General features: G+C 36.8%; 1 protein-coding gene across 1 annotated transcript; it reads left to right on the top strand.

Moving 5' to 3' along the window:
• The first annotated feature begins 14,162 nt into the window (after positions 1-14,162).
• Positions 14,163-64,273, top strand: ACTR3 (actin related protein 3). Its single transcript, XM_043487511.1, has 12 exons — positions 14,163-14,593; positions 38,972-39,027; positions 42,370-42,494; positions 48,096-48,206; positions 51,153-51,248; positions 52,680-52,787; positions 55,436-55,579; positions 57,202-57,375; positions 57,809-57,901; positions 58,051-58,176; positions 61,402-61,485; positions 63,049-64,273. Exons 1-12 carry the CDS (start codon positions 14,550-14,552, stop codon positions 63,142-63,144), a joined length of 1,257 nt encoding a protein of 418 aa, XP_043343446.1. The 5' UTR covers positions 14,163-14,549; the 3' UTR covers positions 63,145-64,273.
• Positions 64,274-72,089: the final 7,816 nt, after the last annotated feature.

Here is a 72,089-nt window from a genome sequence, read left to right as displayed (position 1 = left end):
ATGGCATACAGTAAGTGTCAGGGGCTGCAGTAGGCGGAGGGTAGAGAAAGAAGAAAGTCCGATAAACTTCATTTTGGATAAACCCCAAACAGTCAAATAATTCATTATTTATCACAGTATCATTATTAGCTTCTTCTGTAATTGGGAGATGAGTTCCAGAAATGTGAGCACTGTCACAGGTTGTCACATTTACCAAAGGATGAAAACAGATGTGTCAGGGAAAAAAATGCGTTCATAATTCAGTTTCTTCTCATCAAACTGGAACCAAATGCCCAGTTTTGGATTGAGAGAAGCCTAAACATTTTTCAAATATGTGTTTTGAAGAGATGGCAATGCCTGAGACAAACGTAGGAAAAAAGCAATGACTATTTAAAAACCTGGTCTGCTCTAAAACCAGAAGCAGTCTTAATAGAAACCAACATAATACGTTAAACTAAATGTAATTACACAGTGGGTTACATTGCAACTTCAAAGAACTCAGAATGCACTTCTTTTTATTTTTCACTTAAAAAATAATCAAGGTTCCATTTCCTGAAACATTTTTTTCTCATGTGCATGTGTTTACATGACTTCCTATTCATCCACACCTAACAAAAATCACTGCAACCTACAATGTGTTTGTGTTTTCTCTCTCAAATTTGTATTTTTAGTTTTAGGTGTTAATACGCAATGATCTGCTCCTAAGACACATTGAACTTGCTCAGGCTGAATTATCCTAAAAGTTTTCTATGACTATGTTGTGATATTTGCATTGGATTTCCAAGTTGGGTAACTCAGCAATTTTCCTCCTGCCTTATTAGATTTTTCTTAAATTACAAAAATTATTGTATATTCAGTGTAATCAGACAGAAAATAGACAGTTATACCAAAAGTTACAATTAAAAATTTAATCTTCATTCAATCTCATCTGTTAGGTCTCCATTGCTTCACGTGCAACTTTCTATATAGTTTCTGTTTATACCACATATAAACATATACATACACAGGGCTCATCCTTCCTTCCTTTCTCCCTCCCTTAATCCTCCCTTTTCCCCACCCAGTTTTCCAAATATTGGATCCCACTACAAATCAATGGCCACAAACTAGCAGCCCACAGTCAGGGAGAATGTTTTGTTGGCAAAACATTAGGGAAATTTAACATGAACAATCTGGACACCCATTCCTATGTGGTGATGATATTATTGATGCTGCACAGGCTTTCTAATTTAACATGGTCCGTTCCAGTCCCTATTATTCACGCCTCTAATAATCCACCTTTTTACATTACTGGCCTATCACCTATAAGCATTTGAATTTATATCCTCCTGGTATTACTTACCAACTTGCTTTTTGCATTTAACATTATGTCATGGTATTACTGATTAGAATAAAATTCAGTTGCCTATAACTGAAAATGCCAAATGATAGCAGCTTAAATCCTACTGGTTTCTCTTTTTCACATGTAAAATAAGTCTGGAAGTGTGTGGGCCACAGCTTAGATGGCACTTCAGAGTCATAAGTGACCTGAGTGCCTCCTATTTTTCCTTTCCACCTTCCTTGGGACCTGGCTTCTAGTCTCAATCTTAGTTTATCATCCCTACTAGCTAAGAACTCTAGTCATTTGATCTGTGTTACAGGCAGTAGAAAACTGGAGGGCAAAACCAGAATGGTGCGTCTCCTGAGTCAGTATTCCTTAAAGGCATTTTCCAGAAGTCCCGCTCAAATACTTTCACTTAGATCTCATGAGCCATAACGACCACACAGCCACACCCAGCTACATAGGAGGTGGAGAAATGTCCTTGACTGGGAACACAGGCACCAGAATAAGATCCGGGTACTGCTATCAAGGAGAAAACAAAAATATCAACCTCTGCTCCATATCCCTGCAGGTTAGTACAGACATACGGCCGAGACTGTCAGGGTCCCTCAAGATCCAGGTGCCTCTTCTTTTAAGTTAAGAGAAATTTCAGCTTTAACCTGGTCACAGAGGTACTTCAAATGAAGGCTATATTTCTAGCTCTTTAAAGTTTTAAACAATACTTCATGATCATAACCTTCTCTCCCTCCATCATCAGAGCTTTTATTTTTTTAGGATTCACCAAATGGGACTCCTAAGACTAACTTAAGCAGAGTTTAAGTTGGTTTTTTTTTTTTCAGCTTATTTTTAATTGGAGGATAATTGCTTTACAATGTTGTGTTGGTTTCTGCCATACAAAAATATGAATCAGCCATAAGTATATATACATACATACACACACATATATATATACACATTCATATCCCCTTCCACTTGAACGTCCCTCCCACCCCCTACCCCATCCCACTCCTCCAGGCTGTCACAGAGCACTGGGCTGAGCTCCCCTGAAGTTTAAGTTTTAACAGATACTGGTGGTTCATTTTGCAGGAGGCTATGGCGATTCATTTTCAAGAACTGACACAATTTTAGAGCAACTGACATACACTGTTCAATACATATCCATTTTCCTATACATTCTCAGCACTGGATTTTTTTTTTTTTTCCCTCTTTTTAAATGTTGTGAATCATGGCTGAAAAATGGTATCTGTCATTGTTTGATTTGTGGTTCCCTTACTGTCAGCAATGAAAAGCCTCTTTGTCTGTGTTAACTGTCCACTTAAATTTCTTCTGCAGGGAATTTGTGTTAAAACACTTTGCCAATGTTTCTGTTGGATTATTTGCCTTGTTCTTACCATTTGACTTTGTCACACATGATATAAATATTTTTCTAATCCCATAATTTCTAAAAAAAATCTTTAGCCACTGGAAAAATTATGTAACCAAACCTTTCCATGAATGGTGATGGATTTCTACTTTTACTTAAGAAAACATCTCTTCCACTTTCAGATTATTTCCCTAAATTTTCTTCTGATTTTCTAATATACTTATATTTTTATCTTTATTATCCAACTCATCCAGTCAACTATTTGTTGACCACTTATTATATGCTAGGTCCTCTTCAAATTCTAGTGGGGATGTTTTCCTAGTTGGTAAAGATGGACAATAATGCAATGAACTGATATAAAACATGAAGCATCTCACCATAGAATTAAAACATGGTGATGTGGTAGGGTGAGGCAGCCTATTTCAGACTGAGTGACCAAGAAAAGCTTCTCTGAGGAGATAAGATATAAACTGATCAGGAATAACTACTGATTAGGAGAGAAGATGAAGGTGGGAATGGCCTTGGGATGTGTGAAGAGGTGGAAGGCTGATGTAGCCAATGGCTCAAGGAGAGGAGAAAAATTTGAGAGGGAGGCAGGAATCAGAACATGGTGGGCTTAGCAAGCCAAATAGGAGTAAAGATTTTATCCTACATTGAGGATTTATAGTCCATATGGACTTTGTTTTTATATGTAATATGGTATGTGTGTAGGGAGAGTCTAACAGTGATTCTCTTTCAAATGGAGAGTTCTATTTTAAATAAACTATTCATCATTTGCAGGTGGTGGTGGGAATTAGGGTGATATTCTACAGAATCTCACCCCATTTCAAACACTGTACAAATAACATTACTAAATGAAATAGTTGTTCAATTGAAATTAAACATAGAATGAGTGTAGTTTTTGTTTTGTGTTGTTTTGCATTTTTTTTTCTTTTTTTGTTCTGGTTGTTGTTTTGGATTTTGGCCATGCAAAGTGGCAAGCAGGATCTTAATTCCCTGACCAGGGAATGAACTCATGACCCCTGCAGTGGGAGTGCTGATTCCTAACTAACCACTGCATCATCACGAAAGTCCCCATGAGCATATAATGTTTTTATCTCAGGGATGTGACTCTTCAACAAATTGTTCTAGAACTACTTTCTAGAAACATGGTCAGAAGCAGTTTTTAAGTCATCTCAAGTTAGTACAGTTCAGTTGCTCAGTCACGTCCAACTCTTTGCGACCCCATGGACTGCAGCATGCCAGGCTTCCCAGTCCATCAACAACTTCTGAAGCCTGCTCAAATTCACATCCATTGAGTTGGTGATGCCATCCAACCATCTCATACTATGTCATCCCCTTCTCCTCCTGCCCTCAATCTTGCCCAGCATCAGGGTCTTTTCCAATGAGTCAGTTTTTTGCATCAGGTGGCCAATGTATTGGAGCTTCAGCTTCAGCATCAGTCCTTCCAATGAATATTCAGGACAGATTTCCTTTACAATTGATTGGTTTGATCTCCTTGCAGTCCAAGGGACTCTCAAGAGTCTTCTCCAACACCAGAGGTCAAAAGCATCAATTCTTTCATGTTCAGCTTTCTTTAGGGCCCAGCCAACAAATCCATACATGACTAACGGAAAAACCACAGCTTTGACTAGATGAGCCCTTGTAAGCAAAGCAATGCCTCTGTTTTTTAATATGCTGTCTAGGTTGGTCATAGCTTTTCCTCCAAGGAGCAAGCATCTTTTAATTTAATGGCTGCAGTCACCACCTGCAGTGGTTTTGGAGACAAAGAAAATAGTCTGTTACTATTTCCATTGTTTCCCCATCTATTTGCCATGACGTGATGGGACTGGATGCCATGATCTTAGTTTTCTGAATGTTTAGCTTTAAGCCAACTTTTTCACTCTCTTCTTTCACTTTCATCAAGCGGCTCTTTAGTTCTTCTTCGCTTTCTGCCATAAGAATGGTGTCATTTGCATATCTGAGGTTATTGATATTTCTTCCGGAAATCTTGATTCCAGCTTGTGCTTCACCAGCCTGGCATTTCACATGTTATACTCTGCGTGTAAGTTAAATAAGCGGGTGACAATACACAGTCTTGACATACTCATTTCCCAATTCAGAACCAGTCCATTGTTCCATGTCTGGTTCTAACTGTTGCTTCTTGACCTGCATACAGATTTCTCAGGAAGTAGGTAAGCTGGTCTGGTATTCCCATCTCTTGAAGAATTTGTCACAGTTTGTTGTGTATCACAGAGTCAAAGGCTTTGGCATAGACAATAAAGCAGATGTTTTTTCTGGAACTCTCTTGCTTTTTCTATGATTCAAAGGATGTTTGCATTTTGATCTCTGACTCCTCTGCCTTTTCTAAATCCAGCTTGAACATCTGGAAGTTCTCAGTTCATGTACTTTTGAAGCATAGCTTGGAGGATTTTGAGCATTACTTTGCTAGTGTGTGAGATAAGTGCAATTGTGCAGTAGTTTAAACATTTTTGGCATTGCCTTTCTTTGGAATTGGAATGAAAACTGACCTTTTCCAGTCCTGTGGCCACTGCTGAGTTTTCCAGATTTGATGGCATATTGAGTGTAGCACTTTCATAGCATCATCTTTTAGGACTTGAAATAGCTCAACTGAAATTCCATCACCTCCACTAGCTTTGTTTGTAGTGATGCTTCCTAAGGCCTATCTGACTTCACATTCCAGGATGCCTGGCTCTAGGTGAGTGATCATACCATCGTGGTTATCTGGATCATGAAGATCTTTTTTGGATAGCTCTTCTATGTATTCTTGCAACCTCTCCTTAATATCTTCTGCTTCTGTTAGGTCCATACAGTTTCTGTCCTTTATTGTGCCCATCTTTGTATGAAATGTTCCCTCGGTATCTCTAATTTCCTTGAAGAGATCTCTAGTCTTTCCCATTCTATTGTTTTCCTCTGTTTCATTGCACTGATCACTGAGGAAGGCTTTTTTACTTCCCCTTACTATTCTTGGGAACTCTGCATTCAGAAGGGTATATCTTTCCTTTTCTTCTTTGCCTTTTGCTTCTCTTGTTTTCTCAGCTATTTGTAAGTCCCCTCAAGACAACCATTTTGCCTTTTTGCATTTCTTTTTCTTGAAGATGGTTTTGATCACCACCTCCTGTAGAATGTCACGAACCTCTGTCCATAGTTCTTCAGGCACTCTATCAAATCTAATCCCTTGAATCTATTTGTCATTTCCACTGTATAATTGTAAGGGATTTGATTTAGGTCATACCTGAACCGTCTAGTGGTTCTCCCCACTTTCTTCAATCTATGTCTGAATTTTGCAATAAGGTGTTCATAATCTGAGCCACATTCAGCTCTTGGTCTTGCTTTCACTGACTGTATAGTGCTTCTCTATCTAAGGCTGCAAAGAATATAATCAATCTGATTTCGGTGTTGACCATCTGGTGATGTCCAAGTGTACAGTCATCCATTGTGTTGTTGGAAGACGGTGTTTGCTATGACCAGTGCAGTCTCTCGGCAAAACTGTTAGCCTTTGCCCTGCTTCATTTTGTACTCTAAGGCCAAACCTGCCTGTTACTCCAAGTATCTCTTGGCTTCCTACTTTTGCATTCCAGTCCCTATGTTGAAAAGCCCATCTTTTTTTGGTGTTAGTTCTAGAAGGTCTTGTAGGTCTTCATAGAACTGCTCAACTTCAGCTTCTTCAGCATTACTGGTTGGGGCATAGACTTGGATTACTGTGATATTGAATGGTTGGCCTTAGAAATGAACAGAGATCATTCTGTCATTTTTGAGATTGCATCCAAGTGCTGCCTTTTGGACTCTTTTGTTGACTATGAGGGTTACTCCATTTCTTCTAAGGGATTCTTGCCCACAGTAGTAGAATAATGGTCATCTGAATTAAATTCGCCCATTCCAGTCCATTTTAGCTTGCTGATTCCTAAAATGTCGATGTTCACTCTTGCCATCTCCTGTTTGACCACTTCCAATTTGCCTTGATTCATGGATCTAACATTCCAGATTCCTATGCAATATTGCTCTTTACAGTGTTGGACTTTGCTTTTATCACCAGTCACACCCACAAATGGGTGCTGTTTTTGCTTCAGCTCCATCTCTTCATTCTTTCTGGAATTATTTCTCCACTGATCTCCAGTAGCATACTGGGCACCTGTCGACCTGGGGAGTTCATCTTTCAGTGTCATACGCTTTTGCCTTTTTGTACTGTTCATGGGGTTCTCAAAGCAAGAATACTTAAGTGGTTTGTCATTTCCTTCTCCAGTAGACTATGTTTTTGTCAGAACTCTCCACCATGAGCTGTCTGTTTTGGGTGGCCCTACAGAGCATGGCTCATAGTTTCATTGTGTTAGACAAGACTGTGGTCCATGTGAGCAGTTTGGCTAGTTTTCTGATTGTGATTTTCATTCTGTCTGCCCTCTGATGAATAAGATGCTTATTGATGCTTCCCAATGGGAGAGACTGACTGTGGGGGAAACTGGGTCTTGTTTACTGGGCAGGGGCATGCTCAGTACATCTTTAATCTAGTTTTCTGTTGATTGGTGGGGCTGTGTTCCCTCTCTTTTGTTTGACCTGAGGCCAAACTGTCAATCCACGCCCCCATTGAGACTCCTGGACACTCACAGGCAAGCCTAGCTTGGTCTCTTGTGGGCACACTGCTCCTTTTTCCTGGTGCACACTAGGTTTTGTTCGTGCCCTCCAAGAGTCTGTTTCCCCAGTCCTGTGGGAAGTTCTGTACTCAAATCCCACTGCCCTCCAAAGTCAAATTCCCTTTGTCTTCTCCTTCCCTTTGCCTGATCCCAGGTTATAAATTTGTTTTGGGCCCTAGAACTTTCTTAACATTGTGAGAATTTCTTTGGTATAATTGCCCTGCGGTTTGTGGGTTGTCTGCTCGGTGACTCTATGGTGGGGCTAATGGCAACCTCCTCCAAGAGGGCTTATGCCACATGCTGCATGATCCAGGTCTGCTGGAGCCAGAGCTCCTGTCCCCATGGCAGGGCACTGTTGACCTGTGCCTCTGGGCAAGATATGCAAACACTCAAGGGCCAAGATTTGCCACCAAGGAAGATATTTAAAGGAATGTGCAACAGGCTCTGAAGGCAAGGCTGAAGGAAACCTTCTAAAAATATTTTGGATGATGGTAGCTTTAAAAGAGTAAGCAGACAGGCCCCAAGATGACTTCTGTGAAAAGGGGGACAAACTTTAAAACTTTAGGTCTCTACATTGAAGAAAGTAGAGAAAACCACTAGACCATTCAGATGTGACCTAAATCAAATCCCTGATGACTATACGGTGGAAGTGAGAAATAGATTTAAGGGACTAGATCTGATAGACAGAGTGCCTGATGAACTATGGACAGAGGTTCATGACATTGTACAGGAGACTGGAAGCAAGACCATCCCCAAGAAAAAAAAATGCAAAAAGCAAAATGGCTGTCTGAGGAGGTCTTACAAATAGCTGTGAAAAGAAGGGATGTGAAAAGCAAAGAAGAAAAGGAAGGATATACCCATTTGAACACAGAGTTCCAAAGAACAGGAAGGAGAGATAAGAAAGCCTTTCTCAGTGATCAGTGCAAAGAAATAGAGGAAACAACAGAATGGGAAAGACTAGATATCTCTTCAAGAAAATTAGACATACCAAGGGAATATTTCACGCAAAGATGGGCTCGATAATGGACAGAAATGGTATGGACCTAACAGAAGCAGAAGATATTAAGAAGAGGTGGCAAAAAAACACAGAAGAACTGTACAAAAAAGATCTTCATGACCCAGACAATCACGATGGTGTGCTCACTCACCTAGAGCCAGACATCCTATAATATGAAGTCAAGTGGGCCTTAGGAAGCATCACTATGATCAACGCTAGTGGATGTGATGGAATTCCGGTTTAACTATTTCAAATCCTGAAAGATGATGCTGTGAAAGTGCTGCACTCAATATGCTAGCAACTTTGGAAAACTCAGCAGTGGCCACAGGACTGGAGAAGGTCAGTTTTCATTCCAATTCCAAAGAAAGGCAATGCCAAAGAATGTTCAAACTACCTCACAATTGCAGTCATCTCACACGCTAGTAAAGTAATGCTTTAAATTCTCCAAGCCAGGCTTCAGCAATACATGAACCGTGAACTTCCAGATGTTCAAGCTGGTTTTAGAAAAGGCTGAGGAACCAGAGATCAAATTGCCAACATATGATGGATCATTGAAAAAACAAGAGAGTTACAGAAAAACATCTATTTCTGCTTTATTGACTATGCCAAAGCATTTGACTGTATGGATCAAAATAAACTGTGGAAAATTCTGAAAGAAATCACAATACCAGACCACCTGACCTGCCTCTTGAGAAACCTGTATGCAGGTCAGGAAGCAACAGTTAGAACTGGACATGGAACAACAGACTGGTTCCAAATAGGAAAAGGAGTACATCAAGGCTGTATAATTATCACACTGCTTATTTAACTTATATGCAGAGTACCTCATGAGAAACACTGGGCTGGAAGAAGCACAAGCTGGAATCAATATTGCTGGGAGAAATATCAATAACCTCAGATATGCAGATGACACCACCCTTATGGTAGAAAGTGAAGAGGAACTAAAGAGCCTCTTGATGAAAGTGAAAGAGGACAATGAAAAAGTTGGCTTAAAGCTTAACATACAGAAAACTAAGATCATGGCATCCAGTCCCATCACATCATTGCAAATAGCTGGGCAAACAGTGGAAACAGTAGCTGACTTTATTTTTCTGGGCTCCAAAATCACCTCAGATGGTGATTGTAGCCATGAAATTAAGACACTTACTCCTTGGAAGGAAAGTTATGACCAACCTAGACAGCATATTAAAAATGTGAGACATCACTTTGTCAACAAAGGTCCATCTAGTCAAGGTTATGGTTTTTCCAGTGGTCATGTATGGATGTGAGAGTTGGACTATAAAGAAAGCTGAGCGCCGAATAATTGATGCTTTTGAACTGTGGTGCTGGAGAAGATTCTTGAGAGTCCCTTGGATTGCAAGGAGATCCAAACAGTTCATCCTAAAGGAGATCAGTCTTGGGTGTTCATTGGAAGGACTGATGATGAAGCTGAAACTCCAATACTTTGGCCACCTGCTGAGAAGAGCTGACTCATTAGAAAAGATTCTGATGCTGGGTATGATTGAGGGCAGAAGGAGAAGGGGATGACAGAGGATGAGATGGTTGGATGGCATCACCGACTCAATGGACATGGGTTTGGGTGGACTCTGGGAGTTGGTGATGGACAGGGAGGACTGGCATGCTGTGGTTCATGGGGTCACAAAGAGTCAGACATGAGTGAGCGACTGAACTGAACTGAAATGAAGTAATAAGTAAAAGAGTCATTACTTTATAATTCAACCATATTCCTTTTGATCTTTTCATATAGTTGTTTTATAATTTGCAACATGCTTTTTAAAAATTTATGCTTTACAACAACTCTGTGAGTTAGATATTCCTATCATTTTTAAAGATGAAGAAACAGATTAACTTAAGAAGCTGACATTCAAGTCTCTTATTCCAAGGTCAGTGCTCTCTCTACACACTAAGCTATCTAAGGTCACACAACTTGAGAAAGGAGAAGCCACAGTTCATAGCCATCATCCCCTATGACCACTATGCTGCATGGGCATCTTGACCATTTACCTATCTGCCTTAATCAATGCTCCCTATAGATTTGATTGGTCTGACAATTTGCAAATAGTCACCTGTGCAACAAGTACCCAAGTTAATTAAAAAAAAAATTATTGTTTCCCACTTTAAAATAATGGAAATGGAGTGCCATGAATTTCTTGGGACGTTTTAAGATTCAGAGACATTTCCTAAATTTATATTAAAGAACAGAAATGGCCTAGGAAATATGGCAACCTGTAACCTGTATAAGCAGTCAAAATTAAACAATGCTTGTGGTATTATAACTGGAGAGTCCTGAAAAGGAGTCAGAGCTGGGTTCTTGGTCTGAACTCTGTTCCCTAGTTTCCCTAAGATATTGGGAAAATCATTTAAACTCTCTGGGCTTCTGCATCACTTAGGGCTCTTAAATTTATCCAAGTAATGGAAACTGACTGCTGCTATCTTAGGCAAAAGGGGATTTATTGGCAGGATACTGTAAGATGGACAAATGTTTAAAAGGCTAGGAACTGGGTTTGGAAACTGACAAGAACAAAGCACCCGGTTGACCTGAACTAAAAGGAAAACCAGGGTACTAACAGGCAGCAATGAATTTAGGGCAGTCAAACAAACGCCACCCATCCACCACTACTTTCCTTTTCATATCGATCAAGGATCATCCCCAAGAGGCCTTCTAGCTCTGACATCCTCTGCTTCTCAGTATTTGGAGAAGAGTAAGCAGGAAGAGGGGTGCATATGCAAACAGGGTGGTCAGAAATGCTTTGGCCGGATATGCCCCAGAAGGTTCTGCATAGCAAAGAAGGCTGAGCCACCACAGCGGTACAGACGCTGACCAATGTGGCAGGCAGCAAGGAGGAAGTGGAAAGGGTCTTAAGCAGGCAAAGCGTTTGGGTAGGCGAGTTATGAGGAACCTCCACAAATGACACTTTTCACAAGTGCTGGGAACTGAAACACTTCTAACAAGTCACTCCATTTACAGACGAGGGACAGGTTTTGACTGTGAAAGAGACTGCAGCAGGTTTCCTCACGTCTATGGAATGAGATACAGTAACTACTATGAACATGAAGTTCATATTTGAATGTAATACACCAGTAAACATTAAAGTCGCTTGAATAAACATTGAAAATGGGTAGCCCGTGGGTCAGATATGGTCTTTAAAAAATTAGTTACCAACAGATAAAAATACAGGTATTTCCAACTTTTCTCGACAAAAAGGGAGGTTTTGGCAACACAAGGCCTACATTTTTACATAGCAACAATTTTCTACTGTCTTCTGTGGGCGCTCCATGTTGCCGCACCCTCCTCATAGCCCTCTTCACTTATAAGGCTGCCTGCCTGGACCATGGGAGCATTCTAGTTTCTGAACACTGAGGTAATTACTTCCTGACAACCCACGCCAGCATCTTGGTCAGCCATTTTGAGGATCTATCTCTGCGGGCTTCCCTGAGCAGAACTTCCTTGAGTTCAGGTTCCAAACCTCTGTTCTTGAGACCCCTTTGCTAAGATCCCTTTAGTCCAGACATACTACTTGTCATCCTGGAAACAATCATTTGCTCTACCCCAACCAAACCACATCTTCGTCTTCTGCCAGGGCCAATCTTCAGGCATCTGCTCTCCCCCCAAACCTTAAATACTTGATGGTGGGAAAGGCAGCAAAGAATCCTCATATACCATCTTCTATGCATAGTGAAAAAACATAAGGCACCTGAACAAAGAACCACTTCTGTTTGACTTCTTGGAATATAATCTCTGAGGAAAGCTGCCCCTGAGGATTATTTATTTGTTTGTTTATTTCATATGAGTAGCTGTGGATGTGCTGGGCACCAGTGGGTGGTAACGATGATGACGCCCCTTAGTAAGTCTCCTTTGTACACATCCAATCCCATCTGGATGCTACTCCTCACATTTTCTATCTCTTAAGGCCAACATCATATATGCTACATAAGCATTCACTTCACTCTTAACTTTGTAGAATCCATTCTTCACAAAGCAGGCAGAACATTTCTTAAGTCTCTGAGGGATTCCAAGTTGCTTTTAGGCTAAAGTTTAAGATGCTTTAAGAAGTCTACAAATCCTCACATCATTTAATTCCTATCTCAGGCTTTACCTCCCATCTGTCTTCTTCCCTGGCTCACTTCATTTTGAACACTTGGGCCTTCTTTAACTTTGTGGAAGAAAAAAAGCTCATTCTCACCTCAAGGCCTTGACTCTTGCTGTTCTCACTTCCTGGAGGGCTCCCCTTCTTCCTCACTCTCGCCCCTATCTCCTACCATCTTCCAGCCCTCAGTTTTTAAATGCTTCCCTGATAGCCCACTTGGTAAAGAATCTGCCTGTAATGTAGGAGACCCCAGTTCCATTCCTGGGTCAGGAAGATCCCTGGAGAAAGGATAGGCTACCCACTCCAGTATTCTTGGGCTTTCCTCCTGGTTCAGCTGGTAAAAGAATCCGCCTGCAATGCGGGAGACCTGGGTTCACTCCCTGGGTTGGGAAAATACCCTGGAGAAGGGAAAAGGCTACCCCCTCCAGTATCCTGGCCTAGAGAATTCCATGAACTGTATAGTCCATGGGGTCACAAAGAGTCGGACACAACTGAGTGACTTTCACTTTTGTCAGAGAAGCCTCTGCTACCTTTTGCTTTCCTCCCATTCACTCACCCCTCCTCCCCATTTCTCAGAGCCCTCTGCTTTATACTTTCTATTGCTCTTAATACAATTTGTATGTTTCTCCACTAAACTGTAAACTCTAAAGCACCGAGAACTTATCCATTTTGTGCCTACTGAATATTAACGGTCAATATTGTCCCTGCCTTAATAGAATGGGTGAGCAATTCTTATTTGCCAAATGAATGAAAAGTTTAAATTCCATTGCCCAGGTTGGTCTAACACCACTCTATGTGATCTTCTAGAGTAATCAGACATCCTTTCTTAGGAAAAATATTTTTATTTCGGTCACCTATAAGTGAATCCACCTGGTTTATCGGAAGATAAACCAGAAGAGAAAAAAGCTATTAACATTATAGGTCTCCCAGGTGAGGGGAGGTCCCAGACTAGGAACTGGGTAGAAATGCAAATTAGCAGGCCTCACTCCAGACCTAATCAGAGAACTCAAGGGGGTACGGTCCAGCATTCTGTGCTTTAACAAGCCTTCCACGGAATTCTGACGCACACTTTGAGAAGTTTAAATGCCATTGTTCTAGGCTTTCTAGTTTTGAATTTTCTTTTGTAATTAAAAAGTCTGGTCCGTAATCCTTGGTTTCAGCCTGCAACGAGTATCTTAAACTACTCCGGAGAGTACTTTTTTCGCCTCATTCATAGCCACCAAAGGCTTATTTGTGTAAGGTATTTACCTGTACATTCCTGTGAGGTGTACCTTCCTCGTGGGCACAGGCCTGCCCTCCGGTTGGCCTACAATCTAACCCTTGTGGTAACACTTGTAACGTGCCACGTTGTAACAATGCACAAGTGTAACTGAAGAAAAAAAAAACCCTAAAAACAGTACCAAGGCACAAGAGCCACGGCGCAAGCCTTTGTTCCTCTCTCCTCCAACTGCTCACCCTCCGTCTGATATCGCTCTTTTCCAACCAGAAAAGGAGCCGCTCAAGTTATAAAAACGGATGGGCGCCGCTGACAAGGTTTTCAATGAGGCCGTTTTCCCCGGAGCACCGGACGATAGTTGGGGCTGTGGAATGCGGTTCCAACGCTTCCTTAACCTAGCACAGAAGTAACTGCAACTAAAAACCCCTTCCAGCTTCAGAAGGAGAATTGGAGGCTCGGGCAGACCTCCCCGCCCCTACCTGGAGAACACCCGAAGTGGACTACCTCACCTTCGGAATGGGAGCGGCAGCCGGCGGCGCACCTCACTGCGCATGCTCTCTCGCCCCGCCCGCTCGGAGGCCGGAAGGGGGAGCGCTCGAGGCCTAGGCCTGGCCCGGCCGGGGCGTCGGCACCGGCGGCCATCTTGGCTTCCCGGGGAAAGGCGGTGTGAGGGGAAGAAGTTGTAGGGTGGGGGCAGGAGTGAGGAGGAGGGGAGAGAGAGGGGGAGGAGGCCGCGGCGGGGCAGGGCGGGGACTGCCTGCCTGCCCGGGTTGCGGAAGTGGTAGCCGCTGACCGAGCCTGCTGCTCCTTCGCTACTGCTTCGGCTTCCCGGCTCCCCCCCAGACGGAGAGGGTGGCCAGGCCGTGGATGGTCAGATAGCTTCTACCTCCCGCCGCCCATCCCTGGCCCCAACCGGCACGGAGCAGACGGCGGCAGCAGCAGCAGCAGGCGAGGAGGAAGATGGCGGGACGGCTGCCGGCCTGTGTGGTGGACTGTGGCACGGGGTAAGGGGGCTGATGGGCGGGGGTGGGGAAACTGAGGCGGAGGCAGGAAAATGGCGGGGCCGGGAGATGAATGGAGCGGCAAGGTGCCGCCGCCGGCTGTGTCAGCCCGGGCCGCGCCGGGTGGCGAGGGGTGGGGCCCGCAGTCAGGGCCTCCCTCATCCCCCGCGCTTCACCCTCTGGGAGCCGGGCGGGGGCGCGGGGCCCAGAACCCCCCCGGGAGCGGCTTCCTCCGCGCGACCTCCCCCCGTCCTTCCCCCACCGCGGTGGGCAGCGCCGCCCGAGGGGCTGCGGGGACGGTCGCCTCCCCGGGGCCCGCGGTCGCGTGGGGGTGGTCGTCGAGCCCCGCGCAGCCGACCCTCCTTTGCCCCGGTGCCCCTTCCTGCCCGTGGGTTTGGAGACCGAGGGGAATGGAGCGCGGGGACCGGCAGGGCAAAGGAGCGAGAAAAGAGAAGCGCTCCTTGTAGGTTTTGCAAGATTGCTGTGACAACATTGTATCGGGGTGTGGGTGGGGAAAAGGAAGAATCGGACCCTGAAAATGGGAACCTAGATCGGGGCTTTCATTGGACCACCCACCTCCTCTTCCTTTTCGACTCCCGGTCTTTTCCATCTCCCACTACGTTCCTACCGGCCAACCAAGTCACATTTTAATTTGAGAGAAAGATGTCATGTGTTACTTCTCTTGCCTCAAAAAAGTCCCCCAGTGAGCAAGCGCGCTGCAACTTCCTTAGTTTTGTCAAAGCCGCTTCCTGCTTTCAGTCTTTTATACCCTTATAAGGTAGTTTTTCGTTTCCAACCTGAACACATCTTATTAGAACTTTCAGAATCAAGCAGTTTTCAAATAGGCTGAGTTACTGGTGCTAGGTATGAATTTCTGTGAACTTAAAAAAATATATTTGCGTTGTACGGAGAGGAAGGAAGGGAAGCACCCAGAAAAATTAAGTTGTATACGGTCATTCTGTGACCATGTCTTAAGGAGAGAAGGAAGGTAATAGAGTTGTAAAGGGAGGTACTTGCTTTTCAAGGAGTTGTTTATTATAGATCTGCAGTGTAGTTTACTAAAGTATAGAATGGTGTGGAAGTGGTCGTTCCTTTTGTATTAACAGGCGTTTTAGAGAGTTATAGCACACTTTATTCTAACGTAGAAAATATTGCCTATGTTTTAATGCAGAGTGACTGCTTTATGTTTCAATATTGGAAGTATTTTCTTTGGTGCTTGTGAATGCCGTGCTGATTACTTTTCCAATTCCCCAAATTTTGGTGGGGGGTTATGAGAACTGGATTGTTAGCCTTTCCCTTCCCTTTTTACTCTTTAGCAAACTATTGTTACTTAAAGGATGGTATACTCCTTACTCAATTTGCTCTGTGTGAAATTTCTCTATAATCCTCAGGATCATACCTTTATGAAAGTGTGGCAGTTTGTAAAGTCCCAGCCGTGCAGAAGGAAACAACCGATTTATTAATATAATAAAAAACCAGTGTCGTTTAGCCATGAAACTTCTATGTAACTTTTTGATAGATGGCTGATTAAAGTTATTTTTCTTGATCCAGTTTTATTTCCTTGAACCAGTATGTTTTTTTTTCGCCTTCCTTCTTAGTCCAGTTGGTGAGTAGTTTTATGTTAGGGTCAGTTTTAAAATTAGATTTGGCAGCTTGACTGAGAAAGAATTTTCAAGTATGTTTTGTTACAGTGAAAAATATTGCTACATAGTTAATATTCTATGCTTTAGTAATTATTGCCTTGTCAATAAAATTAGTGTAGATAATTGTTGCCCTAATAAATAGTATGGTAATATCTTAAGTAAGGTGTTAACTTTTTCTTATTTAATTTTTTCCCTTTTGAAATACAATTTTGATTATGTTTGATTTAGTATGCTGGGTATTTCATTGAGGTTAACTATCCTTAAGTGACCTCTTTCTGATAGGGCAGCCTTGCATTTAAAACACAGACTGAGTGATGAGGAGGTGTGGGGGAGAGGGGTTCAATCTATACTTAGAATGCTGCCATGCTTAGTTGTTGAGTTGTGTGGGACTCTTTGCGACCCCATGGACTGTAGCCTGCCAGGATCCTCTGTCCATGGAATTTTCCAGGCAAGAATACTGGAGTGAATTGCCGTTTCCTACTCCAGGGGATTTTCCCCACCCAGGGATCAAACCTGTGTCTCCTGAATTGGCAGACAGATTCTTTACCACTGAGCCACCTGGGAAGCCCCTTATACTTAGAATGTTTTTGCTTTAATGATCAGTTATTGATTATATTACTACATTAGCTTTGTCTCATAGGGAGAGGTTGCTGGACAGTCATGATTTAAATGGAACAGATTAATAAGAGTTCTTCTTACTTTTTTGTACCATCTGTCACTGTCTGAAATTCCACCTTTAGAGATCCATTTATTTATTTGTTTATTTTTAATTTGATTGCCCATGCGGAATGTGAAGTCTTAGTGTTCCCTGAGCAGGGATCGAACTCTTGCTCCCTGCATTGGAAACTCAGAGTGTTAACCAGCAGGGAAGTTCCAGATATACACTTATTGTGGTTTTCAGAAGGCATTTTGGTCTTTCTTGTTGCCTATTAATACAAATCCTGGAAAGTACACCTTCAACTTTAATAGCGTTTAGAAGATAGCTCATTGAAATTGGACCTTTGATAAACATCTATAAATAAGCCCTTAATAGTTTTATGTTCCAGAGTACTGTAGTTTTCCAGATGCAAATTATGCACCTACAATGTGTGTGTTCTTTTGTATTTTAGAGAATGCATTCATCAACCACAATTACTCATTTACATAAGTGAAAAATTGTAATGAATTCAGATGCTCATTATATAAGATAAGCATTTCATTTCATTATATAAGATAAATAAAAGGTGATGAAAAGAATGGCTGTCATTTCATTATATAAGGTAAGCAAAAGGTGATGAAAAGAATCGCTGTCTGTGAAATTTGGTGGGCTTAGGTAAGAAAAGCTGTGAAAGTTAGGAAACAATGACATTTAATCCCCAAATTTAGAGACCCTTCAGTGATCCTTTATTTCAGCATAAGATAAAGAATCACCCAAGCACAGATCGTAAAAGAAAGTAACTCCTTTTAAAAACAATTTAGAAAAAATATACTTCTTTCATATAGATACCATGTCTGCATACTTTTGGGTGGAATCTGTATTGGAATAGATCTGTAAAATAATCTGTAAAATAAAATTTGGGGACAAATTATTATTGATAGAGCGGGTTGCTTAAGAACTAAGGTGCGGACTCAAATGGGCTACCAGTGGTGAGGAAAACTTTTTTTTTAAAGCATTTAAAAACTATTGTAATATTTGTAAAGTTAAGATTATACTAAGTTATCTTTTGCATATTCTCCCCCAGAATTCTTCAACATTGAAGCCATATAAAAGAACTCCTTACATGCTTCTATTTTGTTATAGCTGTTTGCAGAGCTGTGCATTGTGAAATTTCTTTCCCCTTTAATGTCTTTCCTTTTTCTTTTTTCCTAATAAATACTGTATTGGTAAATTATTTCCATTAGCAGAGTTGTTATAGTCTTATTGTACATATATCCAGCTCTTGGATATATTCAGATCTAGAGTCAATTAAGCAGTTTTCCTAGTTGAGTTAAACTTCTTGGCAATCTTGAAATGAAAGCATAAGTATTTTGTTGGAGTTGGTGGATGAGGAGCTTATATTCATCTTGTAGTCACGTTCTAGCTATTAGTACAGATAGGGTGCTCATGTTTGAGAGCAGTGAGGAAGAGCTGAGTGGGTGGGAGAAAATATAATTGGGAAGTCCATGTTTCTTACATAAATTCTGTATGTAGTATGTAACAACAACGCTCTTTTTCCAGTTGTCTTGAAGGGCAGAAACAGTCACAGTATCTAGTTGTTACCAAAACATTGATTAAAATTCTTACTACTTCATCCGTCTTGTTTTGCATGCTGTTTGCAGTAAATATAACAGACGTGCTCCTGTTGAAAAATCATATTCTTACTTGGTCTTGTCTAAAATCCTTTCCATTCCTTCCAGTCTTCTTCTGCCTGCCAATTTTGTGTTGGAATATTGACTTTGGATTGGGTACATGTTGTATCCAATGAACTTTTCAGCCTTATTGTAAAAGAGTTTGGAAATTTTACTTTTAAGCACAGAAGGGAAAGATCCCTTAGTGGAGGATCTGTTGGTCAGGCTTTTTACTTATTTAATCTTGTGACAGCTATTTTTACCTCATCTTACAAGTGAGAAAATAGGATAGAGAATTTACTTTTTTGATATTATGTAGTTAAGTGTGAGAGTTGCTGTTTGTATTTAAGTTTATTTTATTTATTTATTTGTATTTAAGCCCCATGTTCTTTCTGTTAATACTGTGGGGACTCCTCTTAGGAACTATGCACATTGATTATTTGCATTAGTAAAGTTAACTCTATTTTTGCTTAAAGTAATCTTATTTAAAAAATCCTAGCCTTACTAATTAGAGAAACCTTTCTGTGCAAATCTGACTTACTTTAGATTTTTTTCTGGATATGTGAATTCCCTGACTTTTTTTTTTTTTTGACACTTTGTTTTAGAAATGATTAAATTTAATCTCCAGAAAAAATTTACTCTCCAGGTTTTGTTTATCAGGAAATACTACAGTTAACATTTACCAAGAATTATGTATCAAGTGCTGTGCTAAATGTTCTGTGTTATCTCATTTACTTTTAATATTGGCTTGAGAAGTATTGCCTCCGTTTTTAGACTGGAAAATGTAGGTTTAGAGAAGTTAAACTACTTGACCCGAGGTATTGTAGCAAATACTTGTAGTAGAGACATTGTACTATGTAAGTCTCCTTACATAGAGGATGAGCTTTTGACAATTTTGAATCATTTAGATATTTTTTAAAAGGGAAATATATGTTGTTAAAAAGGCAGAAAGCAGTGTAACTTAAGGATTACTTGCATAGGGGGAAAAAGTGGTGTTGTCATATCAAGGCTAACTATATTAGCAGGGGGCTTTCCTGGTGACTCAGTGGTAAAGAATCTGCTTGCAGTGCCGGAGTCTCGGGTTCAGTATTCTTCCCGGGAGGGTCCTATGGACGAGGAGCATGGCAGGAGCATGGCGGTCTACAGTCCATAGGGTCGCAAAGATCCCACATGACTGAGCGACTAACACTTAAATACTTAGCAAGTTAGAAGCTCTTGGAATTATAATGAAAATGTGTAGTAAATCAGCTCTCAAGAGTCTTAATGAGACAAGAGTGAAAAATCATTAAAAAGAAATTCTAGGAGCTTTGCTGGTGGTCCAGTGGTTAAGAATCTGCCTTCCAGTGCAGAGCATTTGGGTTTCTAACCCTAGTTGGGGAACTAAGATCCCACATGCCTTAAGCCAACTACCGTGCCCTTGTGCCACAGTTAAAGATCTCACAGCCATAAGTAAATAAATATTTTTTTAAAAAGGAATTTAGAGGATGTATAAGACTGCACTCAATCAAATGTTAAGATATTTCCTTTTCTGGCAGTAGTAATTCCTGTCTTAGAGGTTAGTAAGGAAAGAAAGATTATTGTGGTCAGGATGAGTCGAGGAACTTGTAGAGAAGATACGATATAAAATTCTCCTTTAAGAATTTCGATTGAGGCAGGGGAAGGAAAATCATATATAGTACAGAGGGGGGAGAGCTGTTTGTGTTTAGTCCTCTTAGCATATGTTGCACCACTTCCCCTACCTTATGAGTTGAAGTCTGTAATAACAGTGCAGATCTAGATTATGTAAGCGAAAAGGTACTAACATTTATTGAGCTCTTCTTGTGTACCAGGTGTTCATTATATAGCAGGAAAGCTTTGATCAAAATAATTTTACTTGATAGGGCATAGTAATCTAGTACACAGATGAGTGAATGTTGAAAATAGAGTTTTTAGAGTATTTCTGGAATGGAATTTAGTTGGATCAGGTGTAGAGGAGATATTTGGGGTGAACTTACTGGACTTGCTGCATAGTAGGAATCTGAATCGTTGTTGAATGAATGAATGAATTAATTTAAATGAGTGAATGAGCAATAATTAAGGGTATGGTTTTTAAAAAGTGCATCAGAAACGCCTTTTGCCCAGTGGTTCAGAATCTTACAGGTTGGGCCTAGGAGCATTTATTTAAATAGGCTCCCTGTGTGATTTTTAAGCACCCCTCTCAATACCTGCTTTGCAGGTATTCTGGAATAGGGTGTTGGGAGTAGGAATGGAGAAGAGATCAATTTGGTAAAAGTTGTTGCTTTTGTTTGTACTTTCTTTTGGCAGTTATATTGTTTTGTATGTTTTATTTATGGTTAGCAAGGGCTTTGTACTCAGAGCTATTTTTGAGTTCAAGCTCTACCATTTTCTAGCTGTGTGACCTTGTACACTTCAGATTCTACAGATACTGTTTTTGTCACTTGGAGATCGTAGTATCTTACGGGTTTTTGTTTTTTTGAGATAATGCATGAAGATGGTTCAACCCAGTGCTTGGCACGTAGTAAGAGTTCAGTACATTGTAATCATTACAGTTTTCAGTTCGCTCTCTTTTTTTTATTGGATTGAAAGATTCTTAAGGAAAGGAGCACATTGTCTTATGCTTCTTATTTCCTGCAGGCTTTGTCTACCGTATATTTTTGCTCAGTCACAATATTTTTGTTGATTTGAAAGATGGAGGTATAGTTAGGGCTTGGCAGTTGTTTCTAGTGTATTGTCAACAGGAATCAATGAAGATTTCAGATTATGAGTTTTGAGTGGGACATGAAGGAGTTGGTTTTAAGAAGCTGAGTAAGGTTGAAATTTGGATTTGTGAGCCATAATTGGAAATGTTCTAAGAGAATTTAGAGATATAGGAACTTCAGGAATGAAGGTGGGGATTTGGCAGTAACCATTATAATTTTTAAATTGAAGCTAATAAGATGAAAATTCAAAGAGAATAGAAAGGTTGAATATTTATCTTCTTTTTTAAAAAAAATCTTGGATATGTGGTCTGGCTTCTTGAACATCACAAAAAGAAGAATAAGAGAGCTCTGTGGTTTGACATGATGAGTGATCTCATCCCACTTCTTAAGAGGCAAAGTGCTTAGAAGAGTTTAGCTCAAGGTGGGCTAAATTTTCCTCCACAGTGTTTCTCCTAGTCCAGAGTGCTCTCGTCTGGGATGGTTAAAATGTTTCTTTTTTTTTTTTTTTTTTTTTTAATGTTTCTTTAGGCAATATATTTTCTGAAACAAGATTCCCTTGTAATAAAAGCATTGGAATGCTCACCTGCAGTTCTTTTGGAACTTGTAGCCTCTTTTATGATACTGTGGTCTGTGATAGCCACTAACATAGAGGTAGGAGCAAAGCAGTTAAGTAATAGCATTACATTAACATGCTTTCTGGCTTACCAAGACCTTAATAATTCATGAATTATTAAGGAATGGTGCAAGATAGGGTGATGTCATTGGATTAATGTTTTAAATTTGGCTCTTAAGTGTGGTACCGATTAATACTATTTTGTGTGTTGCTTGTTTTATGTCTTTGTGCTTGGTCACTCAGTTGTTTCTGACTCTGCAGCCCCATAGGCTGTAGCCCGCCAGGCTCCTCTGTCCACAGAATTTTCCAGGCAAGAGTACTGGAGCAAGTTGCCATTTCCTGCTCCAAGGGATCTTCCCAACATAGGGATTGAACCCGCATCTGTTGTGACTCCTGCATTGGCAGACAGATTCTTTGCCACTAGCACCACCAAGAAAGTGCTTTATATCTTTATGTGTGCCTTTATATCATAAAATATATAAAAGGTGCCTACATAACTAATTTAATACCAGTGAAGAAAGACAAATAGTATCTTAATTTTTTTCAAAGAACAAAATTTTATGGAATTTTAATAATTTTCTTTCAAAAGCTTTCCAAACTGTTCATTTAAACACAAGTCATTCTTATATACTGCTTGCAACCCGGAAAGGGAACAGCCTTGGATATATATGATCACATATATTCTTTTTCATTCCTACTCCTTCTCTCCTTCCTACCTATAAGCCATACCACAAAGAATATTTTCTTCAATTGTTCTAATGCTGAGCGTTTTATCTTGAAACATTCTCCTTGAAGGCTTCTTGTCGTTTGTGAAAACACGATACTTTTGAGAAGGATGTCTTTAACACTTTTTCAGTTATAGTAATTAGTATGAATGAAAGGTTGCTAGAAGGAGGGTACGTCTTCATAAGGGGAACTAGTATGCAAAATACCTTACAGTTTAGAGTTGGTTTGGAAGCTGCATAAAAATATAAACTATGTTTTTAATATTGGTCTATGATAAAACACAAATGTTTGCTTACTTAAAGTTTTAGAGTTCATTATAATTAAATACAGTGCACTTTTTCTTCTGCTATAAGCATTTTAAAAATTAGGTTATTTTGAGGCTATAAAAATAGTATTTAATGTGTATTTGTAACGCTTTGCTTACACTTTAGTAAATTAAGAAAAGTGCCTAATTACACAGAATTTTGGAGCTGAAAAAGACTTTGAAAAATAATTTAATCCACTCATTATTTACAAATTAAACAGAGGCCCAGAGTTGAGAAATGTCTTTCAAGGCCCTTGTAAGCGTATTATTTCTGAGATAATTTTTTATAACAGTTTCAGAAACCTTGCTAAATGGGTACTATTTATACTTATCTTTTTATTTTTTTTATTTATTTATTTATTTTTTTTATACTCATCTTTTTAAAGATAAGGAATGTGAGGTATGGTGAGCTTAAGTAACTTGCTCAGTTAAGTAGTAGTCTAGAGTTTGAGCCCTGTGGCAGTCTGACTCCAGGGCCCACTGCTCTACTACCCTAACTTGGGATGTATTCAACAGGGATAGTTAAATTGTTAACCCAGTTTTTTTAAAAGTGTTCTTAAGCTACATATTTAGAAAAATAAATTTCTACTTTTATTTCTTTATTAAAAAATTTTAAAGGATACTATGTATTTATTTGTGGTTTTGCTGGGTCATCGTTGCTACTTGGGGACTTTCCTAGTTTCGGCGAGTGGGGGCTATTCCATCGGCCCGGGCTTCTCACTGCGGTGGCTTCTCTCGTTGCAGAGCACAGGCTCTCGGCACATGGGCTTCAACAGTTGGGGCTGCTCTGCTCCAGAATGTGGGCGCAGTAGTGTGGTGCACGGGCTTAAGTTACCTGCGGCGTGTGGAATCCTTCTGGACCAGGGATCTAAGTGGTGTCCCCTATCCACTGTACAAGCAGGGATGTCCTGAATTTCTGCTTTAGAACTGCATTTTTTGGTGAGGGAGATAGGACTGTGCTGGGTCTTCCTTGCAGGGCACAGGCTTTCCCTACTTACGGCCCAAGAGGGTTCCTTTAGTTGCAGTGTACAGGCAGAGTTGCCCTCTGCATCTGGGGTCTTAATTCCCTGATCAGGGATCTAACCCCATGTACTCTGCATTGAAAGCTGGATTCTTAACCACTGGACTGCCAGGAATGTCCCAGAACTGCTAATTTTGAACAAATATGAAATATATAGGGAGGTCTTTGTGATACCAGTTCATTGATTTTTACTAACCAGAAACACATGTAAATTTACATAGCATGGAATTATTTATTTAGCCTCATGAATAATATAAGGACATATATCATATTTAACATAATAAAAGTGACAATTGTTGGTTAATACAGGACAGCTCAATTAAGGAAATGATGTCTAATTACATGTAACTTTAAAATGAAGATGAGCATATTTGTTAAGCTGCAATTTTAAGGTAAATAATTGATGCATTTAAAAAGTCCTTCCTCACTAATGATGGCATAAAACACAGAAATGAAACGGTTGAACCTAAGAGTAAAACTAGCCTTAGAATATAGAACTATAAAAATGATTTTTGTATCAGACTCAGAGGACTTAATAATGTATATTAGGAATACAGTCTTAGGAGTAAAGTTTATAATCATAAGACAGTAAATGGTGGACATTTCACTCATGACTTTTTGATTCTATGGCCCTTGTTCTTACCTCCCTACTAGTTTAAAGGTATTAAGTTTTAGACCTAGAAGAATTGAAAGAATATTTCTGTTGATATTTAGGAGTCCAGATTCTTCCAATCAATGGTCTTGTACGTGTTTTTGTGTCAGGTTAAATAGTGACTTTCATGTAGTGAGAACAGCATTGGAGGAGATTGGAAATGCTCTTTAAATAATTACTAGTTATCTTTATAGCTAACATTCCCTGTGAACTAGATATTACCTTCTTGTTCTGAAAGTTCCTTAACACTACAAGTATGAAGAAAACTATAGCTAAGCTGAGAATTGAGATATTATGAACTTTGACATTGGGATTCATTTGTATACCTCTTTATTCATTTAAAATTGGAAAATTATTTGTTTATTTTGCAAAAATCTCTATGTGTGTGCTTTACTTTGTTATAACATGTTAAGGGTGGAAGCTGATCATTCATACTGAGGTAAAATTCTTTCAACTTTAAATTAATGGTTCTCACTACCAAGAAATTTTGGAAAACGGATTGTACTAAGTTATTAAGTTTCTTTGCATGCTAAAGTTCTAGGGTCTAGGGTCTTATTTGTTTTGCTGTATGGTTTAGAACTGTTGAAACATTTAGAGTTAAAACTACTGTTGTTTCTCCCTTATGTAGTCTATAGAGTCAAATACACCACACTTAGTACAATAAATTCAGTTTATTCTTTTCTGGAATAATTTTTGTCCTAGCTTTCTATGCATTTCATTTTTGAAATGTGGTTTTTTTCAAAGATTCTCTTTAATATTCTCATTTAATGGTTTAATGTCAGCAACTAATTGAGATCTTTAAGTAGTTTTTGCTGTGATATGTTTTTCAAATCAAAAAAAACTATTGTATTAAGTAAAAATGGTACTTTGTCAACTAATGCTTTAAATAAGGAAACAAGAATTTGTAGAATTAAAAGTAATACCCAACACGTTGGGGTGCTGCTGCTTTTATATTACAAGCATCACTGATTTTACTGTTTAAAAATATTCTTTCATAAATAAATTTATTCCTTTTAGGAAGATATAGTGAGTAATATAAATATATCCCTATTTATCAGAATCATTACCTGGTAAAATTTTGTATTTGTTTCATCTCTTTGATTTTTAAGACTAAGAGAACATTATAAATGACTCTCCTCAAGCCCACTTTTCCCCTGCCCAGAAGCGTTTAGGACTACAATAAATTAGCCATTTTTTATATAAAATATTTTTTTTTTTTGCTGTTCATTTCTATCAGTCCAGGTCTTCCCTCCCTCCTGACTTGATTACATTTCCATTACTGCTCTTCTAGTCACTTTGATATAATTTCAAAAGTGCTTTTGAACTCTCTCTCTTACTGTATTCCTTTCTCAAAGCAGTTTCTAACCTTGCTGCTCAAAACCAGCATTATAGATTTTTTCTCATTGCCACTGCAGTCCAGGGAGATTTTCTGTGTATTTAACTTGCTTCCTGGGACCACAAAGGGAAAAATTTGGTTTAATTTTTCAGAGTATTATATTGCCCTTATCAGTTTCATAAATTTAATATAGCTTTGTCTTTTTCATTTTATGGTCTCTTTAAAAATCATTTAGAAATGACACTTTCTTTTTCTAAGTATAGGAAAGCTTAAAGAATAAGAGTCATGATTTCACTACCCAGGTAACCCAGTGACATGTTTTAAATTAAAGTAATATATATTCCTGTCTGTGTGTGAATTATCTCTGGAATACATAAATGATTGATTCTTAGGGTAGCAACGGACTGGTTAGTAGATAGGCCTTGTAGGGAAGCTTTTTGTGTGGTAGAGATACTAACTTTAGTACTTCTTGTTTTATTTATTAAAATTTTTATCATGTGCTAGTGTAACGTATTCAGAAATTCTTCTAAAAATAATTTATGTGCATGGTTAGACTATTTAAGACAAGTGTTAATTTGAAAAACAAAATTCTGACATACTGCTATCTGTAGGTAATCAGACTTTACTATTTCTTCTGTAGACTTTCAGAAGAAAACGTGTATATATATTCTAGCACTATATAATAGAATTATTCTTGATGTGTAGTTTTATTTCTACTCTACATGTATATGTAAATTTTTGTTTACACTTGGCATAAATACTTGACATGAAAATATCAGGGTATTCACAACATGTATTTTTCCCTGTTTAGAACTAGGTTTGAAAGTATTTTTGAGACATTTTAAAGTAACAGTGTAATGTAATTAACACTAAAATACACACACGTACATGCACAGGCACATACATACACACACACCATTTATTAAGAAAGGAAGGCTTTAGGACTCGACTAATTTTGCCTGGGAATAATCCTGTGAAAATCAAATGTGTCCAAAAGGACTGATGAAAATGGAAGATTTGAAAAGGACCTCTGAAGAAAGAAATGATTAGGATAAAACAAAAACAACAGTGAAAAGAGGATGGAGCATTTATAAGTGCTAGGGTTTATGTTTCTGTTCCCAAATACAGTTTTCAAGACTTTCTAATAGTTTTTCTTTCTGCTTCAGACATAACAGAGTGTATTGCAGGAGTTGAGGATTAAGAAAGTGAACTGTGGGTATCGAGATGAGTCTGAGAAGGTAAATAGTCATCAGATCATACATAGCATGTTGGGGAGTAGTCTTCAAACCAGTGAAATTCATTGAGGTGTTCTAAAAAGCAGAGCCTTGGTTTTTTGTACTGTTAATTCATGTGTGTGTGCAAGTCGCTCAGCTGTTCCCAGCTCTTTGCAACCGCATGGACTATACAGTCCATGGAATTCTCCAGGCCAGAATACTGGAGTGGGTAGTCTTTCCCTTCTCCAGGGGATCGTCCCAACTCAGGGCTCAATCTCAGGTCTTCCCCGTTGCAGGCGGATTCTTTACCAGCTGAGCCACAAGGGAAGCCACTGTTAATCCATGCTTGACATTTAACTGTTAATAGGCACATGCATTTAAGACTGTTATGTCTTCTTGATGAATTTATCCCTATATTATCAAAAATTTCTCTTTATTTCTGGTATTACTCTTTTTCTTAAAAGTTTCATTTGATGTTAATATAGCCACTTCAGACTTATGCTTACTATTTGCCTTTCATCCATCTTTTTTCATTCTCCATCTTTACATTTAAAGTGTGTACCATGCAGACAATATATAGTTGGGGCTCCCTCCCTCCCTCTTTCTTCCTTTCTTCTGTTCCTTTTTCTTTCATCTGTTCTGATTGTCTATCCCCTTTAATTGGAGAATATAGTCTATTACATTTAATTTAGCAATTAGTATAGTTGGATTTGGGTATGCCATTTTATTTTTTACTTAGAGTGAATAATGTAAAACTTTATGCAGAGTAGAACCCGTGCATCTCTGTAGATCTATCAATACTGACTCTCTTGCCATTCCCTCTACCCTACTGTCCTTTTATGGTATAGTTATCATAGATGTTACATCTACATATATAACCCCACAAGACAATTTAATTTTTGCTTTAAATACTCAAACGTATGTCAAAAAATTAAGCAGAAAAAAGTCCCATTTATCTGTTTACCATTTCTGATGTTTTTCATTAATACCACAGTTTCCCCTCTGTTGTCATTTCCCCTCAGTCTGAAGAACTTTCTTTAGCTCAGGTTTGATGGCAATAGTTTTTCTTTTACTAGAAAAATGTCTTTATTTCACTTTCATTGTTAAAGGATATTTTTACTCTTAAAGATTTCTGGGTTGACTGTTTTTGTACCTTTTTCAGACTTAAGGAATATTACTTTACTGTTTTTGACTTCCATAGTTTCTCATAAGAAGGTGCTGGTAATTTGAATTTTTTGTTCCTGTTAATGGAGTGTTTTTCTCTGGCTGCTTTTAAGATTTTTTTTTATCTTTGATTTTTAGTAGTTTGATTATGACATCCCTAAGGTTTCTCTGTGGTTTTTTTTTGTGTGTTTCTCCCCTCCCTCTCTCTTACCCATCCTTCTTCTTCCCACCCTTCCAAGAACTTCATTGTGTCACCTTTCATTCTTTGTTCCCTAAGTCTTGGAGGTCTATTCTTTTCTCTTTGTGTCTATCTTTTTAATGTTTTTCCTCTCTCTTTTCAGATTGGATAATTTTTACTCATCTGCCTTCAAGTTCACTGATTATGTCCTCTGTTGCCTCTACTTTGCTTTGCTTATTCAGAGAACTTTTTGTACCTGGCATTGCATTTTTCAGTTCTTTAATTTCCATTTGCTCTTTTTGCAGTTTTAGAGTTTCTTTGCTATTTATTATCAGTCATTGCTACTTCATTGTGATAGTCACAGCTGCTTTCATGGCTTTATCTGATAATTCTGACATTGGATTATTTCATCTTGTGTTGAGTGTCTTTTCCTTGGAAAATGGGTTACATTTTTCTGGTTCTTCTTATTAATAGAATAATTTTGGTGTGTATGAACTAACCAACCTTTTTTTATTTGTTCTCTTGTTGATGAATATATGCTTTACTCCAGTTTTGGGCTGTTAATAATAATGCTCTTGTGAACAAATGTGCACATATCTTTGTGTGGACGTATGTTTTTATTTTTCTTGGGTATATACCTAGAAGTAGAATTGCTGGATCATATGGTAAATGAATGTTTAACTGTTTTCTAAAGTAGCTATTTACAAATGATTTTGATTTTCTGTCATTTCAACTAGAAATGTATGAAATTTATTTCAGTGTACTTTTAATTTGCTTTTCTTTTTTTAAGCCCCATGGAGTTGAGCATCTTTTTGTTTGTAGCCATTTATATTTCTCAAGTGGTTAGTGTCTTTCACCTTTCCTTCCTTTATCTCCTTCTCCTTTCTCCCCCTTGTCGTCAGGGTTTAGTCCAAGGCTTTGTTCCGTTCCAGCGGGTCTTCATGTCTGTCGGGCCACACAGCTTTGGTTACTGTAACCTGTAAGTGTGAAATCAGGAAGTGTGAGCCCTCCAACTTTGTTCTTTTTCAGGATTGTTTTAGCAATTCATAGTCCCTTGAGATTGCATGTGAATTTTAGAATAGATTTTCTATTTCTCCCCCTAAAATTGTTGGAATTTTGATAGCAATCACATGGATCTGTAGATGGACTTGAGTAAATAACTTGCTATTGTGCAAGTTTGGCCTATGTCTGAGTCCTGTACCAAATAATGTTATCCAGATGGCAAATTTAAGAAAAATCCAAGCTGTTTAATCTCATGTCTGTCTGAAGGAAGATTTTTTTCTGAAGGTGTTACCGAGCAGTGAAGCCAAATGAACCGAAACATCGAGTTTGGAGCAGAGAAAGGTTTATTACAGGACCATGCAAGGAGACTGGCACCTTGTGCCCCCCAAACCCTGAATTCCTTGAAAGGTTTAAGGAAAACACTTTTAAAGGCAAAGTGATGGAGTGGTGTGTTGGCCTCTGTTCACATACATGAGGTTATTTCTGTAAGCCTCTAATAAGACAAAGATTTCTGCAACTTTTTATCTCTGTATGAATAAGGAGGTATTATACTCTAAAAGGTCAAAGAAGCCTTGAGAATCGGTTATCCTGTATATTTCAGATTATAGGCAACATTTTCTTTTTACAAAAGTGCGGAGCTAGCATGACTAAGCATAGGCAACAGAGCGCAAAGGTTAAAGTATATAAAAGGAACAGCTCTAATATGGAGTCAGATTTGTTGTTCCCTGTTACAAGGGAAGTTTAGAAAGATTTTGATGTGTGTATGTGTGTGAATGTTTGAAATTTAGTATAATTTAATTCTATAATTCAGTTAACTATTATTTTCCTAACATGCTTAATTATATAAGTGACTTTTTGAACACCCCAAAAAATTAGTAGAAATGTGCAAGGGCTGTGGAAAAATAAAGTGTCCTGACAGAATCTATGAATTCAAAGCAAAAATTTACCTTGTAAATGTAAGGTTAGAAATGGTTTGCTGTGATATTTGGTCAGTATTAGTTTTCAAGTCTAAGGAACAGTATTATAACTAAGAGAGGAACATGTGTATGCTTAGAGAAATTATTTTTTTTTCAAACTTTTAATTTTTTATTTTGTTTTGGGTCAAGAGAAATTCTTAATGTGAAAAAGTTTGATTTGAAATATTTACCATAAAAATTGAACTCTGCATGTATTAATGAAAAAACCAAGAACTTTTTAATTTAAATAAACTGATCACGTCCTTAATTTATAAAGTGTTTAAGTTATCAAAGGCCAGTTAACTGTGAGAAACGAGTTTCTTTAAGGAAAAAAATGAGAGAGAAACTCTTTTGCCATCTACTTATACAGTGTTTCTTCTCTGTGGTGACTATGGAGAATTTTGACAGCTCATTATAAAAATACCTTAAATCAGTCATTTCAAGTATCAGTTCAGTTCAGTTGCTCAATCGTGTCCGACTCTGCGACCCCATGAACCACAGCACGCCAGGCCTCCTGGTCCATCACCAACTCCCAGAGTCCACCCAAGCCCATGTCCATTGAGTTGGCGATGCCATCCAACCATCTCATTCTCTGTCGTCCTCTTCTCCTCCTGCCCTCAATCTTTCCCAGCATCAGAGTCTTTTCAAATGAGTCAGCTCTTCGAATCAGGTGGGCAAAATACTGGAGTTTCAGCTTCAACATCAGTCCTTCCAATGAACACCCAGGACTGATCTCCTTTAGGATGGACTGATTGGATCTCCTTGCAGTCCAAGGGACTCTCAAGAGTCTTCTCCAACACCACAGTTCAAAAGCATCAATTCTTCTGCGCTCAGCTTTCTTTATAGTCCAACTCTCACATCCATACATGACCACTGGAAAAACCGTAACGTTGACTAGACAGACCTTTGTTGGCAAAGTAATGTCTCTGCTTTTTAATATGCTCTCTATGTTGGTCATAACTTTCCTTCCAAGGAGTAAGCATCTTTTAATTTCATGACTGCATTCACCATCTGCAGTGATTTTGGAGCCCAGAAAAATAAAGTCAGCCATTGTTTCTCCATCTATTTGCCATGAAGTGATGGGACCGGATGCCATCATCTTAGTTTTCTGAATGTTGAGCTTTAAGGCAACTTTTTCACTCTCCTCTTTCACTTTCATCAAGAGGCTCTTTAATTCCTCTTCACTTTCTGCCATAAGGGAGGTGTCATCTGCATATCTGAGGTTATTGATATTTCTCCCAGCAGTCTTGAGTCCAGCTTGTGCTTCTTCCAGCCTAGCGTTTCTCATGATGTACTCTGCATATAAATTAAATAAGCAGGGTGACAATAAGCAGCCTTGACGTACTCCTTTTCCTATTTGGAACTAGTCTGTTGTTCCATGCCACTTCTGTTTCTTCCTGACCTGCATACAGGTTTCTCAAGAGGCAGGTCAGGTGGTCTGGTATTCCCATCTCTTTCAGAATTTTCCAGTTTATTGATCCACACAGTCAAAGGCTTTGGCATAGTCAATAAAGCAGAACCTGATAATATTTAATATTAAGTTAGGTTAATGAAAAGCTAGTTTAAATTTGAAAGCTCTAAACAAATTTAGTATTTAGACTCTTTCCTAATTTTTTTCTTATATTTATATAAAGAAAATTTAAGTGAAGTTTTAAAGCAAACCTCTTAATAGCTATATTCTCAAATCCACTCCAGTTTATTTATATATGCTTTATAAATATTACCGTATCTTGTATGCATTGATACGTAAAGGGTTGGAAAGCTTTTTAGATGCTAAACAACTTGTAAAATTATGTAAACTAGGACACTTCCCCTTAAATTTCTTAAAAATGGGTGAAAATATTGTCCTCTATGATGATCATCAAATATTATTATATAGTGGTCTATATATAGTGTATCTAGACTAGATGATTTTGTTCTTTGGGGGTATTATTTAAATCCAGGGCAGTAGAACATTGTGTGTGTGTGTTCAGTTGCTCGGTCATGTCCTACCATTTGCCACCCCATGGACTGTAGCCCCCAAGCCCCCCAGGCTCCTCTGTCCATGGAATTTTTCAGGTAAGAATACTGGAGTGGGTTGCCATTTCCTACTCCAAGTAGAACATTAGTAAATGTTTTGGCTGCTGTTCCCCCCATTCCCCCAGATAAAAAATTATTTTGCTAGATTGTTTTAAATTTAATAGAAATGATTAAATGTTATGGTGTATCCATATAGTTGATATCTTGTCTGTAGTTACCTTCATGTTTTGGGGAAGAACATACTTGTTTTGATTATGTCTTGACTTTTGTATTAAGTTTATTATATCCTTATTTCAGTGTTTGTTTTGAGAGTAGATATTGCTCAACCTAGGGAATTTTACTTTGACCAAGAATGGAGTATTGATTTACCTGGTGAACTTGTTAAATGAAAGTTTCTTATGGTAATGTGGTTTCTACTTCAAGTTTCTTACTGTTACTCTTGGGGAATGGTATTTACACACATAAAAATAGCATAGGCTTGTATATATGTTCATCAAGTGGTTGAGAGAAGGAGTTTATTGAAGGAAAGGATGACTCTTAGTTAAAATGATCAGGAAAGGCTTCATGGAAGACTCCTAAGCTGTGATCTGAGGTTTTTGAGAGGGTGCAGTGGAGCACAGATAATATGTGAGGGTGAATGTGCAAGTCATGTAGGGGAAGATAATGGGTACAGTGGGCTTTGAGTTGGGTTCATGGAAGCAAGTGATGGGAGACACTTTTAAAGTTGAATTGAGGATTATTTTGGAGAATCTTAATGCTTAGCTGAAGGAATCAGAGTCATAATTTTTTATGACCTTATGAACAATTTAAAGCAAATCATTTTATAGACACAGAAACAAGTTTTTAATGTTGTGGGCCTTAGAGCCTCATTTGAAGATTTTTGTTAGGCAGTGCCTTTTTAGGGAGATTATCCTCCTTTGTCAGGGTCATAGAACTGGAAGGAAGTCATTCTGTTTTGTTAGGGTACTGTTGTGTATAATTGCTTGGACAGCTTTGGGAATAAAATGGAAGGGACTGGATGAAAGAATAATTAGTATTCATTTTTCCACTGTGTTGGTAAGACAGTAGTGTCTTTTAGGGTGTTATAGCCTCAGGCAGCTTTAGACTGACTTGTTTTAACCAAGTCTTTGTTTTGATAAGGTTAAAGTAGTTATCTGTTCACTGTGGATGGGGTGGGACAAGGTATACTGTTGGCCCTCTTCCTTTCAGTGTCATGGTAGCCTCTACTTTATCCAGTACTGCTTCCCAGGTGGTGCACTGGTAAAGAATCCGCCTGTCAATGCAGGAGGTGTAAGAGAGGTGGGTTCGATTCCCTGGGTTGGGAATATCCCCTGGAGTAGGAAATGTCAACCCACTCCAATATTCTTGCCTGCAAAATTCCATGGACAGAGGAGCCTGCCAGGCTACCATCTGTGGGGTCACAAAATGACTGAGTGACTGAGCACACACATACCCTCTTACTTCAAGTAGGGTACCATTAGCTTCAGTGAGTTCAGTGGGAACAGACTGTTCATATTAGTTGATGGTGGTTTTGTGCGTTTGAATAATTCTAATTCTTTTGTACCCAAACTAGAGAGGGTGTGAGCAGGTGGTTCAGTCATGCTGACCTCCATCTATTCAGTTCAGTTGCTCAGTCGTGTCCGACTCTTTGCAACCCCATGAATCGCAGCACAGTAGGACTCCCTGTCCATCAGCAACTCCCGGAGTACACCCAAACCCATGTCCATCGAGTCGGTGATGCCACCCAGCCATCTCATCCTCTGTAGTCCCATTCTCCTGCCCCAAATCCTTCCCAGCATTAGGGTCTTTTCCAGCGAGACAACTCTTCACACGAGGTGGCCAGAGTATTGGAGTTTCAGCTTCAACATCAGTCCTTCCAGTGAACACCCAGGACTGATCTCCAAGAGAAGTGAGAAGCAAAGGAGAAAAGGAAAGATATTCCCATCTGAATGCAGAGTTCCAAAGAATAGCAAGGAGAGATAAAAAAGCCTTCCTCAGCGATCAGTGCAAAGAAATAGAGGAAAACAACAGAATGGGAAAGAGTAGGGATCTCTTCAAGAAAATTAGAGATACCAAGGGAACACTTATGCAAAGATGGGCTCGCTAATGGACAGAAATGGTATGGACCTAACAGAAGCAGAAGATATTAAGAAGATGTGGGAAAAATACACAGAAGAACTGTACAGAAAAGATCTTCATGACTCAGATAATCACAATAGTGTGATCACTCACCTAGAGCCAGACATCTTGGAGTGTGAGGTCAAGTGGGCCTTCGAAAGCATCACTATGAACAAAGCTAATGGAGGTGATGGAATTCCTGTTGAGCTATTTCAAATCCTAAAAGATGATGCTGTGAAAGTGCTGCACTCAATATGCCAGCAAATTTGAAAAACTCAGCAGTGGCCACAGGACTGGAAAAGGTCAGTTTTCATTCCAATCCCAAAGAAAGGCAATGCCAAAGGATGCTTGAACTACCACACAATTGCACTCATCTCACACGCTAGTAAAGTATTGCTCAAAATTCTCCAAGCCAGGCTTCAGCGATACGTGAACCGTGAACTTCCAGATGTTCAAGCTGGTTTTAGAAAAGGCAGAGGAACCAGAGATCAAATTGCCAACATCCGCTGGATCATCGAAAAAACAAGAGAGTTCCAGAAAAATATCTATTTCTGCTTTGTTGACTATGCCAAAGCCTTTGACTGTGTGGATCACAATAAACTGTGGAAAATTCTTAAAGAGATGGGAATACCAGACCCTCTGACCTGTCTCTTGAGAAACCTGTATGCAGGTCAGGAAGCAACAGTTAGAACTGGACCTGGAACAACAGACTGGTTCCAAATAGGAAAAGGACCTCCATCTATTGCAGGAGTTCTATTCTATCACAGTTGAAGGTTTTACATTAAGAAGAGACTGACTTGGAAGTATAAAAAATGGGGGCACTAGCCCTCTACTGCAACCCACACTCTTGTCTGTGGAGTATGTTTTTCCCAGGGCCAGTCTTGCCTTATGAGATGTCTCACAATCTGTCTGTGGAGTATGTTCTCTCTATAAATAAATCCACTTCTTACCTTTAAAAAAAAAAAAGGGGCAGTGAAAGGGTTGAAAAAGCAGATATAAGAACTAATCTGAAAAATCTTCTACAGACTGACTTTCATTTATGGATACGGGGATAATTTGTACCATAGTGATAAGCCGAAGAATTGATGCTTTTGAACTGTGATATTGGAGAAGACTCTTGAGAGTCCCTTGAACTGTGAGGAGATCCAACCAGTCCATCTAAAGGAGATCAGTCCTGGGTGTTCATTGGAAGGACTGATGTTGAAGCTGAAACTCCAATACTTTGGCCACCTGATTGGAAGAGCTGACTCATTGGAAAAGACCCTGATGCTGGGAAGGATTGACTGCAGGAGGAGAAGGGGACGATAGAAGATGAGATGGTTGAATGGCATCACCGACTCAATAGACATGGGTTTGGGTGGACTCCAGGAGTTGGTGATGGACAGGGAGGCCTGGCGTGCTGCGGTTCATGGGGTCGCAAAGAGTCGGACATGACTGAGCGACTGAACTGAACTGATAAGTATTTAAAAGTTCAAATATCTGCATGGCCTTTATCTGATTATTGGGGAATGGAAAATTTGGAGAGAATGCATGAAAAGAGTAATTGGAGTTGACATGGTTTAAGTGTGTCCTTTATGCCAGGTGCTGTGCTCAATGGTTTACCTTGTTCTCCTGTTAAATACCCTGAACAGTCAGTCTTGAGTTACTGCTGTTTATTTTACAAATGAAGGAATCAAGACTTAGGAATTATTAGTAAATGATACTTGTACTCAGAAGGGCAGAGGTAATCAACTATGTGGGAGGTTGTGAAAATTTTCCTGGAAAAGCATTGGCATTTAACCTGAAACAGTGTTAATAGTGGCTCTGTGGCACGGCATGAGTTGGTCTTTTTGGAAATTGTTTGTATTTTTATGGTTTGGTAGTGTGGCGTTCTGTCAGGGCTGCTGGAAGATGTTGTCAGAAGCCAAATATTAAAGGGGGTCTTTTGTATGTCTAGCAAAGAAGTTTTATTTATTTTTATAGCGTGTACAGTATGGAATTTTTGTACAGTTGGTCAGTGGAGCAGTATCTCATTTTGAACAGTTTATGTTTTCCCCTTATTTTTAATGTTTTAGTCTGTTAGCACTCTCAGATCTTGAACTTAATTTTGGGGCTAAAATGTACCCCAAAGAGAGATCCTCCCATCATACTAAAAAATATTTCTGCTGAAACTATTAGAATCCAATAATATCACAGTAATTTACCTGCCTACTGTTTAGCAGTGTGTTTGAATATGGAGTCAAACTCTATCTGTGGAGTGTGTTTCTCAAAATATCATAATGTAAATACTTTCTTTTTAAAGCCTGCTTATAGATAACAGGTTTTTCCTTATAGCCAAAAAGTGTCCAGCTGTCTCCTAAGTAGCCCCCAACATGCTGCTTGTGGAAGCTCCGCTTTTCTAGCCATCCTTGTTGTTATTTTGTTAATGTAAGACGTTGTTTAGTCTCTCTATCGCGTCCAACTCTTTTGGTGACTGTATGGACTGTAGCTGGCCAGGCTTCTCTGTGCATGGGATTTCCCAGGCAAGAATACTGGAGTGGGTTGCCATTTCCTTCTACAGCGGATCTTGCCGACCCCGGGATTGAACCTATGTCTCCTGCATTGGCAGGCGGATTCTTTACTGCTGAGCCACCAGTGAAGCCATTGTAAGACTGTAGGTTGACTCTATTATGGCAAACACTATAAAATTTATACTTTTTTTTGAATAGTAATGAATTCAAATGGTATGAAATACTATGTGATAAAAAAATCTTTTTTACCCTTGCCTGTTACTTAGTTCTGTTCTCTAGAGACAACCAAAATTATGAATTTCTTTATACTCTTCCAGAGATATTCTGTGCTTATACAGCCAAATATGTTTTACCTGTACCCTTTACTTTTTTACAAATGTCACATTGTTCGGTACCTTGATTTTGTTCAGTTAACAAAAGCATTTTGGAGATTGTTCCATATCTATACATAAAGAGCTTTTTCAATCACTTTTTTAATAGCTAACTAATATTCTGTCTTTTAAGCATAGCATATTTAATTAGTTTCTCATTTGATGGCTCTTTATTTTCACTTTTGCTATTATAAGCAAGATGGTCATGAAACACCTTATTGTATGTTATTTTGTACATTGTGAATATCCCAAATAGGATCAGTTTCCAGAAGTGCAGTTTCTCATGAAAAGCTATGTGTACTCAGTTTCTCAGTTGTGTCCAACTCTTTGTGACCCCATAGACTCTAGCCCTCTAGACTCCTCTGTCCATGGCATTTTCCAGGCAAGAATACTGGAGTGGGTTGCCATTTCCTCCTCCAGGGGATCTTCCTGAGCCACTCCTGCATTGGGAGGCAAATTCTTTACCACTGAGCCACCTGGGAAGAAACAGGGGACACAGAAAGACCCTAAAGCCCCATAGACTCCTTCTCAGTTTTAATGACTTGTAGCCAGGTAGCCAGTTGCCTAGCTTTATAAAAAGTAAGATTGTAGTTACTAGCTGCCAGCAGATACTGTTTTGATAATGTCCAGTGGCATTCAAGCCTGACGCATCTCAGAAAATTCAGCTTGTTAGCAATGCAAAGACTAGTCTGAAATTATACCCATTGTGTCACCTCGTTATTTCCTTGGATGTCTGAACCATAGTTACTCTATTTTGACTTTTAATATTTTTCTTATTAGCCAAAGCAGATATCATCTTTAACAGTGTTAATGTTTCTCTGTGTATGAGAAGATGCAGGAATTGGGACTCATAAAATCTTTTCCTGACGATATCCAACTCTCTGAAGGCTTGTTCTGCCAGTTTTTCCAGAGCACAGAGTGCCTGATTCCTGATCTCCACTCTAATCTCCTTTCAGTGGTGTTGAAGGTCAGCAGCTGCAGTGGCCATGATTTAATCTTTGTAGAGGTAGATGGCAGTTGCCAGTTTCCAGTTGGCAGGGTCCCTTCGGGTCATAAATCTGACCATGGTTTGAGGGTGCCGTTTGGTCCTGTTGTGCTGAGACTGCTCATTCCCAGGTCTGGCAGGGATGTTGCTTATAGGCCACTCCGTGTGCTCTGCTGGACTAGGTCATAGAACAGTATCCGAAATTCTCTGAACCACCTGTATTACTGGCCTCTTGATCCAGGAAAATAGTCCCTCTTGTTGCTTCTTCCCGTATCTAGAGTTACACTGTTAAAATCATTGATCTCATATGGAACTATATATTATTTTATCAGAGGCTTAATCACCCATTTGGTGATACAAGAGACAGCAGTTTTGTAAAACAGTTGAAATACAAATAATAAATAAAAGCTATGGGTACTTAACAATTTCGAAAGTAGAAATGTTTAAATGAATTGAAGCTATGGGATTTTGTATAGTATTTACCCAGAATGGACTCTTACTTTATAACAAATAGAAATCTAAGAATTAATTCATAATTGCCAAGATATTAGTGAAATACTTATAAAATTCTTTTTGTTTTTCAGGTATACAAAACTAGGATATGCTGGAAATACGGAACCACAGTTTATCATCCCTTCCTGTAAGTATTTCTTTTAAGTCACAAATAAGCTGACTTAATATCTTTTTCTTGATAAAGTAAAAAAGAAAAACATAATCATTTCAACACTGTAAGATTTAGTCCTTTAGAAACATGATTTGCCAAGTTCTAAGTGTAGCCTCATTTCTGTACCTCTGAACGTTTATTTCAGATCTCTTTTTAGCTCTTCGTTTACTATATCTATGAAATACCTTTTTAAAGACAAAAATGAATGAGCTGGGAATCCGCTTTGAAGATATTGTTACTAATAATGTGTGTGTTACTGTTAAGTACAAAGACCATCCTTTGATTTGTGCTCATGATTTTTGCAGGGCTTGTGCTTGTTGACATCCTTAACAAAAGCCCATGCTTCAAAATAAGGATGGCATCTCATCTTTAGAGATGCAGACTTCAGCTGTTCTCTAATACTTTATAACCTTACTTAGGTTATTTTTGTTCTGTCTTATTTTTGTTAACTTCGCTTTAACTGACTGTCCAGTTTCAATAATTTATCTTTCAGATGTTTTTAAAAAATACTCTCTGACTTGGTTTGTTTGTGCTCTTATTTGTTAGCCTGGTCTATGTATCTGGTCCTTGATGGACATATTTTGGACATCTGACTTTTAGACAGTTCACCTTCTGCACATTATATAGTAGCATTTCTCACCTACCTGACCTACCACCAGGTTAAGGCTTTAGCATATCAGACAACAAACTTTTTAAGCCATTCCTTGGTGGTGCTAACTCGTAGGTGGTTTAATTTTGGAAGTATTTGTGTGACTGAATATTTTTGTGTATTCCTACTGATTTATGAAAATGAGAAGGAAATAGAAAGATAAACATGCAGAGAATAGTGAAAGCAGCTTAGGATTCAGAGTCTGTAATTTTGAGAGCAAGGTAGAAATCACTAGACTTGCCTGAACTACAGATCTCTGGACTCAACTGGGCACCCATCGGACATGAACGAGTAGTTTTGTTGTTTATGTATGGCAAGAACAAAGTTAAATGTGTGAAGATGTGTCAAAATTATCTCTAAAGGGGGAGCTATTATATATTTCTTTCATTCTCTAGAAACAGACCTGTTTGACTTTTGCACTTCTGATAAACTTTTGATATATTTCTCTAAGGATTGATTATCTGAATTTAGGCTGTGTTACCTAAATCTAATGCTTCAATACATGGAATGGCTTTTAGGTGACACTGATGAAATAACTTATCCATAGGAATATAGTGGTGTTAATTTGTAGTACTGTTGTTCTTAACCTTGATTCAAGCATATTTGTTATCTACATGGAAGGACAGATTTGCTTTTTTTCATTTTCGTCCCAACTTTACATATCAATATATTGATAGTTTGTTTAAGATTTTGATGACAAATATTGGCTCTGTTGCTGACTAAAATAGAGTACTTTTGCAAACTAGTACTTGACGTTAGTTATGTTTGAGTTTAGTTTTATACCATGTGTATGCTTATATTAAGTTTCCCAAGGCTGCTAAGGCAAAGTACCAAAAACCAGGTGGCTTAAAACAACAGAAGCTTGTAGTACTGGCAGCAAGAAGTCCGAAATCAAGGTGTCAGTGGGGCCATGATCTTGCTGACAGCTCTAGGGGAGAAGTCTCCTTGGCTCTTAAAGCTTCTGGTATCTCCTGACAGTCCTTGGCATTCCTTGGCTTGTATATGCATCACTCCAGTCACATAGCTAACCCTATGTGTCTTCACATTGTTTTTCTTCTGTACATGGATATGCCCAAATTTTGTATTTTTATAAGAACTCCAGTCATTGAATTGTAGCCCATCCTAATCTCATTTTAACTTGAAAGACCCTATTTCCAAATAAGGTCACATTCTGAGGTAGTAAGTATTAGGACCTAAATATATCTTTTTGGGGGCACACAACTCAACCCATAAGATGCTGATTTTGCAATTTCTTATTTTGTAATCTTTTATAAGGCATTGTGTTATGATTAAAACATTTATTTCAGGAGATTCCTGATGTGTTAACTCTGATTCTTGCAAAATTTATTTTTGCTTATATTCTTAAGTGCTGTATTAAGTCTTAGTTGAAAGCCTGTATAATTTTGATATTTTAAACCTTTGGTTCTCATCACCGTTGTATCCTTTCTCTATTTCATCTCTCTGCCAAAATTTGCAATTTTAGTTTTCATTGTCTTATGAGAGGTTGTACCATGTTAAAAATCCATTTGTGTATGAAAGAAAAGATTTTTGATTGTGGAGTTTTTTTTCACCCAACTAGTTTTAATGCTGCAGGTATAGTTTTATAATGAGCAGATATAATCATTGCCACTGGTGAACACAGATATTTGATCTGGAAAACCTGTGGATATGGTTCAAAATTATTTTCATAATCTTTGTCTTTTAGGAAGTTTGTAGTGACGCATCTGGATATCTATGTGCATTTTGCTAGAGAAGCAGCATTTAGAAGTAGATTAGATTTAGAATTTCCTTCAGTATTTTCTACATACCTTATTAAGGATATAAATTGTTATTAACTGAAAGTGTAACTGTTTGAATGGCCCATCAGCTTATGTGCATGCATGTTTTTGTTGTTTTTTTTTTTTTTTAAATTTTTGGCCACTCCTCATGTAGTATCTGACCAGGGGGTGCACCCATGCAGTAGAAGAGCTGAGTCTTAACCACAGGACCACCAGGAAAGTCTCCATGCAGATATTTTGAATGAAGAGCTGTTTAATTTGAAGGATTTAGACATTTACAACTTAGTTGAGAAATTAATAAGTTTTAGGTTTAGAACTGTGTGCTAGTTTTTGAAATTATATAAGGAGATTGCTGGGGGTTTTACCTGAATGATTTGAAATTTCCCTTTTTATATGTGGATTAAAGTTTAACAGGTCCTTATGCCAGTGTTAAAACTAAGCTAGTTCATAGTGCAGACAGGATAGAAATATGAAAAAAGTTTAAAAAAAGTATTTCCCCATGCAATTTTCCTACTTTTATTACTGGTTTTCAATTTTTTGTTTCTGATTGTCCAGCAAACCTGTGTTGACTTGGTGGAATTACAGTGTTACTCAGATGAAAATAGAGCTTACATAGTTTTTAAAAACATAACTGAAACATTCCCACAGCAGTATTTCTCTTTTGGGGGCTTTTTATATTTGAGGCCTTGTTTCTGGGTAGAAGTTGAGATTTCATTATATTAAAGGAATTTTGTCATTTTTTAATTAATGAACTTTTTGCTTTAATTTAGCAGTTAAATATATTAGATCATATTCTATGTAATAATACTTTATTATGAAAAAATACAAGTGAAAAATTTGTCTCACTTGAAAAAAAGTTTTTGACATGCATAAATAACTTCTGTTTTAAAGGTATTGCTATTAAGGAGTCAGCAAAAGTGGGCGATCAAGCTCAAAGGAGGGTGATGAAAGGTGTTGATGACCTAGACTTCTTCATTGGTGATGAAGCAATAGAAAAACCTACATATGCAACAAAGGTATATTTTTATGATTTGTGTAATTATAAATAACATTTTATTTAAAAAAATTAGTTCGTTTAGTAATTTTGCCACTCAGTTACAGGATTAATACTCTCAGCCTCTTCACAGTAGAAATTTCTTCTTCCCTTGTGACTTGTTCCAACCTTGCTTTAACTGTATTATTCCCCCCCGCCCCAAGAGGAATATTTTAGCTCCTTCAAGTAACTGGTATTTACTTTTTCAGTCTCAGAATCATCAGTGTGATTGTCTTTCTCTTGCCTCCACATTATCACACCTGGAAATACTTCCCATCTTTATTCAAACCTCCACTATTTTTCTCCTGTTGAAGCCTGTGTCATCTGAAAGTGCACTCTTTTATCTTTTTCTCTTTCTTGTTTGTTCCCTACCCATCTTCCTCCTGCTCCTTATTTATTGAGATATAAATTGCATACTGTAAAATAGGTAAGGCTTAGTTATAGTTAAAAACAATTTTAGTGACTGTAATCATAAAAGTTCAGGATGGAGAACAAATCTAGTAACCCAGGTACCTTCCTTGTGTCTACTCTCAGAGTCACTATCCCCACCTGCACCAAAAGGTAGACACTATTCAAATTCACTTTGCCTGATTTGCACATTTCTTCCTTTATACGTCTGTTCTTCCCTTCTCATAATTTATTCATTAACAAAAAAACTACCATGAGACAAGTGCTCGGGCCTGGTGCACTGGGAAGACCCAGAGGAATCGGGTGGAGAAGGAGGCGGGAGGGGGGATCGGGATGGGGAATACATGTAAATCCATGGCTGATTCATGTCAATGTATGACAAAAACCACTACAATATTGTAGAGTAATTAGCCTCCAACTAATAAAAATAAATGGGAAAAAAAAAAAGAGAGAAGAAAAAAAAAAAACTACCATGTATAAACAACTTTAAAGTGCTGAGATTAAATAAGAAAAATGACTTTCCTGACTTCAAGACTATTGTAATGGGGTGGAAAGAAAGGCTTTGAAGAAGTAATTTGAAGTGGTTTGTATTTATACAGATATTTGGTTATACAGATATTTTGTTCTTGGAGCTTATAAACAAGACAGAACTGGAGATAAATATTTGGAAGATATTAGGGACTTTTGGAAGGGATAAGATTCTCGAGGGGTAGGCCTAGCACAGAGCTTGGTCAATGCACCATTGAGATTTGGATGGAGGAGGAAAGCCTACAAAGGATTCTGAAAAGGCATAGTTAGACTGGGTAGACAGGAAGGAGCGATAACAGTGTGGAATGCTGCTATCAAGTGATCCAGAGCCCATACATTACTTGCTGTCTTTAGCTGCAAGGATATTATTTGTAACCTTAATAAGAATAGTTTTAGAAGAGTAATGAGCCTGGATTGAAAGTATAGGTTGGATTGTGAATGGTCAGCAAAGTAGGCCAGGAAAAATTAAAGGATTAATCCTGTGAGGTTTGGCTTTGATTGGGAAGGAGAAATAGGTAAGTTGTGGGCATAAGATGGAAGAGACGTTTAAATGCTTAAATGCTAATGTGAGAGAATCATTAGAAAAAGACATCAAAGTTACAGGAAAGGCAGACTGTAATACAGGTCGATGACAAAGCTAGAGGGATGGAATCCAGAGCACAGATGATCTACTTCATACATGGAGGATCTCTTAAATTATAAAAAATTGAAAAAGAAAAAGAAGTAAGTGTGGAATCAGTTTTACAGATTTGGTGAGGAAAGTCAGTTTGGCTTCCTGACTGTTAGCTCCTGCTTTCCTTGTGAAACACATGATGACATTTTCTCTACTGCTCAGGAAATAGGGGGGGAAAGTGAAGTCTGAGTGATGGGGAGAATATTTAAAATCATCAATGTTGAGAGTAAAAATGAAGAGTGGGGAAACATCAGCTTGCCAAGTATATTTATGTCCATTTGGGAATAGTAGCTATGAATTCTTAGTTTTATCAGCCAGTTCTGTGTGATTTGTATGATCAGCATTCTGGATATAGGTTAAGTTTAGGGTAGGATCATGCCAAGTTGTGTTTTGGTAGATGGAATGACAAAAGGAAATATGAGCAGAGTAAAGGGGCTCAAAATCTAAACTGTGTGTTGTGAAGGGGGATGGGTTTTGGCTAGAGAAAAAGTATACTAGAGAGAGATGTAGTAAGGTGCTGGAGTATGCTAGAAGGATAAGAAGTTGTGATCAGAGAGGGGGTGTATTTGCATTTCAGAAATTTAGAGATGATAATGATACTAAGATCTAGACTGGCCAAAATGGAAAAGACACCTTCAGAGGTGGTGAAGTCGGTGAACTGAGAGGCCAGAGTTCCTCTGCATTGATTCTATTCTCTTAATACACTTTCAGGTCTACAAGATGCAACAGGCACACCCAAATGACAAAACTTCTTACATTCCTGCCTTCTTTCCTCAGCATTTTAGCTGTTGTTTTATTTTCCTCTTTGTTGTTTTAAAAGCAAACTTATTTTGATAAGCTCTTTGTTAAATCCAGTTATATCTTGGATATAATTGTCTTGGTCTTTCTTGATTTGTCTTTCTTTTTTTTTTTCCCCATTTATTTTTATTAGTTGGAGGCTAATTACTTTACAGTATTGTAGTGGTTTTTGCCATACATTGACATGAATCAGCCATGGATTTACATGTATTCCCCATCCCGATCCCCCTCCCACCTCCCTCCCCATCCCATCCCTCTGGGTCTTCCCAGTGCACCAGCCCTGAGCACTTGTCTCATGCATCCAACCTGGGCTGGTGATCTGTTTCACCCTTGATAGTATACTTGTTTCAATGCTGTTCTCTCTGAACATCCCACCTTCGCCTTCTCCCACAGAGTCTAAAAGTCTGTTCTGTACATCTTTCATAAGATTACTCTGCTGGCTCTCTTCCTAACATAGGCAATTTTTGTTATTTGTTACTGTTCATTTTTTCCCCTGTACTGTCACTGGTTCTTCTTCCTTTGCCTACTACTCAAATATCAGTATTTTCCAGGTACTGCCCTTGATTCTCTCTTATTTAAGACCTTTTGTAGATGATCTCATCCACACCTTCATCTGCAGGCACGGCCTAGATCTCTACCCAATTCCTTGACCTGATTTCCAGCTGCCTACTGTCACCTACCTAATCTCTGGCTTTTGAATTTAATATATTCAAAACAAAATTTTTTATATATACTCCACCCTTGCTTATTCCAAGATAAGGCAAAATACATTTTTGGTATCTTGGTTGATTATAGATCCTTTTCATCCCGATTTCATAGTTAGAAACCTGTTGATATCTTTGTGAGTTTTTTCTCACAGTGACAGAAACCTTCAGTCTGGCCTAACATCATTTACAGCACAACTGGGGCTCTTATTCTCTTTTGTTCTTTTAAGATTCAGTTCAGCTTTCCCAGTGCTACTATGATTATCTTCTTAAAAATCAAAGCTATTTTTGTTTACCCTGATAGAAAATTTCTACTGATGTTCTATTTCTTATAGAGTAAAACACCAATACAAAGCAAGTAATAGTTTTTGAGAACCTGGTCCCCTTCATCTAGAAGCAGTCTACTTATCTACACCCCTTTCCCTAAAGGCACAGGTATTTTTCATTGATAACTGTTGTGTTTGTATATTATGCAGTGTTTGTACATATTTTTTGCTATTCTCTATTTACATTTTCTTCTACCTCCCACTCTGAAAACAAAATTAACAAGGTTGCTCCTTTAAGACCCAGCTTAGATACGACCTCCTCAGTCATAGAGAAGTAGGAGCCTTCATATTTTCTCTCTGAAGGCAAGTTGTTCATCTTGTCCTAGGTACTTTATTTCTTTAAAAGCTAATAGTGTATTGTTTGTGTCTGTTATATTTCTTTCATTAGATAGATTCTTATGACAGGATGTTCATGTCCTTAGCATTTGTGCCAATGATTCATAGTAGGTGCACAATAATAGATGATGAATAAATGAATATATATCATCTAGAACATTAAAATATGTAAACTTCCAGTAATGTTATAAAATGAATGATGTAATAAGTACATCTCTTTCCTTTCCTAAAGCAAAGTGAGGAGTTCAGTTCAGTTGCTCAGTCGTGTCTGGCTCTGCAACTCCATGGACTGCTGCACGCGAGGCCTCCCTGTCCATCACCAGCTCCCAGAGTTTACTCAAACTCACGACCATTGATTTGGTGATGCCATGCAACCATCTCATCCTCTGTCATCCCCTTCTCCTCCCACTTTCAATCTTTCCCAGTATCAGGGTCTTTTCCAATGAGACAGTGAGGAGTAGAAGTTATTTTTTAAGTGTAATGCTTTAAGAAGTATCTATTAGAAGGCTTTGGTGAAATGTGGTTATTAAAAATGAATAGATAAGAGGTTTAATGATGACTGAATGACAGTAGGATATTTTCTTCGTTAATAAATTGAGCCTTAGGTACTGAGTGTATATTTATACTATGCATGGAACTATATTTTAAAAAATGTTTTCTTTTATAAAATTTTGGAAGAGTTTTGCCTAAGCTTTTACTTTGCTTGTTTAAGGAATTCTTCATATATTCAGAATACTAATTTTTGCTTTAGATTTATCTGTTGTGAAACTGTTTTATTGCAGAGGTTCACAAACTTTCTTAGTGCCTTTAGTGTTTCAGTAAAAGTTTTGACAGTTTTTTGTCACTTAGAAGGATTTGTAACAGTCTGTTGAGTAGCAACTGTAGCTACTTGAAAAAAAAAATGACACTTCTTTGAAAGGAAAATATTTTTGTTTAATTATTAGTTAGTTACTATTAGGATGCATGTGCATATCAGGTAGGTCAGTTTCTCACACCTGGAATTAGATTTTGTATCACCATCCTCATTTCTTAATTTGCTTTTTTATATTTCTTATTTTATGGATTTTTGGGGGGAGAGAGATTTAATTTTTATCATAGCAACTGCTGGTAATCCAGTTTTTCAAAGAAGTGATGTTACTGACTGATGTTGAAACTGTACTGTTTTAAACTAGTAGATATGTAGTGTCAAACTGATTCTGAGCATCACCAAATTTCCCTAGAAAATTGAAAGTACTTGCGATGTCTTTTTGAATTTTCTGTAGTTCTGCCAGGTTGAGTTTTGAAACTGAGTCTATACAGATATGTATGACTTGTCTTACAAAATTTTGCTTGCTTGATTTACGATTATTCTTGCTATTTACTTACCAGCTGTTTTTTATATATTAGACACACAACAAATATTTGTGAGAGCTAATAAAGAGTAAGCAAGTTGTCATAACCTGTAATTTTCACAAGCTGAATTTTAATGGGGTATGTTTCTATTATATAATTTTCAAAAATCCAGAAAGATTTTTGAAATGCAATCTTTCATCTAGATTGAATAGTTTTTAATATTTTGACATATTTGCATTATTTTTTTTAATAGAAACATCTGAAAATATGTAGAAATCATTTCCTTTATCTCTAGTTAAGTATGCATCTTCTAATGATCTGTGTGTCATTACACCTAAGAAATGCTTCCCTCTTCTAATATTTTTGGTATTACTATTATTAATATCAAATAATAATTAGATATTGTTTTATATTAATAAATATCAAAATTTTGATATTAATAAAGATTTAATTCCTGTTTTTTTTTTTTGTTTTAATAGTGGCCAATCCGCCATGGTATAGTTGAAGATTGGGATTTGATGGAAAGGTTTATGGAGCAAGTGATCTTTAAATATTTAAGGGCAGAACCTGAAGATCATTATTTTCTTTTGGTAAGCACAATTTGTAATTTCAGTGAGGAAATTTTTGAAGAAGCTTAATGAGAATGTTTTCATTACATCTGTACTCAATAGGCTATAATTTATTTGTCATGTATCTAAAAACATTGTGATAAATCTGGATCATTTTTAGTATCTTTAACGTATATTTGAGGGGAAAAAGTTGGAAACATGGCATTTTTTTTTTATTAAACAGCGGGTATGATTTCATTTGTGATTCTTGCTAATAAAATATGTAATTTAATTTTTAAACTTTTTTATCAAAGCAATGCATGTTTATAACTTTAAAAATTTAAGTGCTATGGATTTAACTTTATAAAACAGCACTTTCCTTCCTCACCTCTCCCTACTCTTAAACCCTTGATCCCCCAGAGGCACACGCTTTAAAATTTTAGAGTTTTTCCTGATAGTTTTCTTATGTATTTCTTCTACTTTTTGTTTGTTATTTTAAATATTAGATACTATAATTTCCTACTAGGAAAGATGAGTATTTTGTTCTTTTCCTTTTGTCCCCCCTCCTTAACACAACATCCTTATCGTCTTCCTCTTTCTGTGATATAGTTATATCATAATTTTGGGTAAAATTAATATTTTTTATTATGGTGACTGTATACACATAAATATGTGAATATACATATACATAAAGTTCAAAGAACCTTGCATTGAGCACCTGCAGTCTAGACTCAGCAATCAATTTTACTGTAATTGTCTTAGAACATCTGTTTATTTGGTTATCTTTCTATTACTCCATCTTACTTTTTAAATCACTGCAAAGAGTTGCAGATTGAGTCATTTCGCCCCTAACTACTTTAGCATACATTATCATCAACTAGGGGCTTCCCGTATGGCTCAGCTGGTAAAGAATCCGCCTGCAATGTGAAAGACCTGGGTTCAATCCCTGGGTTGGGAAGATCCCCTGGAGAAGGGAAAGGCTACCCACTCCAGTATTCTGGCCTGGAGAATTCCATGGACTGTACAGTCCATGGGGTTTCAAAGAGTCAGACACGACTGAGCGACTTACATGTCATCAACTAGAGTTTATTACTGTTTACATTTTTTTCTTTTATATAAAACTTACATTCTTTAAAATCACACATCTTAACCCTACCATTTTATTGGTTTGACCTGGCATTGGCAAACTTTGTCTAAAGGTAGATAGGAAAGATTTTTGGCTTTGTGAACCATGTGGTGTCTGTTGCATCTGCTTAGCTCTGCTGTTGTAGGAAAGCCACCATACGCAGTACTTAAAGGAGTGACTGTGGCTGTGTTCCAGTCAACTTATTTACAAAAAGAAGGGTAGCCTGGATTTGGCCTGCAGGATTAATGATGTCTTAATCCTTGCCCTTCTCTGGTTTTGACAGATGCATATGTCTGTGTAGCCCAAACCCTTATCAGAATACAGAACATTAATTACTGTTAAGCTGCAAATTATCTCGTGCCCTTTTCCACTTAATCCCTACCCCCATCTCTTGGAGGCAACCCTTGTTCCAATTTTTTTCCCCACACATAGACGTTTTCCTTATTTTTGAGTTTCATATAAATGGAATTGTATAAGATGTGCTCTTTGGTAAGACTTCACTCACCGTGATCTTGAAGCTCATGCGTGTTGTTGGATTTGCTGGGTCATACTCTGTTTTGTACTCACTGCCCATTTCCCTGTTGAAAATCACCTGGGCTGTTCCAAGTTTGTGATAGTTAGGAATATTTTGGATATTGTGAATGTTCTTATACAAGTCTTTTGTGAACATGTTTTTATTTCTCTTGTGTAAACACCTAGATAAGGAATTGTTGTGTCATAGGATAGCTGTATGATTGATTTTATAGGAAGGTTTCAGAACTTTTCCCAAACGACTGTACCTTTTTGCACACCCACCAACAATGTGTTATTGATCTGGTTACTCTGTGTTCTATCTAACATTTCATATGTGTCAGTCTTTTTAATTTTAGCCATTCTGGTGGGTGTGAGCTTTCTCATTTGGGTTTTCATTTGCATTTTTCTGGTGACTGATAACATTGAGTACTTTTTCATGTGCTTATTAGCTATTTGTATATTTTCCTTGTGAGATCTTCTGATTAAATTTTATTTTGTATAGAATTCTGTTTTTCTTGGAGTGAATAATTTAACTGCCTTGGTTTTTTCAGTTTGCTTAATTTTACACATAACTATTAGTAAATTATCTCCAAATTCTTGAACATAGTCCAGAGCCTTCCTAAATAAGTTTAAATACATCAAGTAGCTTAGAAGTTAAAGGTTTTATGAATGGAAAAAATCTAATCCCAGTTAATTGAAAAAAATTTCTATGGTGTCTTTTAAAATCTAGAACATGATTTTATTTGCAGTGAATTTAAGTTTTATCTGTCTTTCCTTTTGCAAGTTGTGCTCATTAAATTTAAGGAATTTTTCCTTAACTCCAGGTCAAAAAGATAATTCTGTATTTCTTAAGTTTAAGTTTTGCCTTTCAAGTTTAAGTATTTGAGATAACAAAAATAATTGAATAGTCAAATCGACTCATGAGAATATCTTATGTGGTTTCAAGCTTGGTGATATAAAACGATTTAGGTATTCCTGAGGCAAAGGTGAATCATGAAGTTCAGGATTTTGGGTGCTGTTCCTTAGGTCCTTTCTTGCCTCACTGGGATATGTTCTGACCCAGACTTACCCCATAGGTCTCTAAGTGATGTGGTGTATGCAGTCACATAACTTAAACTGAGGAGAACTGTGAAAATATCTCTATTTTATACTCTAGCAGTTACATGTATGTATAGATCTATTTGAATTCTCTAGTTTTTCATTAGCCTATGTGTCTTTGTACCTCTGAGTTTAATGACTTTTATATAAATATAGTGTTTGAAAAATACATTATTTCTCACTTACAAATTGTCTATAAAGTTATCACAGTAATCTGATAATGTCTATTTAAATGTTATTCAATTTCATAGACTGAACCTCCACTGAATACTCCAGAAAACAGGGAATATACTGCTGAAATAATGTTTGAGTCCTTCAATGTTCCTGGCTTGTACATTGCTGTACAGGTAAGCAAGTTTAGATGTCAAAATAAGCATGGCTCTTAAATTTTAAGCTGATTTAATTCAACCTTAAAATATTTGTGTATTTTTCTTAATTTCAAAACATATAGTTTTCTATTGAATTGATAATTTAGAAATCATTAGAGCAATGGAACTGTTTAGTGAGTAAAAGAGAAATGTAGAAGTAAATTGATGGTTTTTGGATAAATTAATAAGGCCTTTCGTAGAACAGAAATAAGCGAACTCATATTTATTCAGAGTTCATGTCAAAAGCTTTGTATACACATTTATTTACCCTTATAACATTCGTTGTGTCCTTCTTTGTAATCTGTTTTGAATTAGTTACCACTACATATGTTTGACCATTGTTGCCATCGTGCCCCTCTGTATACTGTATATCATAAATCCCTATAATGTTTTGTCGAATTTAATTTGTATGAAATTAAATCTGTATGGAACAGTGGAATACTTTCTCTCCCCTGTTAGGAACAGAGCTTACTTCTTACTTGTTTCTTAACCCTGTAGCAAATGTGATCCCTGGCATATCACAAATGCTTAACAAGTATATAAATTATTGTGTAGTTCTGTTAGCCCATAATGATTATGGTGTGATCCAGTGTTAAAGTAAGAGGATGGTCTAGTTACCTTTCTAGATTCCTTTCAGCTATTATATTGCAAGTAGATAAAATAAAGCCAGCTTAATACTGTTTTTAATTAATTATCTTGTTTGAGGCTTGGATTTGTATGAAATTTAGTTTTTTTAATTGAACTAGTTACATTAATTTCTTAATTTGTAAATGGAAAAACTTATACTTTATTGCTTATGCCAAGATTTTTTATAGAAAAACATTATTTCATCAACTTTGTTTTCCTAATTAAATCATAGTATTTGGAAGTGTGCAGTGGTCTTTTCTCTGCTCATATAGCTTGTTACATATTCCTGAATGCATGTTGCATTTAGAAAATTTGGAGCTAATCTTTTTTAAGAGTGACACTTGTATATAGCCATCTATGTATTAAATAACTCATGGTTGGTGTCTCTACCTTACTTGCACCTTTGTGTTTGTTATAGGCTAGGCCATATATATATACACAAAGTTTAAGTCCTGTACTGTATTATCTCATGTTAGTCTCCTATATGTTAGTACTGTAGTATCTCATGTTAGTCTTCCACTTTTTTTTTGGCTATAGGAGGAAAATGGCCCTCACTAAAATATGGAAAATTTATAAATATGCCCCTAAAAACTAATGTGAGCCTTTAAGTTGTCTTAATAATATGTAGGATATAAACAATTTTATTGTATAATGTAAGTTAATTCTGTGTATTTTCTTTCCAAAGATACTACGTTTACAATTGAATAAAGTTCTACAATAAAAAAATTTTTCTATTAACTGTTTATTTCATTTTCGTGCCTGCCATGTTTCTTTTTGTCCAAGGCCGTTCTTGCCTTAGCTGCATCTTGGACCTCCAGACAAGTAGGAGAACGGACGTTGACCGGTACGGTAATAGACAGTGGAGACGGTGTCACTCATGTCATCCCTGTGGTAAGGATATTTTACAATTACTGAACAAGATAGCAGTTAACATCTAGCAAGGTTAAATTATATGGATTAATGCCACCTTAAAAAAAAACTTGAAATATTATATTTATTTACTATAATTTGGTCATTGCTCAGCTATAGTAGTGTTTTGCTCACATTATTTGAATTTTGTGAACAAATTCCATTTTTTTTTTCTTTTTTGCTGTAGGTTTGTACTATAGTTAAAAATAATTAGAAAATTATTAGAAGTTGTTTCCAATTTGTAGTTAGGAAATGATGAATTCTAGTATCTGGAATGGAAATGTGCCTTTCTTTTCTTAAACATGGAATTCAGTTTTCCAGTTTGGATGTATGTTAGCCAGTGAATGTGCTAAGTCACTCAGTCATGTCTGACTCTGCCACCCCACGGACTGTAGCCCGCCAGACTCCTCTGCCCATGGGATTCTCCAGGCAAGAATACTGGAGTGGGTTGCCATTTCCTACTCCACAGCCAGTGAATAGTTTTTCTTTTCTTCTTAATTAACAGATTTCATACTTGTGTTAGCGTTCTACTAAAGTGGCAGTTAGTTGAAAGCACATGACCATCAATGACTTTTGGGGAATTACATTTTTGAATTAAAAAGCTCAAGTTGTGGTTGTGCTTTGCATGGACTTAATCAAGCACATTAAGAAAATTGCATCAGATTGGATTATTTGTGAGAGAAGGCATTTTTCTGCCAAAGCCTTTCTACTACTAATTTTTAACGACAAATTAAATATTTTCATTGTGCCCAATAGATTCAGAGTTATTACTTGAATTCATACTGATCTCTATCGGCTTGGTATATATAGAAATATTTCTCTTTTAAAAATTTTTTATGTTACATTGACTATCATGTAAAGAATGAAATTGTTTTGAACTTTTATTTCTTCATTATTCTTATTCCTCATTTTAATGCACTGGGCAACCTCTGTTGACAATTACATCCTCAGAGTGATTATTAGGTTAGATGTAATAATTCACCCTCCTGATATCATAATAGTTTTAGCAATACTTGCCCTTTTTAAAAAAAAAAAAGAAACTTTTTTGAGATATAATTCACACGCCACACAATTCATTCATTTATAGTGTACAATGCAGTGTTTTTTGTATAAAGTGCATCATTACCAGTCAATTTTAAAACATTTTTATCAGTCTAAAAAGAAACCTTATATATCTTAGCATTTACTCTCCCCCCTTACCTTTAGCCCAGTCTACTTTTTCTGTCTCTATAGTTTTGCTTGTTCTCGATATTTCATATAAATGGAGTTCTACACTAGTACTTCACTTATTATTATTGCCAAATGATATCTTATTGTATGGCTATTCTACATTTTATTGTATTGCATTGGGGGATATTTTAATATCTTGGAAATTAGGGTGTATCTAATAATTTGATAGCTTTTTTTATAATTTAGTTGGCATATTTTTCTTAGTGCTACATATTCTTTTCCTTTTTTTTTTCCCAGAATGGGAACAATAATAGCAACCTGTTTAATAGAACTGTTTTGAGGATTAAATAATGGATACATGTATGCTGCTTAGAGATACATAAAGATTCTTAAATTGTTCATTTAAAATTCTCATTTTAACCTCAAGATCTACGTTGTAGATTATATTATCCTTTAAGGACCTCAGTTTACTTACTTATAAAATGCAAATGAGTTCCTTAACATCACCAAGTAGGTCATGGGGCTAGGATCTGAACTTGCTCTGCCTGACTGCAGTCTTTTCTTAATATCTACACAATTAAGCAATAATATCTTTATCCTTATAATTAATATTGGAGTAGGTAATTTGCAAAAAGAAGCTACCAACTTGGAACAGTTTTATGAAGCATATTAAGAATTGGGTATTCCTGTTATTTTTTCCTGCATTCTTTTGAATTAATGGGAATGTTTTTTATAATTTCATTTTATCTTTTTTACTGACTTAGCTATGCTGTGTATTGGTTTGTTATTGTCATTTGATTTTGGTGAGTTTTGCTGTATAGTTTATAGTAAACATCTCTAACTTACCATAATCTAATAATAATACTCTACCTTTTCATAAAATAACAGTGTTGTTAATGAAATCTAATTTTGTTACGTTATTTTTATCTGCTTCTGAGTTGTAGAAATTTATGAATTCATTCTGCAAAATTAAATTATTTGGAATTATGATGGTGCATGGACTATCTCAGGCTTAAGTTGGTACCTACTTCACTAGAAAAATGATAGAAAATATGTGTTAATGATCAAATTTCCTACAATGCAATTTAAATTTCTTGCTGAAATTATAGAAAATTTAAACAGTAAATTCCTATTTGAAGTCTGTTATCTAAAACCTTTAATGCTTCTGAAATTCACTATTTCTTTGTTGTTGAATCATTTCAGTCTTTGTTATAAACTCTTACCAGTGGGATAATAAATCTAACTTGCTGGCCATTCTTATTCATGGTGTCTGTACAGTATTGTAAATTCTGTGGTAAGTTAGCTATGAATACAGTTGAGGAATAAAGACTAGAAGCATTTTCTTGGAATGAAGCAATACTTAAGGATACAAACTCAGTAATCTGAGAAATTGATCTTTAGTGATTAGTTTAGGTGATTCTTGAAAACATTGAAAATAACTTGACACTTTTCCCCTCCAGGCTGAAGGGTATGTGATTGGCAGCTGTATTAAGCACATTCCAATCGCAGGACGAGATATCACGTATTTTATTCAGCAGTTGTTGCGAGACCGAGAAGTAGGAATTCCTCCAGAACAATCCTTGGAAACTGCTAAGGCAGTGAAGGTAAAAAATTATGCTGAGAACATAATTCAGTTAGAAATGAAAGTCATGTTTATAATATTAACTGGAAAAATTCTTAAGTCAAGAACAGTAGTTTAACAAAAGCTTTTGTTACCAGTTACAAACCACTATTCTTAATTTATATTTTTTTCTCTGTATTTCTTATAGGAGATTTTGGGGTCTTAGCAACTTGTTGCTTGCTCTCACCACATTTCACATTTGAGAAGACTAACATATAAGGACATTGATACAAACTGACTTCAACATACTTACTGTCTTTAGTAAAATAAATGTAGCATGCCTTGGAGGTACTGTGGGTTCTGTTCTGGCCCACTGTGGGAAAGCGAGTATCACAAAAAAGCAGATCGCACAAATTTTTTGGTTTCCCACTGCATTTAAAGGTTATATTTACACTACAGTCTATTAAGTGGCAATAGCATTATGTCTGTAAAATGTATGTACTTTAATTTGGAACCCCATACTTGAATTAAAAAATATTTATTGCTAAAGCATGCTGTCATCTGATAATGCAGATGCCAAATATCTTCAGTTTGTAAAAAATAGATTATTGGCGAAGCACAGTAAAATGGGGTATGTCTGTGATTAGTTCACTTCAGAGTCCTCACATCTCAATTTTCACTGATTTCTTTATTTCTGATTCTAACAGTTAATCTGTTACAACAAAATTTTTGGTGTCATTGATTCATTGGGCTGTAGAATAGTTGCAGTGGTTGGTTCAAATGATATGGCAGATAGAAGAAAAATGTGAAGGCTGTGTAAGGTATTTTAATAATTTGTATGCTACACTAGGGCTTATGCAAAATACCAAAATATTTAGCATTGCTTTTTAAAATTTATCATTTGTCAACATATCTAAAAAATTTCATTTATGTTTTAAATACGTAAAAGCAAAACTTCCCAGGTAAAAATAGTTCCATTGATTTGACAGTCTTTGCATGATTATAGTGTTTTCCTTGCTTATCAGAGGTTAGGAATGAAAGTGAATTTACCACTTCCTACATAGTAAAGGAATTTGTTAATGGTGGCCAAAAGTCACCTCAGAAATTTTATTTACTGAAGCATAGTTGCTCTATAATATATATGTTACAGGTGTACAGCATAGTGAGGCATAGCTTTTAAAGATCATACTTCATTTAAAATACTGGCTATATTCCCTATGTTGTACAATATATCCTTGAAGTTTATTTTATACCTAATAATTTGTACCTCTTACTCTATTATAAATTTGTGTGGTTATGTCAGGTATTTATTTTGCAATTCTTTGTGTATTTTGTTTTCTCTTTTCTTAAATATAAAGTCCTTTGAGTATTGAAACAGTATAAAATTTTGTATGACATTAATGAGTGCTTTCATGAAGTAGCACTGAAATATTAGAAATTGACTCTTTGTTAAGTCTTATTCTATTTGTATGTGAAGCCCAGGAGATGAGCTGTTTATTTGTACTATACATATGATAACATCCTAACATAAAATTTTCTTCATCTTAATTTCTGAATTTTATTTTCTTAAGGTGTTTTTCATTTGATTTTAGTTTACTGAAAATAAATACCATTCTGTTTTGCTTTTCCTAAAACAATGGAGAAAAATTACTTTTCGTTTTCTAGGAGCGCTATAGTTATGTCTGCCCAGACTTAGTAAAAGAATTTAACAAGTATGATACAGATGGATCAAAGTGGATTAAACAGTATACTGGAATCAATGCTATCTCAAAGAAAGAGTTTTCCATTGATGTTGGATATGAGAGATTCTTGGGACCTGAAATTTTTTTTCATCCAGAGGTAAGTTTTTTTTTTAAAGATAGATTTGTTTTGAATTATTCTGCAGAAAATACCAGTCAATAGTATCAGAGTTAATCTCAGGAACTTTCTTTTGAATGCTAAAGTGCTATAGTGAGTAATCTTTACATCAGTGTATATTCTCATCCGCATTGTAAAGTGCTCCCATTTATATAGATTTTTGCCAGGTCATAGTATATGTTTGGCTTTACATTTTTGCTAATCTGATGGTTATGAGATGGTATATGTATGTAATCATTATTTTAATTTTATTTCTTTTGAAATCTCTGATTTCAGTGTCTTTGAGGCAGAGACCAGAATTTATTATTTCTAGAAGTCCTTTTATTTTTGAACTGAAAAGTTTCTTAATTTTTAATTGTGATATTTAAATCAGTAGTGGTCTAATCTCTATCATGTGTCCAACTTAACTTTTCAGTTTGCTAACCCAGACTTTACCCAGCCTATCTCAGAAGTTGTAGATGAAGTAATTCAGAATTGTCCTATTGATGTCAGACGTCCTCTCTACAAGGTCAGTGTTTATAGCAAAGTTGTTATTGTAAGTGACACTTTTAAAAAACGTGTTTATTTTCTCTCTGTTGGTGAATGTAGATTTAAAAACACGTCTAAACTTCTCTTTATGTAAAAGTTCTGTTTATTTATTTTTCTCCACTAATACAGAATATTGTCCTCTCCGGAGGTTCAACCATGTTCAGGGACTTTGGACGTCGCTTGCAAAGAGATTTGAAAAGAACTGTAGATGCCAGACTGAAATTAAGTGAGGAATTGAGTGGTGGTAGATTGAAGGTAGGTTTTCTCAATTATTGGTAGAAAGGTTGAGGGTGCCTTGATTATCATATTGGAAATGTAGAATGTCTGCCAGCTTTCTTTGGAAGGTAAGAGGAGCCTGAGGTATCTAATGAAAAGTGGTTAATTTTATAGATTAATATCCATGATATTCTTGGTCATTCCATCCCTCTAGGATATTACCTATATTTCTGGAAAATACGACAACCCAATGCAGTATTGTTGCCTGGAGAATTCCATGGACAGAGGAGCCTGGTGGGCTACTGTCATGGGGTTGCAGAGTCAGCCATGACTGAGTGATTAGCACTTTCACTTTCATAGCTATGAGAGAGATTTTTTTAATGTTTATCTCACAGATAATTTACATATAGTAGTTTGTTGCATATTCCAGGAATAATATTCTTTATGAGTCTACAAAATATTAAATACCTTTTATAGCAGGACAACAAAGCAGAGTTGAAAGAGAGAGACTGTTGTGTGATTTCACCTGTTTTCACACACTGACTGTCCTCTCCCATAGCAGCCTCATAGCGTGAAATCAGATTGTTGGTACAGCAAAATAACCTTTCAATTTCTGTCCTGTAATTTTGGGTTTGCTGTCAAAAAAAAAAATCAAAATTAACTTCAAATTCTCAGATGACTTCTTTATATATATATATATATATATATATATTTGTAAATATTTATATATTTATATATTTCCAGTAAATTTTGTTTCATTTTCATTATATGTGGGATATTGAAGCAAAACTTTGATTCAGAGGCTATATTACTAAGTAAAACGCATTTACGCAACTTGGAAAATTTCCAAGAATGAGGGCTTCATCCGAGACTACCAGTTACCCAGAATTACTTGAAAGTGGTAAATACAACACCCTGTGGTTTACTGCTGTTTGAAGAATTGCATGATAGCCGACTACTTTCAGCCCCTAAATTTTGATTATCTTTAAACTATCCCTTGGAGTGTACAGTAAAAAGTAGTTGTTTGGTTTGTAATGACTCATTGCAGCTAAATAAAAATGTTTAAAATATTTTAAGTTTCTTACACATTTCTAAGAACTGAGAGATTTTTTTTTTCTCTCAGTGTTGTCAGCACTATGCTAACATATCTAATAATACAGGAAAAATCCTACATACTGGAGTACTCCACCTCCTTCCCTTTTATTTTTACTCAGTAGTTATTTTTATGGATCTTTATAACATCTTTATATATCTGTATTTAAATCTGGCCTTTTTTCCTGTCAATCCGATTTTAAAGGACAGTCAAATAGTTTTTTTTTTAGTAACAAAAAGCCGTATCTTTTTGTGACATATAAATTAAAAAAATTTTTATTCCAAAATAATTTCATACTTTGACGCGGTTGGCAAATTCTAGTAGAATTCCTATATATTCTTCTCCTAGACTTCCAAATTTTAGCATTTTATATTTGCTTTATTTTTCTATTTTTATAAATATATGTATGTATACAAATAGACACATGTATCTTCCTGAACTATTTGAGAGTGACTTGCAAATACAGCCTATTACCCCTAAATTTTAGTGTGTATTTCCTAAAAACAGGCCATTACAATTATCAAAATCAAAACATATATATATATATATATATATATATTTTTTTTTTTTTTATGGTCTAGGATTCAGTCCAGGATCATATGTTTGAATTTGGTTTCATTTCCCTCTTATCTGGAAAAAGTACTCATTTTTTTTGTCTTTTATAAATTTAATATTTTTGAAGACTACAGGCAATTTATTTTGCAGACTGTTTGTCAGTTTGGATTTGTCTGATATTTTCTTAAGATTAGGTTCAGATAATGTATTTTTGACGGTAATAGTTCAGTAGTGATGTTGTATTCTTTTTACTGCATTGTATTGCCAGACGCATGATTTGTTTTTATATGTTAACTTTGATCACCTGGTTAAGTGTGTCAGGTGTCTCTATTATAAAGTTACTGTTTTTTCCTTTATATTTAATAAGAATCTTATAGGATGATACTTTCAGATTAGGTATAACTGCCTTGTTTTTCATCAAAGTCTCAGCCACTGATTTTAACATCTTATTTAGTTATTGCTGTGGTAGTTGCCAAATGGTATTTTGCAAATTCCATTATTTATTCTGTGTTTCATAGTCTCATTTTACTGTAAGAAAGAGTATGTCCTTCCCCCTTATTCATTCATTAATATCCCTGAACTCCTGATTTCTCAGTTATTCTGTAGGCTGTATCATTAATACTGTTATTAAGTTTGATGCTTAAACTTTCTCATATTTGACTAGTAAGAATCCTTCAGAGGTGGCTTTTATTCCTTTTGTTGTGGCCGCAGTATTCTGCAGGTACATCCTCACTTTCTGAAATAGCAAGATATTGCAGGTTCATCTTGTACTTGCTCTTCTCCAGTCTTGAAATCAGCCATTTTATTTCAAGGTATCCTTGTTCCTTTTAGTGGAGAATCCTATATACATAAAATAGACAAGCAGCAAGGATTTTACTATATAGCACAGGGAACTGTATTCAGTATCTTACAGTAACTAATGGAAAATAATCTGAAATCTATCTGTGTACCTATATAGATATGAATTACTTTGCTGTACACCCCAAAACTAACACAATATTATAAACCAACTGTACTTCAATTAAAAGAAACCAAGATTTGGACACTAGATATATATTCAATTGTCACTGAGGGGGTCAATGCATCTAGGCCTTGTTGGCAGTCAGATGTGGGTGTGTGTGTGTGTGTAAATGTAGTTCTCTGTAGAAACTAAAAACTACAGATTCATACAGATAATAGAAGTTCCAGAATACTGTAAGGTTCATTCTTATACCTTCCCATATTTGTAATGCTCTTCTGTGAAACCAGCCTTATGTTCGTTTGCTCAATCCTGGAATACATATATAGTAGTTTCAGAATTATTGATCCATGCCACTGTGAGAAATAGACCAACTAATGAAAGTTCAGTGTTTGCTTAGTTTTTAGCTTAAGCCTGAGGGTATAGTCCTAATACTGTGTTCATGGGTTACCTGGATTAGTTCTTTTCCCATACTTCAGGTGGTTATATTTTTAAAAATTATAAAATTAGCTTAATTTGTTTCTGTTACATTGTTTTGCTCTGTGTACACCCCCACCTCCACATCTTTTTTTATTTGAGTATGTACAACTAAGGTTAAATACTACAGGGATTGTTATATGAGTTTACCACTGAACTGATCTTACTGTATCTTTTATAGCCAAAACCTATTGATGTACAAGTCATTACACACCACATGCAACGATATGCAGTTTGGTTTGGAGGATCTATGCTGGCTTCCACAGTAAGTGAGATGAAGCTTACTTTAAAATTTGACTTTTTTGTTTTAAAGATAAAATAATTTATCAACTTAAACAATTTAGAGGAACAAGAGAAATTTCTTAAATTTTTATATAATATTGCACAGGGAGGTTTTAAAATTGAACACAAATACAGTATTTTTGAAAAGTGGAACTCATTTGGACTTACTGGTTTTTTTGTTTTGTTTTTTGTTCTTGCTGGACCTTTTGTGAGTGAGCACTTCTTTTAAACATTTATTTAATGTATTTTTTTGGCTGTGCTGAGTCTTCATTGCTGCACGTGGGCTTTCTCTAGTTTCAGCAGCTGGGGGCTGTTCTTCATTGCAGTGCGCAGGTTTCTCCTTGTGGTAGCTTCTTGTTGCAGGGCACAGGCTCTAGGGTGCCAGGACTTCAGTAGTTGCAGCTCATGGGCCCCAGAGCACAGGTGCATGGGCTTAGTTGCCCTGTGGCATGTGGAATCTTCCCGGATCAGGGATAAAACCCATGTCCCCTACTTGGGCAGGCATATTCTTCATCATTGGATCATCAGGGAAGTCCTAGAGTGAGGATTTAAAGCTTATCTGTGGGGAGAACCTTTAGCTCTGTGGTGATACAGGTATCAGAAGGCCATTGTTTTTCCTGTGCAAATATTTTAAAATATTAAGAGTTGCCACATAGGAAGTATGATGTTCTAAACTGAGTCAAGGGAATTAATATACCTCTCCCAAACCAAAACATCTTAAAGTCCCTTTAAAAGATACTTTAATTTTAACATCCTTAGCCTAGTAAATAGTGGTGCTCTACCCTGTAGTGCCTGGAGAAGGAAATGGCAACCCGCTTCAGTATTCTTGCTCGGCAAATCCATGGACGGAGGAGCCTGGCGGGCTGCAGTCCATGATGTCGCAAAGAGTTGTACATGACTGAGCGACTTCACTTTTTTAGCTTTATCCTGTAGTAGACAGTAGCAAATAAAATGTAAGAACTTTTATTTGAATTATTGAAAACTATACAACCTTGGATTTCAATAAAAGCATTTAAAAATAAGAGGTAAAAGTTCTTTTCTTCCTTAATTTGAATTGTCTTCAGTTGTGCTATCTCTATCACCTAGTTGAGTGTGTAACTTTCCCCTTGGAGAAATGAGGTAATAGACTATGGAATAGTCTGTCTATACCAGACCTTCAGTGAGGAAAGCAAGTTTTTGGAACATGACCTGGAATATGTCACCTGTAACTTACATGAATGCTGCTGCTTTTCTTGATTCAATGTACAGTGTGAGAAAGCCACAACAGAATAGTTTGGGCATTTGAGATTCCTCAAAATTGAAAAATTCCAGGAGAAACAGATGTTGAGGAGGGGGATTAGAGAGACTTTTGTCAAATATTCCTTTTCAGTTTTGGTTATAGACTTGGAGCTGATTTTGGGTCACAGTTGTTAGAATTTCAAAGCTTTGTTCAACTACCATGAATGGACTGATAAACGTTTTAGATTTAACATATCTATCTTAAAATTAAAGCATGTTGAAAAGTGGTACAGTTTTGACCTTTCCAAAAATCTGTTTTTATTTTCAGCCTGAGTTCTACCAAGTATGCCACACCAAAAAGGATTATGAAGAAATTGGACCTAGCATTTGTCGTCACAATCCAGTGTTTGGAGTCATGTCGTAAAATTGGCTTCATAGTTTTTGGGGTTAGGGAGGTGGGGAAGAAATAGTCTTTCTGATTACCTGTTTTGTCTGGATGGCTGGTTTTAAACCTGACTTGAAATAATAAGACCAAACATTAATTATACAGGAATATTTTAATAAGTATATCAACATGCGAATGTAGAGGAGAGCCAAAATGATTAAGTGTTTTTCTTTAGATTGAATATTTGAATCTTACGTGTATCAAAAAGAAGTGGGTTTTAGTTCTTTCTGTGCCCTGGTATTTTGTATATTATTGAATTATCCAAGATTTGATGGGATTTATCAGTATGTAGATAGCTCTATAATGCTTGAATTGTACACTTTGAAGTGTGTGCAATGCAAGAGCTTGTTTATATTTCATACTTTTTATACTTTGAGGAAAAAAAGTCAAAGAAAAACTAGTATTTGAGGGTGAAAAAAAGTGACCAAGTAAAGGATAAATACAAAAGTAGCCCGTGAGACTTGGCGCACACACACTCATGGGATCCCAGTTATTGTGAAGTGCTCCCATCCTCCTGTGCCCCCAGTGGTTTTCTCTGCAAGCGCTTTTGGAGCTAAGAAGCTAGTGTCCTGGATTAACTGACGCCTGCTACTGCTTTCTGATTGCTCGCATCCTGTTTTCTTGCTTTAAAGGAAAAGTAAAGACAAGACTGTTGGACCAGAATTGCAGTTCTCTAGTGTCATTTCTTATTAAAAAATGAATAATTTGATTACCCAAATTGGTATATTTAAAGCCTAACACCATTCTAATAAAGGCACAAATTTCTTTTTAATACTTGTTTCAAGCTCTTTAATCTTTATAAGTTAACTAATAAATCTATTTTCTTCAAACCTCTGCAATAGTTCTTTAAAATCTCAACAGTTGGTTAGTAAGCTGACTTTTTTATGTGCTCTAAACAAATAATTGTGAACTTTTAATATGTTGAGTGCTTTCATTTTGATAACTGGATCTCCATTTGATATTTTCATTTGTATAACTCATTTGCAGTCCAAAAATTTTTTTAGTGCCAGTCCCTGACATATCATGGAAAGTTAATTTTCATTACATTTTAAAATATCTGGATCATGAAGAACAAGTGATGAAAATAAATTAAAACTGAATTACCTTTTCTAATGTTTTTTTTTTTTAAGAAGCAGTGTCGTTCCACTTTGTGTTTATATATTTATGTGCTTTTTATTTCTGTTGAAATAATAGAATTCATTGAAATCTCTATATATATGGTAGAAAATTTCTTGTGAGCTTGAAATTTTGCCAGTTATTTATAGAAGACTAAAATGAGAGATGTTTTTATAGGCTTTTAGAACTTAAGCAGTAATACCAGTGAACACTTGAACTTCATTATCCATGAAAATAACACACAGGATTAATGTTAATATATACTTCTGTCCAAAAATTAAACAATTAAAGTGTTTTTGTCTTTGATATAGATTTGAGGAGTAAGCTTTAGTTTTTATTTAGAGTGAATATGGATGTTTAAAATTATATTAGTCATTTATGTGAATCTTAATTCTTTGAGTGTTGGAGTCAGGAACATACTGCATGTTGTAAAGTGGTCATCCTGTCAGGATCAAAGACCTTGTTTTATTTGAAAAAGTATTTCATGAACATTGTAAAAAAAACTGTTGAAGTAGTACCAAAGAGTACATAGTGAAAGATTTCTTTCCTACCCTAGCCTGTCTCATTTTTCTCATCATTACACTCTTAGAATGTCTTTTATGTGCTTGTAATTTTCTGTGCATATAGGAATGATATAGCTCCCTTGTTTTATACAAATAGGAGCTTACTATAAATATTGTTCTGCACTTTGCTTTTTCAAAGATCTTTTGATACAGAACTAAATTAATAAGCATGAAAGATTTTATCCCCCTGGCCCAAAACAGTATTATTATTAGTATTGTCATAACTGTCTTTTCCATCTGAGATGACTGAATAGTAAATAAATAAACTCGAGGGTCAGAAATTTTGTTTTAAGCTTAAACTTGCTTGGGGAAACAAGAAGTCTCTAGCCTTTCCTGTATGTTTCCTGCTGTATAATATGATAGAAACAGTGCTCTTAGGTCCTTTACATCTCTCCTGTCATTGTGTATCATTAATTTATTGCACCCTTGGTTGTATATGTGTAGAGGTTGGCCAAGGTGATTAAAATCTGTAACACCGATATGAGAGACTGCATAAGCATGTTACATTGGAAAAACACCAGATTGAAGCCTGAAGCCAATTGTTGAAATTTTTATTCTAGTATTGCAGATTGATAATACAACTCCTTCAACTTTTTTTGTTGTTGTTATTGTTAAAACATGAAAAAAATGTTTATATAATCAGGGACATATTGTTTGAACTTGCTGGACCTTAATTCAATTAATATAGAAGATAGTAGTGTTATCTGGGGGCTTCCCTGGTGGCTCACCTGGTGAAGAATTACCTGCAATGTGGGAGACCCTGGTTCAATTCCTGGGTTGGGAAGATCCCCTGGAGAAGGGATAGACTACCCACTCCAGTATTCTTGGGCTTCCCTGGTGGCTCAGGCGGTAAAGAATCCCCCCGCGATGCAGGAGATCTGGTTCCTGAGTTGCAAAGATCTCCTGGAAGAAGGCATGGCAACCCACTCCAGTATTCTTGCCTGGAGAATCCGCATGGACAGAGGAGCCTGGCAGGCTGTGGTCCATGGGGTCGCAAAGAGTTGGACACAACTGAGTGACTAAGCATAGCACAGCACAGTGTTACCTGGATTAACAATGCAGTTTTTATGAGTTGTGAGACTATAGCCTAGTCGTTTTGATTAATTTGTTTGTGGTAGTAAAGATGTTATTAAAGGTCTCCTTTTTGATAGGCAGGACTTTTAATCAATTGGAAATACTAATGGACAGAAATATAATAAATGATGGCTCTCTCTAACATGATGTTTACTCTTTGGTAAGTACAGCTTACCCTTAAAATCAGTAAATGGTGTATACTGCAAGTAATCATCCTGTTCTGATCGATCTTCCTTTTTGATAAGAGATAAGGCAGTTAATCTATTCAGGTCCCTTAATACACATTTTTTGGTTTGTTTTCAAAGCCGCTTTAACAAATGGAAATAAATTGTTCTTGCAGTTTCTAGAAATACCTTCAGAAATAAAATGAACTGTGTGGATAATAGGCTGTTATGTTCTCTATTCTTTACTTAATTTCTAGAGAAGTCCTAGAGAATATATCTATAAAAATAAAAACTTTCGGATAACCCTGTAGGTGGTACTAGAGTACTTGTAACAATGTTGAGGAAATTATTTGTAATGTAAAAGCTTATTTGTGTCATTGTAAAGAGTGCTGTTATAAGTACTGGACTTATGTGTCACTAGTGAAGTCCAGTGTATTTCTGGTTTTCTTACCATCCTACTTCTGACTCTTGTGACCCCTGTGCTCCCTGATACTTTGTAATTCATCATCAGTAAGCTTGAGGACCTTGGATAGCCCTTGGCAGTCTCTTCCTTAACTGTTAGCACCAAGAATCTCAGCCTCGGTTAACGGGGACTAAATGTATTAGCTAACATACAAACCAAAATATGTGCCGACTCTAGGAGTGAAGCATTCTCTCATTCATATTGGAATCCTGTGTTTTAGAATATGTTTCTGTGTAATAGCGCTTAGTCTATATAGTTGGCCGGGGACAGAGTTGTTATTGAGAGTTTATAAGAAACTTTCATAGCAAATTCAGAAAATAAAAACTTTATAATTAGTTCCATATCACATCTAGGCTAACCTTAAGCAACAATGTTTAGATCTGCTTGTGAGTATGAAAAGTTTTTAGATGTTAATGGAAAAGGACTTCTGCTACTCACTGTTAATAACACCTCAATACTACATAAATGTTCATCTCTCTTCCACATGTTTCCCCAGCATTCCAGAGTTTTCTTTATTGTCTGCTTGGTCTTGATAGAACCTTAACAAAAACAAGTTAAAATCTGGTTGTCTTTGGTATTCTCTATGCCATAACCCAGTTTAACTGATACATTTTTAACTTGGAGCTGAAAGGCAATAACACCTATTTGAATTTAGAATTGCATTAACATTGTTCCAGTGTCACAGGCACAGTAAAAACAAAAAAAAACAAAAAAACAAAAATAGAAATGAATGATTTAGAGAAAGGGGCAACTGGGGGAAAAAACCTGAAAGAAGAAAATAAGGAAATTAAAAATTAGGAAGAAGAAAAGTGTTGTTCTTTAGTTTTGATTTAGCAAATTATTATTCTTGTACTGTTTTCCAGCGTTTCTTCACTTTTGGTGATTTTTATATATTACATTTTAAGCTAAGATGCTGAGTCAAAATAGTTTTAATTTTATTCAAACACTATAACTCATTTATACTCTCTATATAGTGCATCAAATCTGGGGCCTGTAATCTCACAGGCATTTCTTGACTACATACTGTGATTCAGGCACTGCATGAAGGTGAATGGAACATCTACCCTGAGGTCAGAGGCTAATGTATTAGTAAAGATGCTCTCAGAGGAGTGAGGAATATTTTTCCCAGAGTTTTGCGAAATATCATGTTAACTTAGAATTTCTTTTTGTAAAGATGGTGGTGGTGGTAGTAGGTTTTAGGGAAAAAACAGGTGAAGTGGAAAATACACAATATAAGTGTGTTAAGTCACTTCAGTCCTGTCCGACTTTTTGTGATCCTCTGGATTGTAACCCACCAGGCTTCTCTGTCCATGGGACTCTCCAGGCAAAAATACTAGAGTGGGTTGTCATTTTCTTTCTCCAGGGGATCTTCCTGGCCCAGGGATCAAACCTGTGCCTTAGTCTCTTGCATTGGCAGGCAGGTTCTTTACCAACAACCCCAGCCGGGAAGCCCAGTATAAGTGTGGCTGTGGTTTAAAATTAGCTTTCCTGATGGCTCAGAAGGTAAAGAATCTACCTTCAATGCAGGAGACCCAATTTGATCCCTGGAATGGGAAGATCCCCTGGAGAAGGGAATGACTGGCTACCCACTGCAGTATCCTTGCCTGCAGAATTCGTGGACAGAGGAGCCTGGTGGGCTACAGTCCATGGGGTCACAAAGAGTAGGACACGACTGAGTGACTAACACTTTCAGCACTTTATGGTCTAAAATTAGTATTTTATGTGTGCCTGAGATTCTTAAAATACTGATAAATGTTACCCAACAATAGTTGACAAAAGTAAAATCTCACAGTAGGGTTTGTCTTATCCATATGCTCTTTCTAGGGCCTTACAGTATTGCCTGGCACATTGTGGTGGTTAGGTGGCTGCATCTGGTAGATGAATGAAGAAAAGCCATTTTTCACTTTGAAATTAAAACTTGAGTTACTTGAGTATATAGCTTTTTTCCTTAAAAAATATCTGTATCAGAAAACTTAAGACTGAATTATTAATGTTTTTTAATGCCAGTAGTTTTTGCCTTAAAAATAAAGCAGTGACATTTTACATAAAACAGTGGGGAATTATTTAAGTGATCAAATTTTCTGAAGTAGATCTTTAGTAATTCCTTAACTAGGTCTTTGATCATTTTGAAATCTCTGATGTAAATGACCATGTCTCTGAAAATCATCGCATTGTACAAGGCTAATTGAAATGCCCTGAAATGTTTTGTAGCATTCAAAATCGACAGTAAAAAATACCACTGATTTCTAGCTCTGGTTTTTATTGATCAGTTATGATTGTTCAAATTTCATTTTAAACCAATTTATTTAGAGGTGATGACTTCAAAATTGCCTCCATTTTCAATTAATAAGTCAGTGGTATGGTAGGCTGTTAATGTCTTGGAGGTTTATTAGAAAGTTAATACTGGAATTAAAACCACACAATCTTTCTCTTATTGGCCATACATGGTATCATTCCCAAACAAATTCTTAAGAATCCTTTGTTCAGAAGGCTGGGCAGTTAAAAACATCTGAGACTTGTTTTTGGTGCCATGATGCTTAGCTGGGATGTCACATACATTCATGAGATGATGGAAGGACTTCACAGGGCACTTTGTATTGAAATACTACTGGTCTTTCCTGAGATCCTGAAAGAAGAATAAGATTTTGGTAGTTGGAGAGTAGATGGGGAAGATGTTTTAGTTATAGAAGAAACAGCCTGTGAAACGATTAGTAGTTGGGCAAAGAGTGAGCGTGTGATTGTAGACAAGTTTGAAGAGTGGGGCATAAGATGAGAAGGTGTTTCCTTCAAACACTGACTGACTTAAAAGTTGATGCAGTTAAGGTTGATATCACACCCAAATTGACATCAGCATCACTGGGGAATTTTCAGAGTTTGGTCTACTTAAACTTGTATTTTACAGATGAGGAAACACACTGACTGTGTGAGACCACTTCAGTAGTGGCAGGATAGGACTTGTTGGTAATATTTGTTTATATTGAATAGCGTATGGTTTTTTTTCCCAAAATTTATTTGGCAACCTTGCTTAGCCTCTTAGACTCATTCTCTTGGGAGAGCTCATACCAGCATTCTTGTGCTAGAGGCTGTTTACAAGAGGAAGGTGTTAAATGACTTAATGTCTACCAAGTCATGCATGATGCCCATAGTTACCAGGCCAAAGGGCTTAATGAATAGCAAGAGCCTAAAACTCAGGATGTCTATCTGAGACTGGATTAAATGTTAAGAGGCAGTGGTCTTTAAAAAGAAAGTAAAGGGCACTTCATATACAGAACGACCTTTGGAATCTTAAACTGTCCCAATATAGGTGAGGTGGCATATTTGAGCTCTTAAACATTTTGGCCATGTATCTCTCAAATGCTAAATTTATGTACCATATTTCAGCTCTCACTAATACTGAAATTAGCTGGGAAAGATTGAGGGCAGGAGGAGAAGGGGACGACAGAGCATGAGATGGTTGGATGGCATCACCGACTCAATGGACATGGGTTTGGGTGGACTCTGGGAGTTGGTGATGGACAGGGAGACCTGGCATGCTGCGGTTCATGGGGTCGCAAAGAGTCGGACATGACTGAGCAACTGAACTGAATACTGAAATTTAAATTTGTCAGTGGCATAACTGGATTTTTATTAATTAGTACCTGAACTGGTTTTAAAAACAGCATTTTTAGGCTACAAATAAAAGTGAAGTTTATGATAATGTTAAGAAGTTACCATGGCATGTGGGAAGTGCTCAAATATTTCTTGAAAAAAGATCTGGTTCAAAAAGGACTTGTGGAAATGATATTTCTGATCTTGTCACTGTTTTGATCCAGTAATTTAAAAGAATACTTATGATGCAGGCAGGGGGATATCTATTTTAAAAATAGGTCACAAATTTGGCACAAATTAAAAATTTACCTATCCATTTATAGCTGTCTTTAAAATTCATCCTTTGCAAGATGAGTCATTGAAAAAGTAGTTCAACCCTTATATGTATGTATATTTTATATTTTAATAACTTCAAGGATTTGCTAATGATTCCACATTTGGATTGCATTTGAGTTGTATGTCTGAATTCATCCGTCACTGATACGTCTAAAAAAATACATATATGGTTATTTGATCTGAGCAGTACTATTTTCCTACCTAATTTTCTTATTCACCTTTATAAAATGGAAGTTACAACTCTGCACATTATTCCTTAGGGCATTGGAAGAATGAATTAAATGGTTTTAAGTACTTTTTCCCCAAGGAGAAAGATATGACTTCCTAAACCCCACGTAGGAGACTACATTTAATCTTTAGCATTTTTATATTCTTGAAATTGAAGGTACTACTTGTTTTTACCTATTTCACAAAGAAGACACATGACTTAAAAGACATTTAACAGATGGAAGGAGTAGCAGAGGTAGCTTTTGAGTTTAGTCTTTCAATCCATCCACTAGATGTCTCTCTTTTCTCCATTAATAAATGAATATATTTCAATTAGATTTGCTGCTGTCGAGCAGTTTGGACCTGGGTTATACAAAAAACACATTTGCTGTCCCATTTAAAGGATGCCATTTTCAGCATGACTTTTAAAAATGAAATATTCTTTAGGCTGTTTAATTGTTCAGAGTGTGATTTATTCTGCAGTACTAGTTTGGAACATTCTGTATGCTAAATACTGTTCAAGATGCAGGGGCTATAATAGCAAAACAGAAGTGGTGTTTGCTACCTGAGACTCTTCTTTAAGGTTAAAGGCTTTGTTCAATTTCTCTTTAGTGATGTAGATCATTGGAAAAATGCCAAGTTAATTGCAAAGTCAAAGAAATCTAAGATTGGTTACATATCATGTTACAAAGACATGATTTGTTAATTTCTTTAATACATGCAGACTTGAGACACCCACCAATGTAAGTTTTCTAAGGTTAATATATAAAGAGTAAATGAAGGTTTCTTACCAGAAAAAAAATGAAAAATTACCTCCATTTAGCAACATGTGATCAAGAGCTCCTTGAGGTGGTATGTTTTACCATTAAAATGAACTTTAGATGACAACAGCATGAATTAGTTTGGCCATTTGCCCTTCCTATTTAGTCTGATCTGAGGTACTGTGCTTTGGCCTCAGGATTGTGATTTCAGCTTTATATTCCAGAATATATTCAAGGTATGTATACCCTTTTCTGGACATTGGTTAGTCCTTTACAACAGAAAATCTCAACCTTTTTTTTTTTTTTTAACTGACTGAAGTCATCAAATTACAAGAACTAGGGATTTATGGTGTTCTGGGACCAGGGGCTATGTGCTCTGTGTCACCTCCATTCTTGGCAAGATCATTTCCCATTCCCCAGCAGCTTACCTCCTCGGGCCCTTTATATTCTCAAAATGAGCACCAATAGTAAAAGGAGATGATTAAAGTTCCTTCAGTATTAATAAGTGGCCTTGGGCCATGTTAGCCTCAGTAGCAAAGAAATGAACTGAAGTTATACTTTATCAAAGAAGCATTTTTATTTCCTTATATGTTAGGTTTTCTCCCAGCCCTTCCTCATGAAATGTGCAAGGTGAACTCCAGTAGCACAAGCC

The sequence above is a fragment of the Cervus canadensis genome, chromosome 15 (genome assembly GCF_019320065.1).
Source record: "Cervus canadensis isolate Bull #8, Minnesota chromosome 15, ASM1932006v1, whole genome shotgun sequence".
NCBI classification, from domain to species: domain Eukaryota; kingdom Metazoa; phylum Chordata; class Mammalia; order Artiodactyla; family Cervidae; genus Cervus; species Cervus canadensis.
The sequence above is the reverse complement of the archived record's forward strand: the minus strand, read 5'-3'. Positions and strand labels throughout refer to the sequence as shown.

Excerpts from the sequence above, each read along its gene's own strand:
- ACTR3 (XM_043487511.1), top strand. The coding sequence starts at position 14,550 with ATGGCGGGACGGCTGCCGGCCTGTGTGGTGGACTGTGGCACGGG. Across the intron at positions 39,028-42,369 it reads ACAGTTTATCATCCCTTCCT|GTATTGCTATTAAGGAGTCA; the intron begins GTAAGTATTTCT and ends TCTGTTTTAAAG. Across the intron at positions 57,902-58,050 it reads TCAGACGTCCTCTCTACAAG|AATATTGTCCTCTCCGGAGG; the intron begins GTCAGTGTTTAT and ends CCACTAATACAG.